Genomic DNA, 72,089 nt, shown 5'->3' with positions numbered 1-72,089 from the left:
TCTAACATCATAAGGCAATGTTCCTAGGATGACCTACTACAAAACACCTGTCTGAAGAAGTTCTAAGGATCCAGAGAATTTATTCTTTGACCCAGAGGGATGGTATGGGGAGGGAGGTGGGAGGGGGGTTCAGGATGGGGAACACGTGTACACCCGTGGCGGATTCATGTTGATGTATGGCAAAACCAATACAATATTGTAAAGTAATCAGCCTCCAATTAAAATAAATAAATTTATATTTTAAAAAATAAAGCAGAGACATTACTTTGCCAACAAAGGTCCGTCTAGTCAAGGCTATGGTTTTTCCAATGCTCACGTATGGATGTGAGAGTTGAACTGTGAAGAAAGCTGAGTGCCAAAGAATTGATGCTTTTGAACTGTGGTGTTGGAGAAGACTCTTGAGAGTCCCTTGAACTGCAAGGAGACCCAACCAGTCCATCCTAAAGGAATCAGTCCTGGGTGTTCATTGGAAGGACTGATGCTGAAACTCCAGTACTTTGGCCATCTCATGCGAAGAGTTGACTCACTGGAAAAGACCCTGATGCTGGGAGGGATTGGGGGCCAGAGGAAAAGGGGATGACAGAGGATGAGATGGCTGGATGGCATCACTGACTTGATGGACAGAAGTTTGGGTAAACTCCGGGAGTTGGTGATGGACAGGGAGGCCTGGCGTTCTGCAATTCGTGGGGTCACAAAGAGTTGGACACGACTGAGCAACTGAACTGAACTGAGCTGAACAATTGATGAAGGCTTCCCAGTTGGCTAGTGGTAAGCAATCCGCCTCTTATCAATTTGAGAGACATAAGAAACGTTAGTTCAATGCCTGGTAAGATACTCTGGAGGAGGAAATGGCAACCCACTCCAGTACTCTTGCCTGGAGAACCCCATGGACAGAGGAGCCCAGCAGGCTACAGTCTATATAGGGTTGCAAAGAATCAGACATGACTGAAGTGACTTAGCACACACAAATGATGATGATAACCCCCAGACCTTCCTTATTTAGAGTGTTTACTAAAAGTGCAATTGCAAATCTTTTTTTTTTTTTTTGTACCTTCGAGATGCACATGCATCTCAAAAGTGTCTTTCTTAAGAAACTGAAAACTGTACCACTCTCCTGCTATATAATCAAGAGATCAATTTATCCCCCTTTCTTGGTCTCTGTTTCCTTATTTGTAAAATAAGGGGCATAACTAGATAGCATCTAATTTGCCCTGGCATGTTCTCTCATTTCTCAACATAATGGTGAAGAAACAATTTCAGTTCTTCCTCAAATGTTATCATTTCAATTTCAAGCTTATTTTTCCTAATTTGCAGAATGAATGAGTGAATCTTATCCTTTGTCTTATATCCAATCGTATGGCCAAATATTAGATTCCTTTTTGGCTAACCTGTCTCCATTTGTGCATCTATTACATGTGTTAGATGCTCAATCATGTCTGACTCTTTGCGATCCCATGGAATGTAGCCCTTCAGGCTCTTCTGTCCATGGAATTCTCCAGGAAAGAATATTGGAGTTAGTAGTCATTTCCTTCTCCAGAAGATCTTCCCAACCCAGGAATAAAACCTGGGTCTCCCCCATAGCAGGAAAATTCTTTACTGTCTGAGCCACCAGGGAAGACCATCTCTATTTGTGCTTGTATAGTTTCATTCTAATAAACAGGCAGCAGATAATCCTTAAATTGCAAATATTTTAGGTATTCACTAATTAGGACATGGTCATTTTTTACAAGTTATGATTCTGCCAAGGTAATAGAAGTCCATGAATAGCAGCAGAGAAAATTATAGAATTAAATTTGCCTATATTGAACATTCTTAGTGCCAAAACACTTGGATTGTTTTCCATGGTTCAGTTTAAAAAAAAAAAATTAATGACTTCTTTTCAGAGTAAAACTATAAACTGGCCATCATCAATAAAAAGACTGTAAATCTAAAGCCTATGGTTAGTGTATATTTGTGTAGTAGTGCATATATGTGTATAGTTTGAATCTGACTCTTCAGAACTCATTCTGAAAAGCAAGCCACACTAAAGCAATATGTAAGGAACTTTAAAATTTTATTTATGTGAATCAAAGATTTTGTTTATAAATTTACCACAGTTGTTTCATAGTGGGATTAAAAATTCAAACCCGGTCCCATAAATTGGGCCAATACAGAATAAAAGAGGAAATTGATTGCCAAACTCTTTATGCATCAAAATCACCTGGTTCTTTGTTAATATAGCTCCCCTGGCCCCACCTCTAGAGTATCTGAAGTCTGGGAACAGACACAAGAATTTGTGTTTCTAATAAGTTTCTAGATAATTCTGCTAGTCTAGGTACAACTCTCTGAGAACTACTGACAATGATCTTAGAGAATAAGATGTATACTCTAGATCATGTTTCAGATGCCAAGATATAAAGGTTCTGGTGTCTCAGACTTTGACAAGATATCCAAAAGGTAAAGCAAGTGTGAAGTCTTGCCCATCTGGAAGATGGAGCTGAGATGGTTGCTAACTCCCTGACTCAGTCCACTCAAATCTTGGGAAAGTAGTTGGGAAAGAGGTATTGACTTGAAGTTCAGGTGGAGATCTTGGGGAAAGAAGAGGTGTTTGAAATAATCTCTGACATTTAAAATATTGTACTCCTTATGACTAAGGATGCAGTAGCACCTAATCCTTTAAAAACGGAAATGACAGAAACACTGCCAACACAGAATCTTGAAAACTCACTGCAGCAAGAGAAAGCCACCACAGCAAACTAACTCTGCAATATGAAAGCATAATTTTTTAAGAGTGACATTCGCAGAAAGGCTTAACTTTCAGGGATATATCCTGATTTCTCTTGTGAAGAAGCTGTGGTTTGGGGACAGAAGGCAGGTTCCAAAGTCCATTTTTTATTGACTGAATGGTTTTGGGAAACCTGCTTGATTTCTTCAGTCTTCCAATGATACATGAAATCTTTTTGTACAATGTAATTTATGAATGATAAGAATGGTTGATCATATTAAAGACATGTAGATGGTTTGTAAAGTTCAGCCAAAATTACTAAACTTTTATCTTATTTTCTAGTTGTATGATATGTCAGTATTTTGAAATGTCAGGAGTTAGGGTAAGTAGCCATAGCTACAAGCACAGTGTGAATATATCAGTTCTTCCTTATTTCTTAACACTGAGAAGAGAGAAGATTAAGGACAGACATTTATTTCTCCACATGCCTGATTTTCACAAGGAGTCAATACCATCCTCTAGTGCAGTAATAAAAAGAAAATCAACATGACATTCACAATTTACTAGGCAAGTCAAAATACCTTCCTAGGGGGGTTTCAATAATGAAATACAGCCATTTACTTCATCCATTTCAAAATCAGATTGAAGGCCTAAGGGAGAATTTCCCTGAAGAATTCACATTTTTCATGTTGCATATATTTAGAATACAATAATTGTGCACATGGAAGCAATTTTTTCTTGAGTGTCATAAAAAGGGGATGAGAATAAAATGACCATTTTCCAGTTTGTATGAGCCTGAAGAGTTCCAAGTTCAGCATCTTCTAATTCACAGTTTCTAAGGTCTATTTACAATGGCCTTCATCTCTCACCGCAAGATAAGTGGTTTTTTACTCTACTCGTATGGTGGTTAAAGCTGCTTCTAATGATTCCCATCTTGTTAGTCATGGTTGAAACTAGGTTCAAAAACAGGCACTTTCATTGTTTTTTCCCTTCATTTGAGTGAGTTCCATGGAGTCCTACACATAGTATGTATTTTCTACATGTCTACCCAAACTGTGAGACTAGCAACAAGAAAAGACAAGAAAATGAACATTCTTTACTATTTCATTCAGTCCTTCTTGTGAAAGATTCAGATCAAATAAGGTGCCTCTGAAGTAACCTGCTTTCACATTCTTTGCTGTGTTGTGTTGTGGGTCTCTCAGCAGTGTCTGCCTCTTTGTGACTGCGTGGACTGTAGCCTGCCAGGCTCTTGTCTATGGAAATTTCCAGGGAGGAATACTGGTATGGGTAGCCATTCCCTTCTCCAGGGGATCTTCCCAACCTAATGATCAAATTTTTTTTAGAGAAGGGGAAAGTTTCTGTGTTTAAAAATACAAAATTATTGCAGCTGATGTTGGACAACTTCATGTTAACAGAGAGGAAGGAAGATGGCTATTTTCTTCTTTTCTGGATTTGTTCACAACTGTGCTTTGAAGAAAATTCTGATTTTTGAAATGTTAGTCATCATCAAATGTAATGAAAGAAAAAAGTCATAGTGCCTGCCCTTGATATGCTCATAGATATGACTGAATTATCTTGCTTATCCCAGAGTTAAACTATTTTATAATACTATGTCTAGAACAAAAGATACACACACACAATCCTGGCATTTTACTGAATGCTAACTCCTATTGTCTGTATGGAAAGAGAAAAAAAACATGTCTAAAATACGAATCATGATTTTTCTGTCTTTTTTCAGTTAATTTTTTATGGTGATGTCTAAACTGTATTGCAATTACCATTTCTTCATGTGCATTCACCATAATCTTCACTAAAAACAAAGTCAAAAACCACTCCTTCCCCTCTGAAGCATGTTTTCTTACTCCTGTGGAGCTTGCTCACACTCTTTTTCATCTCTCTAAGGAGAGTCCTCTTCTCCAGTTAAAAGCCTAATTCTGAACACATTTTAGGTAAAATGAAACTATATAAAAGACCTCTGTCAAAGGAATCCCCCTTCCCTCATCTGTCTGATATCCCAGATCTGCTCCCTAGAGGTGGCCAGATTTTATTTTGGAACACTGAATAAATGATTACTAATTTTATTGTGTTTCAAGCATTTCTTCCTTCCTTCATTCACTCAGAAATATTACTTGAGTGACAATTACATGGCAGCCATTATGCTAGGCAATAGTCATTTGAACCTGAAATAAACCACAGACAGATGGTGACTAAATGCTATAGAGCAGGGTTTTTCTATCTGCCTCGGGTGAAGGATGAGATGGACTGACACTATTATATATATTATGCCATGTTGAACTAGAAAAATGAAATTAAAGACATAAAAATTACAAACAATTATTGCAGTCAACAAACATCCAATCATTCTGTCAATTTGCTGTGCGAGGTTTTAAATGCTACAGAGCAGGGTTCTAAAGCCTTATTCTCCATTTTTTTCCTCCAAGACAGGCAACATGACATTTCTGCACTAGCAAAGGACAAGAACTACATTTGAGAAGCATTTGTATTGGTTCCAGAACATAAAACATAGTGGCGGCCAATTTCCTCTATTTCCTCTTACCTGTTACGGTCAAGGGTATTTCTTCCACTGCTCCTCAGGGTGCTGAGGGCTCTTCTCCCTTTAGAAGATAAACTTGCTAGTGGTTTTCCTTGGTTATTAAAAGGAAAGATGTATTCAAATAGGCTTAGGAAAGTCTCCTAGCAGAGCCTGGCATTCAGCTTCTGGGAGTTCATAGGCAGTGGAGGTAGACACTTTTAATTAGCTGCAAATGGTATTTTTATGCCTTTGATTTTCTTATGAAATTTGCTTAAATGTCATCATCTCCTTTTCCTCAGTTTCCAGATTTGTCACTGTATTTCCACTCTTCTTCTTACGGTTTCATTTTACAATATACATACACCACCATGCAGATTACCCACATATAATATAATTGTGTATTTCTTATTCTATCAGTTTTATATCTCTTAACCTCTTCCTTTATGAATTGATATAGTCACATTCTAACCTATCTAAATTCCTCTTATTCACCGCTTCTACCTCTTGACTTTGTCATCTGCATTTTTTTATTTTAAGGATGACATTACTTACTGTAATCATAATTAATTTTTCTGCACTTTTAAAATATTTAGTTTGTAACACGAAAATCACTATGTGATGATTTATTGTTAGTTTTTTAGAAGTAATGTTTATGATAAAGCCAAATATATTCCTAGGATTGCACTTTCTTTTTTATAAATCCAGTGCACAACCTCTATGACAATCAGAATATTTGGACTGCCTTTTCCTCCACTGAAAACATGGTTTTGCTTGTTTGCTTGGTTTGCTTTACTTGAGCAACAAGTTTCTTGTGTCTTTCTTAGCTTATTTGTGAGTTTCCACCTGAGTTATTTTTTTCAACTTTGTTTCTCTTTATTGTCGTCGTTGTTCAGTTCCTAAATCATGTCCGACTCTTTGCACCCCCCATGCACTGCATCACACCAGACTTTCCCGTTCTTCACTTTCTCCTAGAGTTTGCTCAAACCATATTCATTGAGTAGAAAATGCCATCCAACTATCTCACTCTCTGTTTCCCCTTTCTCCTTTGGCCCTCAATCTTTGCCAGCATCAGGGTTTTTCCCAATGAGTTGGTTCTTTGATTCAGGTGGTCCAAAATATTGGAGCTTTAACTTCAGCATCAGTTCTTCTAGTGAATATGCAGGGTTGATTTCTTTTAGGATTGACTGATTTGATCTCTTTGCTGTCCAAGGGACTCTCAAGAGTCTTCTCCAGCACCACAGTTCAAAAGCATCAATTCTTTGGTGCTCAGCCTTCTTTATGATCCAACTTTCATATCCATACATGAGTACTGGAGAAACCATAGCTTTGACTTTATGAACACTTGGCAGCAAAGAGATGTCTCTGCTTTTTAATATGCTCTCCAGGTTTGTCATCACTTTCCTTCCAAGGAGCAAGCATCTTTTAATTTTGTGGCTGCAGTTACTCTCCACAGTGATTTAGGACATAAGAAAGTAAAATCTGTCATCTTTTCCACTTTTTCCCCATCTATTTGCCATGAAGTGATAGCATCTCCACTTTTTGAATGTTGAGTTTTAAGCCAGCTTTTTCACTCTCCTCTTTTGCCCTCATCAAGTGGCTCTTTAATTTCTCTTCACCTTCTGCCATTAAAGTGGTATCATATACATATCTGAGGTTGTTATTATTTTTCCTGGCAGTCTTGATTCCAGCTTGTGAGTCATCCAGCCTGGCACTGCAAAAAATTCCTCAGTGGCTCAGATGATAAAGAAGCTGCCTGCAATGTGGGAGACCCAGTTTCAAACCCTGGTTTGGGACGATCCCCTGGAGAAGGGAATCACAAACAATTCCAGTATTCCTGCCTGGAGAATTTCATCAACAGAGGATCCTGGCAGGCTCCAGCCCGTGGGTTTGCAGAGTTGGACACGACTGAGCAATTGTCTCTAGCTCACCCCCTAGCACAATCTACATATTAGTTTTTTTTTTTTTTTTAATTCATTACATCATGGATATCTGGCAACATTAGTTATGTTATCTACTTTACTGAAATCATTCCATTTTTATCCTGACAAACATGTTTCATGCAAGTCTTTCAATTTGTATCCTGCTGCTGCTGCTGCTAAGTTGCTTCAGCCGTGTCCGGCTCTGTGCGACCCCATAGACAGCAGCCCACCAGGCTCACCCGTCCCTGGGATTCTCCAGGCAAGAACACTGGAGTGGGTTGCCATTTCCTTCTCCAATGCATGAAAGTAAAAAGTGAAAGTGAAGTCGCTCAATCATGTCTGACTCTTAGCGACCCCATGAACTGCAGCCTACCAGTCTCCTCCGCCCATGGGATTTTCCAGGCAAGAGTATTGGAGTGGGTTGCCATTGCCTTCTCCATTGTATCCTACTTCAGATCAAATAAGATACTAGCCAGGATTATTGACACTGGCTACACTGAGATTTCCTCACTAAAATCTGTGATTATAATTTACATGTTTCACTTTATGACAGTTACTTTGGTTAGCTACATCTTCAAGTATCCCCCTAAGAAAGTGTGCAGGAACAGATATATCCTTTGTAATTGCAACATTTTGAATACATATATTAAGAAGCTTATGCTCAAGTTTATTTTCAATTTTTTTTCCCTCAGACTTTTGTAGGCCCTTTATTGCTAGTGGTTTGTGGGCAATGGGGACAGAAACTTTTCAATAATTCTAAATGTTATTATTATAATACCTTTGTTTTTCACTCAGAAACTCTAGCAATCTCTTAAGGATTTTCTTGTGAAATTCAGTTCCCAATGTTATTCATTAGATGTGAGGGCATGTGTGCTAAGTGACTTCAGTTGTGTCCTACTCTTTGCAACCCTATGTATTGTGTAACCCACCAGGCTCTTCTGTCAAGGGATTCTCCAGGCAAGAATACTTGAGTGGGTTGCCGTGCCCTCCTCCAGGGTGTCTTCCCCATCCGGAGATCAAACCTACCTCTCCCTCATTGTGGGTGGATTCTTTACCTCTGAGACACTGCAGAAGTCCATTCATCATGTTGTAGCCATGTGTTCCGGGAAACAAACTCACTCAGAAGGACAATGTAGATAGTGAAGTGCAGTTTATTACACCAGCGGGCCCAAGGCAGAGTTTCCTCTTGGCCAAGAACCCCGACCAGCATTTATGACAGTCTTTTATACCCTATGTGTACGTGTCTGAACCCACGACTTCAAATTCCTTGATACTTACAAAACAAAGGAAGGGTAAATACAATCCCAATAACCCCAACATTCACGTGTTATATGCTCAAACAGTTAAGCAATTGGCCAATAATCAATAAACCCAAGGTTACACTCTGATAGGTACAGAAAAATTTATGGCCTGTCCGGAGGTGGGGGGGATTAGTGTATGTTTTCTCTTAGGTGATGAGTAACCAGGATATAATCTTCAAGTTTCCCTTGTCCGGAGGGGGGTCTATCCTTCTGTTGTCGTTTCCATGGGCACTAAACACAGAGTTGAGAGTCCACTGGAGAGGTGGCCAAGCATGATCAGCATGAACAGGCCTAAGATGGAGTTCAGGCCCTATGAATTCCCTCTTCAATCAGACGTCTTATAACAAATGTTTCACATTCCTCTACCATGCTAGAAGAGTTTTAGGACATCATTTTATTGTGGTAAATTTCATAGCAATAGGTCTAACTGTGGATCATTAAGAAAATATTTATCCTCACTGATATTCAGCCCTTTTGATCTGAAGTCTTACCAGTTGAGAAAGACTTATGACAACAGATATATTAGAGTATCCACACATGAGTTATTTAAACTACTAGAAATTATATTAATTATTTCCTCTGTGTTTTTTCTTTTATCTCCTCCCCCTTTAAATTCATATGTTGGCGTCATCGCAATCCTTGAATCTCTCCTTTTCTCTCATATTCTGCTTATTTTCTTTTTTCTAAGTATTTTTTCATAGACTACTCCTTGTTGTGTGTGTTCACTGAAGTCCCTGTTCTTTAATCCCATATTCAGCTAGAGTTTTGTCAGAGATGTCATTCTGTGCCATGCAGTTCAATGGGTATTGACAAATGCATAATGTCAGATGTCTACAATGGTCCTGGGGAGAATAGTTTCACCTCCCTAAAAATCCCTGCTGAGCTATGTATTTTAAACGGTTATACTCTCTCAATTTTATCTGTACCCTGATACAAGTTTTGTGTGCTTTCATCTCAGCCTTTTCATATTAATGATTTCCTTCAAATATACATTGAAACCTGTATGTCCACTTTTATGTTATTTTATTTATTTTTTTTTTAAGTATGTTGAAGTATATAATTATATGTTACAGGTTACAACATAGGGACTCACAGTTTTAAAAGGTTATACTCAATTTATAGTTATAAAATATTTTCTATATTCCCCATGTTGTATAGGTAGCTTATTTTATATGTCCACTTATTTTTTAGAGTGAGGGAGTAGGAATCCTACTCAGGGAGACTGTGGTATGACAGCACACACAGACCTTATGGACTGAGCTTTGCATTAGTGGTTGTTTGTGCAGGGATCCTGGAACTGTCAGAAAATGATGTATCTAAATTGGGATTATGAAACATACAGTACCTATTTCAGTTTACCTCCCAGATAAAGTCTATTATCAAGCTGGGACTTGTGCTTCCAAATTTTGTTGAAATCTCTCATCTAGTGAGGGACTACTTTCTCATTATTTGCGCATATATAAATTTATAAATTTTTAATTATTGTTGTTATTTCAATAGCATCTTGGTAACCATGAGAGAGTTTTATGTGCAAAGTCTGCCATGTAGTAATAAAATAATATAGCCTATACCAATTTGTACAATACTTAGCACTCACCATATGCATTCTGCATTATAAATATGTTTGCTACTATCTTCTATTTTCTATGTGTATTCAAGACTGAAAGTACTTATAAATTAAGACTTGTGGCTTATATATTAAAATTATATGTGTCATCTAGTGAAGGTAAAAATATTATGGGAGTTGTTATCAAGCAACTTTGTACACTCTGTCATCTAGAAGTATACATTTATGTGGCATGTCTTATTTTTTCAAGTAAATAATTCATTATTAGAACTACTTATCCATATTTTATATGGGAAAGAAGAGTATAATTAGGATGAGATATCTGCTGTTAGTCTTATCAGAGTTTCCATGTACAAAATGAGTGATACTAATCTTGCTACTTTCAAAATTTTCTGTTTGTCCTTCAATATGTTACCAATAATGGGTCTAGGTGTAAATCTCTCTGGTGTTCATAGAACTCCTTTGTTGTTCAGACTGGTTATTTTTATAAAATTTGAGAACTTTTCAGCTATTGTGTGTCCAAATATATGTTTTACTTCTTTGCCTTCCTCCTCTCTTTTAGTGTCCTTATTATCTTTATGTGGATGCCCCTGGTGGTTTTCACATTTCTCTGAGTTTCTGTTCATTTTTCTTCATTTGGTTTTCTCTCTTGTCAACTAAAAAAATATTAGTCAAAACTTGTAAATAGAGAATTGTTTTATTTGGTGGGGATGTTAAGGACTCCGAGCCCTGAACGCAACGTCTCAGTGCCTTCAGGCATGCCAAGTCTCTTCAGTCGTGTCCGACTCTGTGGACTGTAGCCCAGCAGCCTCCTCTGTCCATGGGATTCTCCAGGCAAGAATACTGTAGTAGGTTGCCATGCCCTCCTCCAGGGGATCTCCCAAACTAGGGATCAAACCTGCGTATCTTACATCTCCTGCATTGACAGGTGGGTTCCAATGGCAACCCACTCCAGTACTCTTGCCTGGGAAATCCCATGAACGGAGGAGCCTGGTAGGCTGCAGTCCATGGGGTCACTAAGAGTCGGGCACAACTGAGTGACTTCACTTTCACTTTTCACTTTCACGCATTGGAGAAGGAAATGGCAACCCACTCCAGTATTCTTGCCTGGAGAATCCCAGGGACAGAGGAGCCTGGTGGGCTGCCGTCTATGGGGTCGCACAGAGTCGGACACGACTGAAATGACTCAGCAGCAGCAGCAGCAGCAGCAGTGCCACCTGAGAAGACCAGCATCACAGTAGCCCAGAGACAATTATTCTCAGGAGGTAGGAGAGGGAGTTAGACTATACACAAGTTGGTAACAAAGGAGGCAGGCAGTCTAAACATTCAAGATTCTTAAGTAGTAAGGAAAACAAGATATCAAGTGAAGGAATTTAGCATTCTATATATGGGAAGATGGAAGCCTCTGGGCTTACTGAATTCATTCCTTTCCTGTGCATCTCAGCTATCTGGGGCCAAATCCTGTTTCCTGTCACTGTAAGGGGTGGCACGTGTGGTGGATAGGGGCCTCTTGCATCCCCCACCCCCAGCTCATTAGCAGGCACCCTGGGGGTAGTGGTGGCATCCGCTGGATTGCAGCCCTTGTGTCCCCTTTTGGGAGCCCTCATTCACATCAGGGCTTCCCAGGTGGCACTAGTGGTGAAGAACCTGCCTGTCAATGCAGGAGACATAAGAGATGCAGGTTAAATCCCTGGGTTGGAAGATCCCCCTGGAGTAGGAAATAACAACCCACTCTAATATTCTTGCCTGGGAAGTCCCAAGGACAGAGGAGCCTGGTGGGCTACAGTCCATGGAGTCCCAAAGAATCAGACATGACTGAAGCGACTTAGCACACATTCACATTAGGAGGCCAGAAATTGCAGATAGCTGTGGCTTTTTTTTTTTTTTTTCCTCTTGGACAGAGGAGCCTGGTAGGCTGCAGTCCATGGGGTCACTAAGAGTCGGACACGACTGAGTGACTTCACTTTCACTTTTCACTTTCATGCATTGGAGAAGGAAATGGCAACCCACTCCAGTGTTCTTGCCTGGAGAATCCCAGGGACGGGGGAGCCTCGTGGGCTGCTGTCTACAGGGTAGCACAGAGTCAGACACTACTGAAGTGACAGCAGCCGCAGCATGGCAGCAAGTATTTCATTTCACACTCTGTTCTTCAGAATGTATACTCTCGATCTTTATATTTGCAGACACTCTCTTCTTCCAGCTCAAATCTGCTATTGAGCCTCCTAGTGAATTTCCCATTTTGATTAGCATATTGTACTTTTCAACTGCAGATTTTCCATTTGGTTCCCTTTGTGATTTCTAGCTCTGTTGCTATTTTCCTTTTTATAAGACATTGTTATCACCTTCATTTAATTACGCAAACACAGATTCCTTTATTTCTTTGAATATTGTTGTAAAAGCTGCTTTGACATCTTTGCTAAGTTCTACATTTGACACCTTCAAAGGAAGTCTCTATTGCATGCATTTTGTTTTTCCTATTTATGGATCACAATTTCTTATTCTTTGCATGTCTCTTTTTTGTTGTTGAAAACTGGACATTTTCGGTAATGGATTGTAGTAACTCTCTAGACACCATATCCTAACCCTCACCCCCACCCCAAGGGCCTGTTATTGTTTAAGAACTTGGCTGCAGCATTTCAGTGAAGCCTGTTTCCCCCACACTTTGTAACTTCTGATGGGCTTGTGCAGGCATCTGACCAACAGGAATAAGTGTGGTCTTAGCCAAACTCTCTCAAGAGAGTTCTGTCTCTGAATTTCCAGTGAAACTTATAGATGGTCTGCCTCTTTTGGTATGAAACCCAGCTGTTCCCCTCCACACATTGCTAACTGACTGTCCTATTGTTTTTGAAAACACTCTAGGGATATAAATTGTTCCACAGTCTAATCCAATTGAAGTGGCAATTTTGCATGAGCAGAGTGTTGCCTGTCTCTGAGACTTATTCAGTCTCAGGAGGGGACTTCTTCGCTGTCTCTTTTCCTACTTCTCTTTGCATAATTTTGAGCCAGTTTTTGGAGGAGGCAATGGCACCCCACTCCAGTACTCTTGCCTGGAAAATCCCATGGACAGAGGAGCCTGGTAGGCTTCAGTCATGAGGTCACTAAGAGTCAGACATGACTGAGCGACTTCACTTTCAGTTTTCACTTTCATGCACTGGAGAAGGAAATGGCAACCAACTCCAGTGTTCTTGCCTGGAGAATCCCAGGGACGGGGGAGCCTGGTGGGCTGCCGTCTATGGGGTCGCACAGAGTCGGACACGACTGAAATGACTCAGCAGCAGCAGCAGCAGCAGCAGTGCCACCTGAGAAGACCAGCATCACAGTAGCCCAGAGACAATTATTCTCAGGAGGTAGGAGAGGGAGTTAGACTATACACAAGTTGGTAACAAAGGAGGCAGGCAGTCTAAACATTCAAGATTCTTAAGTAGTAAGGAAAACAAGATATCAAGTGAAGGAATTTAGCATTCTATATATGGGAAGATGGAAGCCTCTGGGCTTACTGAATTCATTCCTTTCCTGTGCATCTCAGCTATCTGGGGCCAAATCCTGTTTCCTGTCACTGTAAGGGGTGGCACGTGTGGTGGATAGGGGCCTCTTGCATCCCCCACCCCCAGCTCATTAGCAGGCACCCTGGGGGTAGTGGTGGCATCCGCTGGATTGCAGCCCTTGTGTCCCCTTTTGGGAGCCCTCATTCACATCAGGGCTTCCCAGGTGGCACTAGTGGTGAAGAACCTGCCTGTCAATGCAGGAGACATAAGAGATGCAGGTTAAATCCCTGGGTTGGAAGATCCCCTGGAGTAGGAAATAACAACCCACTCTAATATTCTTGCCTGGGAAGTCCCAAGGACAGAGGAGCCTGGTGGGCTACAGTCCATGGAGTCCCAAAGAATCAGACATGACTGAAGCGACTTAGCACACATTCACATTAGGAGGCCAGAAATTGCAGATAGCTGTGGCTTTTTTTTTTTTTTTTGCCTCTTGGACAGAGGAGCCTGGTAGGCTGCAGTCCATGGGGTCACTAAGAGTCGGACACGACTGAGTGACTTCACTTTCACTTTTCACTTTCATGCATTGGAGAAGGAAATGGCAACCCACTCCAGTGTTCTTGCCTGGAGAATCCCAGGGACGGGGGAGCCTCGTGGGCTGCTGTCTACAGGGTAGCACAGAGTCAGACACTACTGAAGTGACAGCAGCCGCAGCATGGCAGCAAGTATTTCATTTCACACTCTGTTCTTCAGAATGTATACTCTCTCTCGATCTTTATATTTGCAGACACTCTCTTCTTCCAGCTCAAATCTGCTATTGAGCCTCCTAGTGAATTTCCCATTTTGATTAGCATATTGTACTTTTCAACTGCAGATTTTCCATTTGGTTCCCTTTGTGATTTCTAGCTCTGTTGCTATTTTCCTTTTTATAAGACATTGTTATCACCTTCATTTAATTACGCAAACACAGATTCCTTTATTTCTTTGAATATAGTTGTAAAAGCTGCTTTGACATCTTTGCTAAGTTCTACATTTGACACCTTCAAAGGAAGTCTCTATTGCATGCATTTTGTTTTTCCTATTTATGGATCACAATTTCTTATTCTTTGCATGTCTCTTTTTTGTTGTTGAAAACTGGACATTTTCGGTAATGGATTGTAGTAACTCTCTAGACACCATATCCTAACCCTCACCCCCACCCCAAGGGCCTGTTATTGTTTAAGAACTTGGCTGCAGCATTTCAGTGAAGCCTGTTTCCCCCACACTTTGTAACTTCTGATGGGCTTGTGCAGGCATCTGACCAACAGGAATAAGTGTGGTCTTAGCCAAACTCTCTCAAGAGAGTTCTGTCTCTGAATTTCCAGTGAAACTTATAGATGGTCTGCCTCTTTTGGTATGAAACCCAGCTGTTCCCCTCCACACATTGCTAACTGACTGTCCTATTGTTTTTGAAAACACCCTAGGGATATAAATTGTTCCACAATCTAATCCAATTGAAGTGGCAATTTTGCATGAGCAGAGTGTTGCCTGTCTCTGAGACTTATTCAGTCTCAGGAGGGGACTTCTTCGCTGTCTCTTTTCCTACTTCTCTTTGCATAATTTTGAGCCAGTTTTTGGAGGAGGCAATGGCACCCCACTCCAGTACTCTTGCCTGGAAAATCCCATGGACAGAGGAGCCTGGTAGGCTTCAGTCATGAGGTCACTAAGAGTCAGACATGACTGAGCGACTTCACTTTCAGTTTTCACTTTCATGCACTGGAGAAGGAAATGGCAACCAACTCCAGTGTTCTTGCCTGGAGAATCCCAGGGACGGGGGAGCCTGGTGGGCTGCCGTCTATGGGGTCGCACAGAGTCGGACACGACTGAAATGACTCAGCAGCAGCAGCAGCAGCAGCAGTGCCACCTGAGAAGACCAGCATCACAGTAGCCCAGAGACAATTATTCTCAGGAGGTAGGAGAGGGAGTTAGACTATACACAAGTTGGTAACAAAGGAGGCAGGCAGTCTAAACATTCAAGATTCTTAAGTAGTAAGGAAAACAAGATATCAAGTGAAGGAATTTAGCATTCTATATATGGGAAGATGGAAGCCTCTGGGCTTACTGAATTCATTCCTTTCCTGTGCATCTCAGCTATCTGGGGCCAAATCCTGTTTCCTGTCACTGTAAGGGGTGGCACGTGTGGTGGATAGGGGCCTCTTGCATCCCCCACCCCCAGCTCATTAGCAGGCACCCTGGGGGTAGTGGTGGCATCCGCTGGATTGCAGCCCTTGTGTCCCCTTTTGGGAGCCCTCATTCACATCAGGGCTTCCCAGGTGGCACTAGTGGTGAAGAACCTGCCTGTCAATGCAGGAGACATAAGAGATGCAGGTTAAATCCCTGGGTTGGAAGATCCCCTGGAGTAGGAAATAACAACCCACTCTAATATTCTTGCCTGGGAAGTCCCAAGGACAGAGGAGCCTGGTGGGCTACAGTCCATGGAGTCCCAAAGAATCAGACATGACTGAAGCGACTTAGCACACATTCACATTAGGAGGCCAGAAATTGCAGATAGCTGTGGCTTTTTTTTTTTTTTTTGCCTCTTGGACAGAGGAGCCTGGTAGGCTGCAGTCCATGGGGTCACTAAGAGTCGGACACGACTGAGTGACTTCACTTTCACTTTTCACTTTCATGCATTGGAGAAGGAAATGGCAACCCACTCCAGTGTTCTTGCCTGGAGAATCCCAGGGACGGGGGAGCCTCGTGGGCTGCTGTCTACGGGGTAGCACAGAGTCAGACACTACTGAAGTGACAGCAGCCGCAGCATGGCAGCAAGTATTTCATTTCACACTCTGTTCTTCAGAATGTATACTCTCGATCTTTATATTTGCAGACACTCTCTTCTTCCAGCTCAAATCTGCTATTGAGCCTCCTAGTGAATTTCCCATTTTGATTAGCATATTGTACTTTTCAACTGCAGATTTTCCATTTGGTTCCCTTTGTGATTTCTAGCTCTGTTGCTATTTTCTTTTTTATAAGACATTGTTATCACCTTCATTTAATTACGCAAACACAGATTCCTTTATTTCTTTGAATATAGTTGTAAAAGCTGCTTTGACATCTTTGCTAAGTTCTACATTTGACACCTTCAAAGGAAGTCTCTATTGCATGCATTTTGTTTTTCCTATTTATGGATCACAATTTCTTATTCTTTGCATGTCTCTTTTTTGTTGTTGAAAACTGGACATTTTCGGTAATGGATTGTAGTAACTCTCTAGACACCATATCCTAACCCTCACCCCCACCCCAAGGGCCTGTTATTGTTTAAGAACTTGGCTGCAGCATTTCAGTGGCGCCTGTTTCGCCCACACTTTGTAACTTCTGATGGGCTTGTGCAGGCATCTGACCAACAGGAATAAGTGTGGTCTTAGCCAAACTCTCTCAAGAGAGTTCTGTCTCTGAATTTCCAGTGAAACTTATAGATGGTCTGCCTCTTTTGGTATGAAACCCAGCTGTTCCCCTCCACACATTGCTAACTGACTGTCCTATTGTTTTTGAAAACACCCTAGGGATATAAATTGTTCCACAATCTAATCCAATTGAAGTGGCAATTTTGCATGAGCAGAGTGTTGCCTGTCTCTGAGACTTATTCAGTCTCAGGAGGGGACTTCTTCGCTGTCTCTTTTCCTACTTCTCTTTGCATAATTTTGAGCCAGTTTTTGGAGGAGGCAATGGCACCCCACTCCAGTACTCTTGCCTGGAAAATCCCATGGACAGAGGAGCCTGGTAGGCTTCAGTCATGAGGTCACTAAGAGTCAGACATGACTGAGCGACTTCACTTTCAGTTTTCACTTTCATGCACTGGAGAAGGAAATGGCAACCAACTCCAGTGTTCTTGCCTGGAGAATCCCAGGGACGGGGGAGCCTGGTGGGCTGCCGTCTATGGGGTCGCACAGAGTCGGACACGACTGAAGCGACTTAGCAGCAGCAGAGCCAGTTTTACTACATCTTGCTTATTGCTAGCACTATTTCAGAGCTACTAACATTTTCTTTTCTGCTCACCACCAAAATATTCCTTAAGCATAAACTTTGCAAGCTCTGTTCCAAATAAAGTCTACCCCCTTAGGAATAGCTACAGAAATCTCTGTTCTTCCAGTACAGCGTGTCCTTGGGCAAAATACCTATGTAATTGCATTGGGCCTGAAGCTCTGGAACAAGGGTCTCCTTCTCCCAGATAGACCTACTACTCTACAGGTGGAGTATTTCATGGTGATGGGAGTTCCTGATCTTCTTGGCTTGCTCCTTTCATAATGAAACTACTAATGTATTATACAATCAAACTGGGGTAAACTGAATAAATTCCAAGTATTCTCAAATGGCTGCACCTGGGTTATAGCTTTTGCCCCATGAATGGGGGTTTAGTGGGTGAGGAAATTTGGATTCTCTTGGTTTCTGAGGCAGGAGATAGATGGGCTCCAGGTTAGGCATTTTCTGCTGTTTGCATTTTCTGAGGCAGGAGGCAAGTGGTCTTCAGGCTAGATATTTATGACCAGCCTCCTGTCTGTACTTTGAGATAGAATAACAACAGGAACAGGATAAAGAACTGGACACTTTAAAGATAAGAGTAATAGCAGGGACAGAGAGATGCTAAACTCTGTTTGAATAAAAGATCAAGAGGTCACATATTTCCCATCCTAGGCTCCTTGGAGGTGAAGAAAGAGGGGGCACCACCCCATAATAGGTGACGCCAAGATCCCTCTCAATAGGCCTCTGAGCTGGACTTCATCTTGGAAAAATGTTGTGCATGCATGTTAAGGAAGATGGTAGGGCAGGGCAGGTGTGGAAAAAGAAACCAGATAATTGGTCAAAGGTATCAAAGACCCAGAAGAACTGCCCTATATATATGACTTAACCATCTCTTTACTGTGATTCTCTTCATTAGGGGGATGCTTACACCCTTTCTCTCTAGGTGTCTCTCTGCCTTGCTTATGTGTGTGCTTTCCCACTTGTGCTGCACCTCTAACAATAAACTTTGCCGCTGTTTTTGGTTTTTTCCTCCTTAAGAAATGCATTTTTCACTAGGAGAAAGAGCCAGGGAATTTTCCCTCTAGCTTCTAGCCCCTGATGGACTAGCGACTAGGGTTCCTGGTTTTTATCCAGGCTGCTGCTGCTGCTGCTGCTGCTAAGTTGCTTCAGTCGTGTCCGACTCTGTGCGACCCCATAGACGGCAGCCCACCAGGCTCCCCCGTCCCTGGGATTCTCCAGGCAAGAACACTGGAGTTGGTTGCCATTTCCTTCTCCAATGCATGAAAGTGAAAACTGAAAGTGAAGTCGCTCAGTCATGTCCGACTCTTTGCGACCCCATGGACTGCAGCCTACCAGGTTCCTCTGTCCATGGGATTTTCCAGGCAAGAGTACTGGAGTGGGGTGCCATTGCCTTCTCCCAATCTAATTCCTGGGCAGGGAACTAAGATCTTGCTTCAAGCCACCACTCACTGCTATTTCTTCTGAGCTCAGTCCCAGCTACCTAGAATAGATGCAATATACTGCTGAGGAGAAGGATGAGAGATTCTGGTTGCCTATGCCCCCTGGAGGCAAAACATGGCTCTACACTAGGTGCTGGGAGAACAGGGTGTCCTTGGTCATAGTCAAAGTCATCTAGAGTAGAATTTCCTTCACACTGAGTTGGGTATGGGGGTGGGTAGAGGAGTAGATCATGGCTTAAATTACCTCTCTCTCCCAAACAAATTTTTACTATTCTTACACATATTTAGTAGATTTTCTTGATTAAACATTTCTTCATTTTCTATGTGCTCTTAGGAAAACTTTCAGATACTTTTCATCTTGTACTATAATTTTTACCAATTAAATGGTTGTTTCACTGGGAGAAACAGGGAGGGGTGTCACTCAGATGGTAAAGAATCCGTCTGCAATGTGGGAGACCTGGGTTCAATCCTTGGGTTGGGAAGATCCCCCGGGGAAGGGATCCACAACCCACTGCAGTATTCTTGCCTGAAGAATCCCCATGGACAGAGGAGCCTGGCAGGCTATAGTACATTGAGTCATAGAGAGTCAGACATGACTGAGTGACTAACACTTTCACTTCACTGCGAGGGGGGTTGCTGAACTACTCACATGTCCATTCTGAAGTGAGAAAGCAAATTTTTGATGGAAGAATTTATTCTAAAGGTAGTGAGGTTTTGGAAGAAAAAATAAAACAGATATTTGCAGGACTTAATAGCTACAAAATTCTCTATAAAAGGCTGAGGACTAGAGCAAGTCTTTGAAGATGAGATTGTGATATATAGAATACTGAAGTCCCACATACAAAGGGTCATTAAAGCCCTGGATAAATGAGCTCCTAAATATTGTCTTATTGGAAACCATTCACAGTTAGTCGCCTACATGTGAACTTTCAAGTTGCAAACTTACAAAGATGCTAATATGTGTTCAAGTGTCCGTTCACATGTTTGGGTTATATTGTCAAGTATGTGCATCCTTTGCAAGTGGTTGTGCTTTTGTGTAAATTACAAGAGAAAGGACAAAGAGAGGCAAGAGGAAGAAGAAGTAACTGATGAACCAGAGACTCACCATGCAGGAAACGGCAAGCAGATTTTCTTTATTTGAGGAGGTACTGTTAGTTTTTGAGACATAGAACCTGAATGTAGAATGGTACATGAACTTGCAACAGCCATTCAGAATGCAATCCATTGCTACTTGCTACCATGTCACCTATGATGAGAATAAAGACCCACAATCCAGATATCACTGGGTCATTTTTTCAAGAGGGTAGATAGAATTATATCCAGCAAGGAACCAGACAGAACCTGTGTTATCAAATCAGGCATGAGTGGAATTGCAGATTACCCTCCATCTCCTGTTTCTTATAGTCCTTCAGCTCTACCATCTCCCACCTCCCTCTTCCAGTTGGCAACTCGTCTGCCTGTTCACCTGATGCCAGCCCCTGTGTGCTGGCTATTCTATTGTACTACTATAATTTTCAAAGTATTTTACCATGAGATTAAAATTTTTTTCTGTTTGTTTTTTATATATTATCTGTGTGAAAAGTACTATAAATGTATTATAGTACAGTACTATATAGCCAATTAGGTTAGTTGGATACCTAGGCTAACACTGTTGGACTTACAAACAAATTAGATTTATGAATGTGCTCTTGCAATGGAACGTGTTTGTATGTAGGATACTTACCACATTTAGCTTATGTAAAATATCTGTAATACATCTAGAAGTAATACTTAGAATACTCCTAGAAACTTCAGGATGTAATTAGTCATAATTATTTTTATAGATTGTGAGACAAAGGACACATCGTACTTAAACAGTAAGGAATGTATAGAGTACATATTTTATTCACATTTGGAGGTTGAGGATGGTGCACTGAAATAAAAATAGATGTCCATGTCTGACCACAATTCTGAGTTTGTGCACTCTGTAGAGGTCATGGAAGATAGTGGGTCTCTTGGGTAAAAAATTCATGTAGATTAATTCATTAACATCTCATGATTAAAGGTGTGAAAGAACTCATAATATTTGCTTTCATTCTGATTGCAATACTTAGGATATAATCACCTATTATTGCAGTTACACAGGTGTTTTTCATGATAGTTTTGTGTTTTGATTTTGTGAGCTTTCAGTTTGGCATTATCATCCTTTTAAATTTTATTGAATAATAGTTGATTTACAATGCTGTGTTAATTGCTGTGCAAAATAGTGATTCATACATATATTCCATTTCATATTGTTATTTGTTCATCCTATATATAACAGTTTGGATCTGCTAGTCTCAAACCCCCAATCCTTCCCTCCCCTGCCTACTCATCCCCTTTGTCAGCCACAAGTCTGCTCTTTGTCTGTGAGACTGTTTCTGTTTCATAGGTAAGTTCATTTGTGTCATATTTTAAATTCCATATATAAGTGGTATTTGTGTTTTCTCTTTCTGCCTTACTTAGTGATGATATCAAGGTCCATCCACTGTATTATCTCCTTTATCAGTTTGATAGAATATCATCCCCAAATTTCTCTTCTTTAGTTATTACCGCTAATTGGACACAAGAAAAGCTGATTTGTCCTACTGTCTTAGTTTCTTATTCCTTTCTTTTTTCCTCTGGAACCCCTGCCATTGAAACTGAAAATATTCTCGGGTGATATTTATCCAGTTATTTGGATTTGGTTTACTTGTGGCTGGGTCCTGGCATTTTCAAAACTCCCAGTGGGCTTCTTCCACATGCCTCCCTGAGGCAGCCACAGTTACTGATTCCAAAATACCTACTCCTCTGTGTCAAAATCAATATTTGATTCTTCATCACAGACTCTGGCTCTTCACTAACTCCTATTGACTGCTCTACTGCCTTCACCTGCCACTCTCCTAACAACAACAGAAATGCCTCCTGTAGCTACTTTTGAGCACAATAAAAGTAGGATGAATAAAGGCACTCTTTTTGTAGTTTCTTTGCCTGCTTGCAATAGAATTCTCCACCATTTTCTAGCTTTAATTTGTCTGAATTTATTGAGACTTTGAGATGGGACAACTGTAACCTCTCAAAGAACCATTGTCTCTAGATTCTTGACAACTGGAAAAAATGCTACTTTCCATATGGTAGGACACAGGTGATAGGTAGGGCTTTAGGTTTCTATAAGGCCCTCACTGATCAGAAGTGTGAAGTGGTGTGTTAGTCTTGGCAGATACAGTCTAAACTTAATTCACATTAACTTTAAAACATAAAGATGGTATGGACCCAGAATTGAACCAAGATAGCTCTAATTCTACAAGCAAGAGAATTTATTTTCCAATTATAGGAATAGGTTGACTGAAAAAATGAAACAAAAAAACCCAAAATATTTAAATTTACAGATGTCCTGGTAAAGAGCTGATCTCCCAAGTGTAATCTTAATCTTCTGGCTTCTGGCAACTGTTGAGACTCTTTCAGCAAACAAAACACTAGACTGTACTCTAATTGAACCAATGGAATTAATGACTAGGAAGTCTATTTTGAGTTGGTTAACATCCTGGAGAAGCGATACAATCTCCTGCTGCAACTAACTATTCACAAGGTGACATAGGTCAGATCTTCTGTCAGAGGTAAGAGTCACGACTACGTCCCCCCTTCATCCTGCCACCATCCATGCAAGAGGATACAGCCTCACATTTAATCTCTCTTGGGTTGGCCTTTTGTTGTTCTGAACAGCTGTGCCTGGGATCACTTTTAATCTTTCTTCTTTGGAAATACATTAGTCAATTCAGGTTGCAATTGCCATGAATTTGGTGGCTTAAACCACAGAAATGTATTCTTCAGAGTTCTGGAGGTTAGAAATTCAACATCAGAGTCCCTCCAGGACTGTTTCTGAACATATTTGTTGCAGACAGCTACCTTTGGGATATCTTCATAATGACCTTTCCCTTCTGTGTGAGTGGGAAAATGTCTATCTCTTCTTCTTCTGACAAGGATATCAATCTCTTGTTGATTCTGAGCCCACCTTTATGACCTCATTTAATCCTAATTAGCTCTCTCAAGGCTCCATCTTCAAATATATTCACCTTAGTTAGAGCTTCAATATACAGATTTTGAAAGTGAAAGTGTTAGTCGCTCAGTTGTGTTCAACTTTTTATTACCCCATGGACTATGAGGAATTCTCCAGGAAAGAATACTTGAAGGAGTAGCCATTTCCTTCTCCAGGGGATCTTCCTCACCCAGGGATCAAACCGGGGTCTCCTGTATTGCTGGTAGATTCTTTACCATGTGATCCACCAGGAAAACCCAAAATATGGATTAGACATACTTGACATGTTCTTTCTAGTGAAAGAAGATCATACGTTCCTCCTAAGTCACTTCAGTAATGTACCGGACCCTACAGACTGTAGCCTGCCAGGCTCCTCTGTCCATGAGATTCTGCAGGCAAGAACACTGGACTGGGTTGCCATGCCTTCTTCCAGGGGGTCTTTCCCACCTAGAGATCAAATTCACATGTCTTATGTGTCTCTTGCATTAGCAGGCAGGCTCTTTATCACTAGTGCTACCTGGGAAACCCATATAGATTGTTTGAGCACACAATTCAATCAGCAACAGGGTCATTGCCTGCACATGGAGGTTGGCTTATTTTTTCACTTTTCTAGTTTCTAGTCAGGCACAAAATCACTTAAATTCTTTTTTTGATTAATCAGATAACTAAAGGATCTCTCACACCTGCCTTAATTCCCCTTTCCCAACTTTTATCTGAATTATTTTGCTAGTGCTAAGTAAGCTGGTAGAAAAGGGCTGAGGGGAGGAGGTTCACCAATTAAAAGCAGCATGTTACTGCTGCAGCTGCTAAGTCACTTCAGTCGTGTCTGACTCTGTGAGACCCCATAGACAGCAGCCCACCAGGCTTTCCCTTCCCTGGGATTCTCTAGGCAAGAACACTGGAGTGGGTTGCCATTTCCTTCTCCAAAGCCTGAAGGTGAAAAGTGAAAGTGAAGTCGCTCAGTCGTGTCCGACTCTGTGCGACCCCATGGACTGCCACCTAGCAGTGGCACCTCCGTCCGTGGGATTTTCCAGGCAAGAGTAGTGGAGTGGGGTGCCATTGCCTTCTCTGAATCATATTCAGATTCATATATCTGAATACATAATCATATTAACAAATGTTGTTAATTTATTTTATTTCCTAGTCTTAGTGTCTGAAGATATTCACCAGTTTTCTATGTATGGTAATGCAGCATGCTAAAATGCTTTTGTTCATTTTGTATATCTGAAAACAGTAGTTTGATGGTTACCTGCAATAGCATCTTGGGTGAAATATAAGTACTTATTGACCCCCCAAAAAAAAAAAAAAAAAAGTGATAACCAGTTTAAAATCTATAAACTCAGCCACACATTAATTTTTTAAATTGCAGTGTGTCAAAATTTCAGATCATATTACAATCAGATTGCATAAGCCACCATTATATACATAACTTCTAGTCTTCGACAACACTGTGGAGTATTCTGGTAACCACAGGAAAACTGGAACACTACACAGTGCTGTCTGCTTTGGAGACCCATAGATCACTACCATAAACTGTGGTAGGTGCTCAAAAGCTGGGTAGTGATGAGAATGGAACCTGGCATTAATATGCCTCTGATAAGAGAACATGAACTTTAGGTATACTTGGATGTAGGCAATTAAACTGGGAGTATCAGCTCATTTCACTTATACATGTATTCAATACCTTGGGAACTGATTTCATTCCATCTACTAAATGTGTCTACTTATGGCAACCCACTCCAGTATTCTTGCCTGGGGAATCCCATAGGTGGAGGAGCCTGATAGGCTACAGTCCATGGGGTCTCGACTCCACGACTGAGCGATTTCACTTTCACTTTCATGCATTGGAGAAGGAAATGGCAACCTACTCCAGTGTTCTTGCCTGGAGAATCCCAGGGACAGGGGAGTCTGGTGGGCTGCTGTCTATGGGGTCGCACAGAGTTGGACACGACTGAAGTGACTTAGCAGCAGCAGCAGCAGTATCATAGAGCTATAATACAGTTTATTAGTTGGAGTCATTTTTTTGCTTTACTCTATAAATTGTTTTTAATCTTCAGTTTTACATTTTGTTTTAAAATATGCTAGAGTTCAGTGATTAGAAATGGAAAATATCAGTAATACAAATGCATAACACTGAAGATGAGCGTAAAGTTATAATTGTGCAAATTTGCCTCAAGATATTCTACAGTTACCTTAGACTCATCTATTTGATCACACAAATTTACTGATTCAGGATGATTCTAGTACTACAAAAATCTGTGCTAGGTAGTGAAGATGTAAAGACAATTATGTCTAATTTTTTTAATGAGAATGCAATTAATCTATTATATGTTATTTCTAAGCAAATGCTTCTAAAATCAAACAGAATATGTTTATTTTTTATGGTTTATAAAAAGAACTCTAAACATCAAAAAGAAAATTAAAAACAACTGAAAGCACTTTTTGCTTGTTGGATTAAAGTTCAGTGTATAGTTTAATATAAGTTTGGATCTGCATAGCAAAATAGTGATTTATACTTAAATGCATTTCTTGACAATACATGCTCTTAAAAAAATAAAAAATTCAAAGTAGCACTTATAATTAAACATTGTATATTTTTCCTTGGCATCAAAAATATTAAGAATTTTATTTAAGTGAACTTTAAGATGATGCTGTGAAAGTGCTGCACTCAATATGCCAGCAAATTGGGAAACTCAGCAGTGGCCACAGGACTGGAAAAGGTCAGTTTTCATTCTGATCCCAAAGAGGGCAATGCCAAAGAATGCTCAAACTATGGCACAATTGCACTCATCTCACATGCTAGTAAAGTAATGCTCAAAATTCTCCAAGCCAGGCTTCAGCAATATGTGAACCGTGAACTTCCTGATGTTCAAGCTGGTTTTAGAAAAGGCAGAGGAACCAGAGATCAAATTGCCAGCATCTGCTGGTTCATGGAAAAAGCAAGAGAGTTCCAGAAAAACATCTATTTCTGCTTTATTGACTATGCCAAAGCCTTTGACTGTGTGGATCACAATCAACTGTGGAAAATTCTGAAAGAGATGGGAATACCAAACCACCTGATCTGCCTCTTGAGAAACCTGTATGCAGATCAAGAAGCAACAGTTAGAACTGGACATGGAACAACAGACTGGTTCCAAATAGGAAAAGGAGTTCATCAAGGCTGTATATTGTCACCCTGCTTATTTAACTTCTATGCAGAGTACATCATGAGAAATGCTGGACTGGAAGGAACACAAGCTGGAATCAAGATTGCTGGGAGAAATATCAATAACTTCAGATATGCAGATGACACCACCCTTATGGCAGAAAGTGAAGAGGAACTCAAAAGCCTCTTGATGAAAGTGAAAGTGGAGAGTGAAAAAGTTGGCTTAAAGCTCAACATTCAGAAAACGAAGACCATGGCATCTGGTCCCATCACTTCATGGGAAATAGATGGGGAAACAGTGGAAACAGTGTCAGACTTTATTTTTTGGGGCTCCAAAATCACTGCAGATGGTGACTGCGGCCATGAAATAAAAGACACCTACTCCTTGGAAGGAAAGTTATGACCAACCTAGATAGCATATTCAAAAGCAAAGACATTACTTTGCCAACAAAGGTCCAGCTAGTTAAGGCCATGGTTTTTCCTGTGGTCATGTATGGATGTGAGAGTTGGACTGTGAAGAAGGCTGAGTGCTGAAGAATTGATGCTTTTGAACTGTGGTGTTGGAGAGGACTCTTGAGAGTCCCTTGGACTGCAAGGAGATCCAACCAGTCCATTCTGAAGGAGATCAGCCCTGGGATTTCTTTGGAAGGAATGATGCTAAAGCGGAAACTCCATTACTTTGGCCACCTCATGTGAAGAGTTGACTCATTGGAAAAACTCTGATGTTGGGAGGGATTGGGGGCAAGAGGAGAAGGGGACGACAGAGGATGAGATGGTTAGATGGCATCACTGACTCAATGGACGTGAGTCTGGGTGAACTCCGGGAGTTGGTGATGGACAGGGAGGCCTGGCTGCTGCGATTCATGGGGTCGCAAAGAGTTAGACACGACTGAGCGACTGAACTGAACTGAACTGTAAAAAAATTGTAATATATTTTTCTTAAGTATTATTTATTTATACAACTTTAACTATGTGACGGGCATGATTTATATGCCTTAAAATGTAATAAAATGAAACCACTTAATATCATAAGACAGGTACCATATTATTCCCATTTTAAAGATGAAAAAAGGCAAATTCAAACAACTTTTCCAGTTATTTCTGTTTCATGCAATAATAATATTTTTAAATCCATATGATATTTATAAATAGAATAAACTACAGTAAAGGGGTATGAAGCCACAATTTTTAGGGAGAAACTAGATTTAAATGATCTCAAATACCCATTTATGTCGTTCATGGATAATTCATGGATTCCCTGAACTTCTCAGCTGCAAGTAAGATAGTATGGGAAAAAACAAAGCCCTCAGATTTGGCATTCTCTGCCTTCTTCTAGAATGTTAGACATCAGATGGTAGGCACTCTGTTTGTAAGAATATATTTCTGCCCTTTATTTTTGATTGACAGATATTAAATGTGTAAGTGCTATATTTAACTAGAAGGAAGATTTGAGAATGTTCTATGAGGATAAGGAATAGCTGCCTTGTCAAAGGAGAATTTCATTCGAGATACACAGTGTACACATCTAATGAGAGTCCTCACAGTTTAGGTCCAAGGAACCCACAACAAAAGTAATAACATGCACACACAAAAACACCCACATACAGAAAAATAGAGATGGTACCTACCACCACAGGACAATAATCCAAAGTTTAAGTTCTCTACTGGCCAGGAAGAGTTGATTTTCCACAAACTATCCTCTAGCATCATAATGATTCAAAAGGGACCCCCCACAAAAAGCAAGCAAAAGGAAAAGACATTTGAAGTTTTATTTGAGGTCTGTGTTTCATTTATGGGCTTCCCAGGTAGCTCAAAACAGTAAAGAATCTGCACGCAGTGTTGGAGACCTGGGTTCCATCCCTGGGTCTGGAAGATCTCCTGGAGAAGGGCATGACAAGCCACTCCAGTATTCTTGCCTATAAAATTCTATGGATAGAGGGGACTTGCAGGCTACAGTCCATGTAGTCACAGATTTGGACACAACTGAGTGACTAACACTATGGTCACTATAGTGTTTCATTAACCAAAAGAGAGCAAATAATACATATGGCAGACAATGTATGGAACTCTCAAGTTATTTTGCCAAGTGATGAGATGCTGCAAAACTCTGGTCATATTTCTGTTCCTTCCATTGGTTAACTGCTGGTTTGGAGATGTTATTTACTTTCACAAAATATACGAAAAATACTTTTCCTCATTTGAGGGATTTCATTAGACAAACAAAAATTTGAAAATTGCTGTCTTAAAAAATGTAGAACAGAACTTAATTAGGAGTAACACTATTAAGTAGAAGGACAAACTTCTCTCCATTATTAAGTCAGGTTTCTATTTTGACCAAAACTTGTTTGGAAATAGTTTAAATTTGTATAGGGAGATGGACATATTTTGTTTGTTTGTTTTTCATATCTGTGTATGTATAATCAACCATCGTATTATATGAGATATATATAGGAAATATTTTAAAATTCAAGTCTGCAAGCATTATTTGTTTCCTATCTTGAGCATACAATTAAGAATACCCATTTTGTGCACTGTTCCTAGTAAAATAGAAAGTCCCCATCCTCTGGGAACTTATAACCACAAAGATGAAAATCACAGAGATAATTCACTCTAATATTTATCAGGGTATAATAGACAATATCTAATGCATGTTGCTAAGTCACTTAAGTCGTGTCCGACTCTGTGTGACCCCATAGACAGCAGCCCACCAGGCTCCCCCATCCCTGGGATTCTCCAGGCAAGAACACTGGAGTGGGTTGCCATTTCCTTCTCCAATGCATGAAAGTGAAAAGTGAAAGTGAAGTCGCTTAGTCGTGTCTGACCCTCAGTGACCCCATGGACTGCAGCCTTCCAGGCTCCTCCATCCATGGGATTTTCCAGGCAAGAGTACTGGAGTAGGGTGCCATTGCCTTCTTGGTCTGTACTGGGAGACTGTCCCAATTAGTAATTTCATGATGGCTGCAAACATAGCCTCCGCTCCAAACTCATGGGAGAGGAAACTTGAGGATTTTGAAAATATTCTTAAAAAAGGTGAACACTGAGCTGTTGAACTGTTTGTTGAAGAATAGGCAGGAGTTAATCAGGCAAATATGAGAGGAAGATGATTTCATGCAAAGGTGAAGAGAATAGACGTGGGAACATGAAGACACTGGCATACACAAAATATTGTAATGTTATATCACCTATGAATTTATTTTTTCATAACTAGACATCTCTTTCTCTGAATGTGTGGCTATATGTATTTGAATCTTTTGAATTTGTTAAAATTCACTCATGTCATAACACAGTTTGTGTTAATATCCATTATTCAACTTGACCATCAAAGTATACATATGACTCTCAGAATTCCTCTGTTTCTTTCTTTATCTATTTGTGTTGCCTATTAAGCCAACTTCAAAAGAAATTGTTTCTCTACAAACAAGATCATCATCATTATTAGCACATACAAAATACTTTTTTGTGAGAAATGGCAAGGAAGTACAAGATCAATGATTGGTGTATATATTAAACATAAATATTTACTTATTGATGGTACATCATTTTTATATATAAAAATTTTCTAGCAACTAACCTATACTTTTAACACTTTAATTCTTACTCCTTACAATACATAGGAAAGTAGCTATCAGAAACCAGATAACACTATTTTCCTTTACCAACACACATCAATTTACTTTTTGGTGAAAGATGCCACACATAATATAAATTATTACTTAGGAGTTGCTCATATTATGAGGAGAAATTCTAAAAGTCTTAGGTTTCTCTAAAGAGTTAAAAGTTAATAGTGTGGATTTGGAAAAGATAATCTTGAGTTTAAATTTTTCTTCTTATACATTCCAGCTGGGTGACATTGGATAACTTACTTTATTTTACTTATCTCAGTTTCTACACTGGATTTCCATCATTAATGATAGTTTTTGTGAGATTTGACCAGTTATAGACATGTTCCAAGCTTTTAGTTTACAATCTGTATATAGTATGGACTGCACACACTGTGGGCTGTGTGTAGGTATGAATAGGCACATGTATGTGTATGCTTGCTGCTGCTGCTGCTTAGTCACCTCGGTCGTGTCCAACTCTGTGTGACCCTATGAACTGCAGCCTGCCAGGCTCCTCTGTCCATGGGATTCTCCAGGCAAGAATACCGGAGTGAGTTGCCAGGCCCTCCTCCAGGGTATCTTCCTGATCCTGGGTCTTCTGCATTGAAGGCAGATTCTTTACCACGGACCCACCGGGAAGCCCATATATATGCTTCCCCATAATATATTAAGAACAGAAAAAAATGAGAAAAACTATAGAGAAAAGCATGATATAAGACCTGAAAAAGAAACCACCAAATACATATAAAATGAATAATGAATTTAAATCCACAAATAAAATAAGTAACATCAATTTTTAAAAATAAACAAATAAATGAATTTGTGTCTTATAAAAAGAAACAGCAAGCATTTTATCTGTTGTGATTTGTTTGTCCACTTCTTTTTAACTTTTCCTTTAATCTCTAATCCAGACTCTACAATTGACATATTACCATTTATGCAAGGAAGGTGTCACTAAAATTTGCAATCTAGAAGAAGAGGCATGAAATATACAAGTGGTAGGGAGTGGAATGTATGTTATCTAAACACTAAGTCCATCAAAATTATCAAACTTTGAGTTGTCTGTTATTACTTGTTTGACAGTTGTGACTATATGATCATAACTATTACTATAATGCTTCTCAGGTGGCTCAGTGATAAAGAATCCACCTTCCAAAGCAGGAGATGTGAGTTTGATCCCTGGTTTGGGAAGATCTTCTGGAGAAGGTAATGGCAACCCACTCCAGTATTCTTGCTTGGGAAATCCCATGGACAAAGGAGGCCGGAAGTTTGCAGTTCATGGGGTCTCAAAAGAATTGGACATGACTTAGCCATTAAACAATGACATTGCTATTATTACATATTATTCCATTAATCAGAATATTTTGGTATGTCTGAGGTCTGTTCCTTTAACAATTGTTCCAAATGATTCAATACAAGTAACCAAAGTGACTTGAAAAGTCACTTTCAAAATGATTTGAAAAACAATGATGTAAATTTCGTCCAGAAAATAGATCTATAAGTCCTATGTGGTACTAAGGAAAACTATTTTCACAGAATTTGTTAGCTTCAAGCTGTATAAAATAAATTCACGGATATGTAAATTGATTTGTTACAGCAGAGAACAATTTAGAAATCCTGAAGCTGAGTGGAGAGGGACTGCTTGAGGCAGACACATTAAAGAACACACAATGACAGAAAATTTTAAATATTGGAAACTTGTAGTTGAATGGAAATAGTCAGCACAGGGACAAACCATCCTGTGTAAATTTGGAGCCCCTGAGTAACTTATTCAATATAGCTTTTTACAAGCATGCTTTGTTTTCAAAAATATGCTTTCCCATTTATTATATTTGCTAAAACTTTACTGGAAAGACAATACTTAGCAGTCTCAGCTTTCAAGGTGCTTATAAATTGAGAAGTAAGAAAGTCATCAACAGTTAATTTGAAAATCAAGCTGCTGATTAGCAGTACAAGACAACAGGAGAACAGATGTCATAAGTAGTAAGTGATTAATTGCCCCTTGAATTACATTGACAGTATTTGATAGAGGACTTCAAAGAAAGAAGTTATCTGATGACCGTGAGTCATTCCAAGGTGAACCTGTGCCAAGGGCCTCTTGGTTTTAAAAGTAGGCAGAAGGAAACAGCACTGCCAAGCCCTCCAAAGGTGTCTATAAGATTTTTTAAAAAATTAATTCTTTCTATGTGACTGGTGGGGCTTCCCTGGTGGCTCAGACAGTAAAGAATCTGCGTGCAATGTGATTGGAACTATGCCGTATACTATATATATTAGTTTATACATGTATACATTTATATACATTTATTTAATCTTTACAATCTGGGAATTACATACTAGCACCTAGTTTACAGATGAGAAAAACAAGATTAACAAAGTAAGTAACTAAGTAATCCAAAGTCATGTAACAACTGAGTACAAGATTTAAATCCTGACTGGTGACTCCAAATCTTGTTCAAGTCACATTGCAAATCCGCCTGAAATGCAGGCAATGCAGGAGACAGGAGTTCAATTCCTGGGTACAGAAGATCCCCTGGAGGAGGAAACGACAACCCACTCCAGCATTCTTGCCTGGGAAATTCCATGGACAGAGGAGCCTGGTAGGCTACAGTCCATAGCATTGCAGAGTCAGACATGACTGAAACGACTTAGTATATCTGAATAGCAGGTGTAATACCTTGCTTAATCAGAAGAAATAATAATGTGGAAACAGGTGATTATGTCAGATCAACAAATTTTAACTATAATTCCAGTCAGAGTTCATTTTGATACCACCAGTTTTAGGAGTTTAGAAGTTTTGATTTTTCTCTCTGTGTCCTGTCCTCTGACAGACTCAGTTTTCTTTTTGGCCACCGATTTAACTATTGTTACAGTTACCTGAAGTTTCTATCTGGTTTTAACTTTGCTGAAATGCTTAAGATATATTTTTGTGGCAAAAAATATTATGGCATTTCTTCACACATTGTAAGATTACTTGAAATGAAATGAAATAGGGAGACTTAATAGCAACAACAGGAAAAGATTGATTTGAAGAAAGAAAAATGCATTTTTCATTTTTTTTTAAGATTTTTTATCTGGACCACTTTTCAAAAGTCTTTATTGAATTTCTTACAATTTTGCTTCTGTTTTTTTGTGTTGTTGTTGTTGTTGTTGTATTTTGGCCATGAGGCACATGGGATTGAACCACAGCCCCATTCATTGGAAGGTGAAGTCCCAATCACTGGGCTACCAGGGAAGTCCCAAGAGTGAATTTTTCTTATTTTCTTTTGTGATTTTATTTAACTTTTAGTGCTGTAAATTATATTTAGTTTTAACAAACTAGTTTTATCTAGTGTAAGAGAAATGAATGTTTTGGTACGCTAGGACTATAGGTTGTGATCAAAAGTTTAAAACAATATCCTCAAGTTTCATCCATGCCAAAGACATTAAGCTAAATGAAACAAGTCAGAGAAGGACAAATACTGATTGATTCAATTATCTGGGGTATCTAAAATAGTCAAAATCATTAAAACAGAAAGCAGAATGGTCATTTCCCAGGAATGAGGGTGGTGAAGGAAACAGGGAGGTGGATTTCAGTCATGCAAGATGAAAAGTTCCAGAGATCCATGGAACAACATTGTCTGTATAGTTAACGATATGTTAATGCATGCAGAGTTAATGCATATACTGCGTTCCACTGCATGGTATTGTTGCAAGCACAGCAATAATGAAACAGGAAGTCAAATGGCCTGAGCACAACACTTAGCTGTGTATTTGAAGGAATTATCTTGCTTTTCCCTATAGTGGGAAATTGTGAAATCTTTGACTAAATAAATACCCAAATGGATTTCTGTTTATTGTCTTCTTGGGAGCTCAAGTGCACAGTCTGTTTCTTCTTATCTTCAGCTGCTTTTTTATGTGTTTGTTTAAAGTCATATACAATTTAATGAAAATAAAAATACCTAATTTCAGAACTATGGGGAAGTGTTGCCAGGATGTTTGGTTTAGAATAGTAAAAGCTACAGGCTCAGTACTGTAAAGAGAAAGGCTGATACTTGTTTCACTTTTCAAAATTTGCCCAATTCTCTTTTCAAATCTAACATTAACTCCAGAAACTATAAAAAAAAAAAAGTGGCTCACCACTCATGATTGATGGCATTCTTGCATTTTTGTTTTCAAGTGTAGTTGACTTACAATGTCACCTTAGTGTTGGGTGTACAGCAAATATATATATTGCAGATTCCTTGTCTTTATGGGTTATTATAAAATATTGAGTATAGGTCCCTGTGCTATACAGTAGGTCCTTGTTTATCTGTTTTATATATAGTAGTATGTATATGCTAATCCCAAACTCCTAATTTAACTCTCCTCTCTTTACCCTTTGGTAACCATAAGTCTGTTCTCTATGTCCATGAATTCATTTCTTTTTTTGTAAATAAATTCATTTGCATAAATTTTTTAGATTCCATATGCAACTGATATCATATTTGTCTTTCTCTTTCTGACTTATTTCACATATTACAATAATCCCTAAGACCAAGTGTGTTGCTATAAACAGCAGAGTTGATATAGTTTTAAAAGGAAATAGTCTCAGAATGGGTCTGTAAACCCATTCTAGGTTTATCTCCCAGTTTTTAAGCATATACTTGGATAAATGTAGCCAGTATCTAGCAGAATCCTTAGATTGGCTCCAACTCATGAAGTGAAGCTACTTAAATTCATAAATGCTATGCTTAACCCTACAGAGCTCTGGCAACCTACAAAGATATTCAATGAAAGTGAAATTATATCACTGGGAAAACAGGTAAAAAAGATTGATGGCAATCTAAGACCATCATATAGCTAGGAACTTCAGGAATCTATCTATAAAACAATTTCATAGTGATATAAGATACCAAAAAGATGTCTAGACCAATCTCCTGACTTTTAATTATAAGGAAACTTTTAACAAAGACTGTACCCATTCATAGTTACTGATTTTATTTCCTGAGAAATGAGTTGGGGGAGGAAATGTTTTAGGAAATGTTATCACTAGCTCCATATTTTAGACAAGCATACTAAACTCATATCACAGATCTAATAAGCAGGGACCTGAGTTTCAAACCCAGGTCTTCTTGACTCTATCTGCCTACAATGCAGGAGACTGGGATTTGATCCCTAGGTCAGGAAGATCCCTTGAAGAAGGGAATGACAACCCAGTCCAGTATTCTTACCTGGAGAATTCCATGGACAGAGGAGCCTGGTGGGCTACAGTCCACAGGGTCGCAGAGTTCGACAGGACTGAGTGACTAACACTTTCACTCTTTGACTCTAAAAATCCGCGCTTATTCCTTTACATTATAAAGGTACACTTGGGCAGTGTGAAGCAAAGTAGAAAATTTATTTTTCCTCTTATCCTGTATTCTTATGCTTGGGGAGTAGGTAAGCATGGCATTCTTCTTGTCTTCAGGCACAGGGATATACGTTCACTCTCTTATGAGTGGGTCAGTGTGGAATCTTTCAGTTGGATTTCTCCAAGTGTAAATTTGGGTGGGTGGGATGCTGTTGTTTCACCAGGATGTAGGTGTGTGTGTTTTGTTGATGGCATTGGGATGGTCAACCAGTTTCAGCAGAGGAATGAGGGGGCAAAAAATATATTCATGAAAACAATGATACCAACAAACATTTATTGAAAATTTCCTGTGTGCAAGAGGAGAGGAAATCACCTCCTCTCTATATTGTCTGCATTAGTCCTAGGTTACATGGCTTAGAAACTCTTAGAAGATAAGAGCCATAAGTAAATTTGTGACTCTAATGGTATTTTAACAGTATTCAGAGAAAGTGATTGTTGAGTTAATTCAGAGTAAGTATAAGAGGCATTCCACAAGACCAAAGCAGAAGATTAACCTTTGTACTTATTTTTACTTAATAAAGTTCCACTTGTCTTGGATGAACATTGATTAAATAATAGCAGAATAAAATGATAGCAATACATCTGTTTTTCCTTATCTGTGCTCAAGAAAGAAGACTCATAGGAGGTAATGTGTGAGAGCATGTGGCTTCTATTTGATGTAGCAATTTGCCCCCTGCAATCAGTTGCTATGAAAAGTCAGCTATGATCATCTTTTCTCTTTCTTAGTATTGTTAAACGCTAAAAAAGCACCTCTGCCTCAGTTCTCAAGAACTAAGGTAAGCCCTTTTTCCTTGTATGTCCTCTTTGAAGCTAATAAGCATTCTTCAAAAAAGAAAAATAATATGAGCTTTGGGCTCAGAAAAAAACTGTTGTCTCAGTGGTTTAATAAGAAAGTCCGTGGTTTGAGGAGGAAAAAATTCCCATGTGGCAGACTCATACGTGGCAAAGTGTTGCAGAATGAATGTAAATCATTTCTGGAATCATTCCACATGTTGATTTAAAAGGGACTTCATTTCACTTTTATTCTAATGTAAAATATACTTTAGTGTATTTAGTGGGTAATTAGAATATGAAAGAAAGTGACACTGAGAGAAACATCCAAAGATAAAATATTTCTCTTCCTGATAAAAAATGAATTTGTAGAAAAGCTCAAACTCCTTACACAAGTGAATCACTTTTAGGGGTGAGTGGAGGACCTGTTGATGATGATCAGCCACTTTTAAACGAGTTCACTTTTAGGAGGCTTTCTGATTTTCCACTGACCCACTTCCAGGATCTCTTTTTCAATTATCAATCATGTAAGATAAGCATTTTAGCCTGGAACATGAGCAGGAGGTAGAGAATTTTCTTCTCTAGAATATATGCAGGTTTCCAGTTAAAATGGTAATATCTGCTTTTAAAGTTTTTTTTTTTCTTTTTTAATAAAGAAAATTATATTCTTGGTACATATTTGAATACAAAGACTAATTGTATTTAATTTTGTGTTGTGATGACTAATTTTATATGTTAATTTGACTGAGCCACAAGTGCCTGAGATTTGGTCAAACAGTACTCTGGATATGTCTATGAGGGTGTTTCTGGATGAGATAAGCATTTCAATCAGTGCACTAAATAGTGGAGATTGTTCTCTCCACAGTGAGTCTCCTCCTAAACAAGACCTGAGTAGAACCAAAAGGCTGAGTAAGAAAAATTCTTATCGCTCAAACGTTTTCACTGGGAAATCAGTCATTGTCTGGCTTTGCCCTGAAACTGAAACACTGGATCCTACCGAACTGGGTCTCCAACCTGCTGGTTTTCAGACTGAAGCAACACCATTAGCTCTCCTGGTTCTATAGCCTGGTGACTGCAATCTGTGGGACTTCTCAACTTCCATAATCATGGGAGTCAATTCCTTATTCCAAAGGAAGAAAAGTACACACACACATACATATACTACTGCTGCTACTGCTAAGTCGCTTCAGTGGTGTCCGACTCTGTGCGACCCCATAGACGGCAGCCCACCAGGCTCCCCCGTCCCTGGGATTCTCCAGGCAAGAACACTGGAGTGGGCTGCCATTTCCTTCTCCAATGCATGAAAGTGAAAAGTGAAAGTGAAGTCGCTCAGTCGTGTCTGACTATTAGCGACCCCATGGACTGCAGCCTACCAGGCTCCTCTGTCCATGGGATTTTCCAGGCAAGAGTACTGGAGTGGGGTGCCATTGCCTTCTCCCACATATACTACTGGGTAATAATAATTGCATGTTTATAGAATTATAGGGTACACATTTTTATATACATGTGTTAAATGTATATGTATGTAATTATGTTATACATAAGTATATTATAATACACTTTTGACTTGTACTGATACCGAGAAACATGTTTTTCTGACCTGGCCATGGTTTTCATGGGAACAAATAGAAAAACTACAATTCAGGTATTAAGTAAAAGTGGAATCAGAGGTGAATGTGTCCACCAGGATTTCCAGTTGCTTCATCAAAGTTCCCATGACTAATGCACAGTACCTGCTTAGAACTGCCAAAAGGCTCTTTGGAAAACGCCTTATTATTTCTTCTCATCTTTCAAAGATTGCTGCTGCAAATTCTACCAATCAGAGATGGAAGAATCTGACCTTAGCAAGTTTACAGAGGAGTTCAGAAAACATAGACATACCTGGCTCGCCAAAAAATAAAAAGTGAAATTATAGAGTTGTCATCCACAAATTCAGTTAATTCAGGGACTAATCTGATTCCTATGAAAGCCATCTAATTCACAGGAAACTAGGGTCATCAGTTTAATAAATTTCAAACCAAGGAAAAACCATTGAAAGTCTTCAAGAATGAAGGCAATTCTGTGTAAGTGATGTTTGAGGAATCTACCTTTGAAAGGACATATATAGAAGAACTATTTACCAAGAATTTGGTGCTTCTCTTAATTGGCAAGAAGCTGAATAGGTATAACATGCTTCCAGAGAAAAAGACCAATTGTGAAGGGGTGGAAAAATAACTTACTTATGAGAAATTCATAGAACTGATAAAATCAGACATGATGGATGAAGAAGAGATGGAAGACTTCCTCCTTAGACTTAAGCTAGAGAAGAAACATGACATGGAGGATGCTCTTCACATCCTGGGAAGGACTCATCTGGGGCTTCCCTGTGGTTCAGACAGTAAAGAATCTGCCTAGGGAAGATCCTGGTTCAATCCCCTGGGTTGGGAAGATCTCCTGGAGAAAGGAATGGCAACCCACTCCAGTATTCTTGCCTGAAGAATTCCATGGACAGAGGAACTTGGCAAGCTAGAGTCCACGAGGTCACAAAGAGTCAAACATGACTGAGCGACTAACCCACAGCAGTTAAGGATGCTGAGCACCTTTTCCTGTGCTAGTTGGCTGTTTGCATATCTTCTTCAATGTCTGATGCCTTCTAGCAGGCCAAGGCTACTCTTCTTGGGCGTCATCAAAGAGAGACTTGTACCTGTCCAAAGTCCTACATGGGTCTTTTGTGGAGGTCAATGAAGAAGGCATGGAGGCCATGGCCACCCCTTCTGCCATATGTAAGAATCATCCCCAGGGTGTGCAGACTACCCTTTCTTCTTCTTTGTCGAGCACAGCAAAACCAATGATATTCTTTACCATGGCTGATTTTCCTCCCTGTAAGAAAATAGTTGGTGTAGCTGATAACCATTATCCTGCCTCCTACTGATTCACTTTTCCTCTGATACTTCACAATATGTCTGCAACCCCAAATGACCTTTGGTGACAATTCAAAAATAAGGAACAAAAAAAAAATTTGTAAATAATTAAATATAGCTGATTTTGTTTCTCTGGAGAGCCTTAATACATGTGTAGATTCAGTTAAAAAATAAATGTGTTTAAATGTATATAGGTATTTATTTGCACACATTCATATATGCAATACATTATGCATACCAAAATAAATATTTAAAACTATATCATATATTATATATAGAGGACAGAGAAATAGAGAAAGGAAATGATATTAAATGGTAATGACTAAAAAGTCATCAGAATTTATGATAAAAGTAGAGAAGAAACAGGAACTTTTAAAATTCACCATTGTAGATTCCATTCTTAGTTTCACCTTTACTGGTAATTAAAATCCAGGTATGTTGTTGGGAGTTTGGGCAGGGTGGCTAAAATTATCTCTTTTAATTCTATGTAAGACATTGAAAAGAATTCAAATGTTGGATAATGATAGCACTGGGAAACTGAACAGTGTGAAAATCTTGGGCAGTCAACATCAGTCACCATTTTGCCTTGGTGGTAGAATTCACAGAAGGAACAAGCTAGACATAAAAGAAATAAGAATGCAGGGCTTCCCCATCACCCACTGAGGTCAGAATAAGGTTTTGGTTCCAGAGGACTCCAAGGTAACCGAAAAGGTTTCCATGCTTTATAATGCTACCTGGGAAGAAGGCAGTCCTGGAGCCTAGAATCAATGTTTGACTATTTGGGAGAATATCTAAAAGTTGCATAATGTACTAGATTCCTGTGCTAAGTTGCTTCAGTTATGTCTGACTCTTTGTGACTCCATGGACTGTAGCCTGCCAGGCTCCTCTATCCATGGGATTCTCCAGGCAAGAATACTGGTGTGGGTTGCCAATTTCCTACTCCAGGGGATCCGCTAAATCTTTAACCCAGGGATTGAACCCATGTCTCTTACATCTCCTGAATTGGCAGACGGGTTCTTTACCACCAGCACCACCTGGGAAGCCCTCCTGATGTGGCCAATTCAAGGTCATGATTTGACTCATAGTTATTTTTTCCATGAAGAAATCTTTACTTCTACTTAGAACTGACCATTTATTTTATTTATTGTTGTTCAGTCATTGTGTCTGACTCTTTGAGACTCCATGACTGCAGCACATTGGGCTTCCCTGTTCCCTCACTATCTCCTGGAGTTTGCTCAGACTCATGTCCATTGAGTCATGGATGCCATCTAACCATCTCATTCCCTGTCATCCACTTCTCCTGCCTTCAATCTTTCCAGCATCAGGGTATTTTCCAGCGATCTGACTCTTTGCATCAAGGGGCCAAAATATTGGAGTTTCAGCTTCAGCATCAGTCTTTCCAATGAATATTCAGGGTTGATTTCCTTTAGAAAATCAAAGAATACTGGTTTGGTGTCCTTGCTGTCCAAGGGACTCCCAAGAGTCTTCTCCAGCACCACAATTGGAAAACATCAATTCTTTGGTGCTGAGCCTTCTTTATGGTCCAACTCTCACATCTGTACATGACTACTGGAAAAACCATAGCTTTGACTAAATGGACCTTTGTTGGCAAAGTGATGTCTCTGTTTTTTAACACGCTGTCTGTTTTTATTTAAAATTTTATTTTATTTTAGTTAAGATATGCATCTTAGAATTCACATATATGGATTTTTATGCTCTAACAGCATGTATGTACTCTGTTAGGAGAAGGCAATGGCAACCCACTCCAGTACTCTTGCCTGGAAAATCCCATGGATGTAGGAGCCTGGTAGGCTGCAGTCGTGGGGTCGCTAAAAGTCGGACACGACTGATCAACTTCACTTTCACTTTTCATTTTCATGCATTGGAGAAGGAAATGGCAAACCACTCCAGTGTTCTTGCCAGGAGAATCCCAGGGATGGGGGAGGCTGGTGGGCTGCCGTCTATGGGGTCGCACAGAGTCGGACATGACTGAAGTGACTTAGCAGCAACAACATGTACTCTGTTGCTGTTATATTACATGTCTCATGACTCTGACTCTGGAAATGTTTTATTTTTATTTTGCATTTGTTTTCCTTACTCTTTCCAACACTTTACTGTAAACCACAAAGAACAAACATTATCATATATATATATATGAAAAGTGAAAGTGAAGTCACTCAGTTGTGTCCAATTCTTTGCGACCCCATGGACTGTAGCCTACCAGGTTCCACCATCCTTGGGATTTTCCAGGCAAGAATACTGGAGTGGGTTGCCATTTCCTTCTCCAGGAGATCTTCCTGACCCAGGGATTGAACCCGGGTCTCCCACATTGTAGGCAGACGCTTTACCATCTGAGCCACCAGGGAGGATTATATGTATATATATAATCTTCTTTACCTTAGCTATATGCTTCTAAAATTGTATTCTACAAAGAAGTATGTGAATAGCTTAATGAAGCATATGTTGCTGGGCCCAACCTCCAGAGCTTCTGATTCAGTAGGTCTGGGCGATGCAGCTGTGAAACTGGAGTTTCTGACTGTTGTCATCTTTGCAACCATGCATTGAACATGATTGTCCTATTATAATACCTGACAATTGGTAAGGTCAAAATTAAACTCCTAATAAATGCATAGAGAAATGATAATCTCAATATAACTTGTTCTTTGGATTTAGGCTTAGAAAACAAGATCAGCTTTCATTCTTGAGTAGAGAGCCTTAGAACATTATTTGAAGAAGTTTGAATACAACAGGCCATGTTTTCTTTCCCTTCTATTCACATACAAATTGTATGTACACATGTGCATGAGTGTGTGTATAGTGCTAACTTTTAAGGTGAAGATCTAACCTTCTACCTTTTATATTTCTGCATGTGCCTTTTAAGAATAAATTCCTACATAACCAAAGGGATATCATCACACTTCTAACATTTCAGTTAAATTCTGTTATCACCAAATGTCAATTCCACATTCATATTTCCTCATTTACTCTGAAAGTGGATTTCAATGTCTTTTTTAAAAATTCAGGATTCAACAAAGGATTATATATTGTATTTGATTATTGTCTCTAATCTCTAATTTTAGAACATTCCCCATTCTTCTCATTATATGATTCTTTTAAGGTTTCAAATCAAATCCCATTATTCTGTGTAATCAGTCATATTCTGTATTTGTCATATTATTTACTCATGATCTATTTTGCATTAAACATTTTTTGACAAGAGAACTCTGCCAAGTTTTCTTTTTGATGTACAGGATACTTTTTGCATTTTGCTAGAAGATATATGATTTCAGATTGCCCCAAAATTGGTGATGGTAAATTGAATCAATTGCTTAAGCTGATAGGCTCCAGATGTCTCCATTTTAAAAGTATACTGTATCTTCATAGACTTCCCTGGTGGCTCAGATGTTAAAGAGTCTGCCTGCATTGCAGGAGACCCAGGTTCCATCCCTGGGATGGGAAGATCCCCTGGATCAGGAAATGGCAACCCACTCCAGTATTCTCGCCTGGAGAATCCCATGGATGGAAAAACCTGGCAGGCTACAGTCCATGGGGTTGCAAAGATTCAGAAACAACTGAGCGACTTCACATTCACACCTTCATAAGTACAATTTGTAAGCAGTTTATGAGGTGATATTTTGAGATGATAATATTGTCTTGTGGCCTAAATACTTTCACCAAATGATTTTGGATGCATGATGATGCTTGTCTAAGTATTACTTTAATCATTACAAAATGATAGCTTTCTATTATAGCATATTTTCCTTTTAGGTGCGCTCTCATTAGTGTTTGGGGACCTGCTTGCTTTCTGGCCAAAGTGCTTGAAACTGGTACTATATTTCTCCTGTCCCATACTCAAAATAACCTACTTTTGCAATGGTTCAGTAACTTTCAGAAGGAAATGGTACTTAGAACAAATAACTGTGTTAGATGAAAATTCTAACATTTCATTGGTTAGAGTTAGAAAAAACATGTATTTATTTTTATACTTATAAATATTTGAGTTCATGTTGGCATTTCTAATTCATATTTGCCACTGAAAGATTTTCCCTTTCTTCACTTTTTAATTTTCTCTTACAGAGGAAATCTTGGTTCCTATGAATATTAATATATTTACCTACTTATTTCATATTACAATGTTCATAAAATAATTTCAGAATTACAATACCAGTATTACTTCTACAAATAAACCACTTAATTGAAGTTTAAGATTTCTCTATAGTTATGTTTGTCCTTAGAGTGTGTCCTTCTAAGGATATAAAATCATTTTGCCATTTTAAAAATTTAGTTGAGAGGAAGTTTTCACCTTCAAAATGTAGAGGGAGCAAGCAAAAGCATTGCTATCACCTTTATAATAAGGAAAACCTGGACAAAATGCAAATCAATTTCTTTTCTGGAATCCATTAGAAAAATAAGGTTGAAAGGTATGCAACTGTCATGAGGTCTGGAGAGAGACAGGAACCTTCAGGGAGATACAGGATCTTAAGATTTGCTTGTTTGGGCAGATACTGCCAGACTATGCAAGCATAAAAGGAGATTAAGCTAGAAATTGTTAATAAATTGCTAAAGTCTAATTGATGATTTGCAAAGAGATCTTGAACAAAGAGGAATTTGACCCTCTTGTAGGCTTTTAATCACAAGGAAAAGTGGTAGTATTTTGAGAAAGAGTCTCTCATGATGATGGTTGAGAGTGGATATTGGCCCAGATCAATCTTGTCTCTTTTATCTATGAGCCAAAACCTTTATTTTGTAGAGGAAAGGGAAAATAAAAATGGTAGTTTTTACTTAAGAAAATAATGAGGTTAGAATAAGTTCCATTATACTAGATTAGAATTATAAATCAGCATGCACTCTAGTTTATTTTATCATACATAGATAAAGGGAAATAAATATAATTGTATCTACATGGGTTGTTATACATACAATTTATATGTATTTTCTCTGTTGTGATGGACTAGATACAGATAACATAGTCAGTCAGTTCAGTCGCTCAGTCTTGTCTGACTCTTTGCGACCCCACGGACCACAGGATGCCAAGCCTCTCTGTCCATCACCAACTCCCAGAAGTCCACCCAAACCCATGTCCATTGAGTCGGTGATGCCATCAACCATCTCATCCTCTGTCATCCCCTTCTCCTCCTGCCCTCAATCTTTCTCAGCATCAGGGTCTTTCCAATGAGTCAGCTCTTCACATCAGGTAGCCAAAGGACTGGAGTTTCAGCTTCAACATCAGCACTTCCAATGAACACCCAGGACTGATCTACTTTAGGATGGACTGGTTGGATCTCCTTGCAGTCCACGGGACTCTCAAAAGTCTTCTCCAACACCACAGTTCAAAATCATCAATTCTTCTGTGCTCAGCTTTCTTTATAGTCCAATTCTCACATCCATACATGACCACTGGAAAAACCATAGCCTTGACCAGATGGACCTTTGTTGGCAAAGTAATGTCTCTGCTTTTTAATATGCTGTCTAGGTTGCTCATAACCTTCCTTCCAAGAAGTAAGCATCTTCTAATTTCATGGCTGCAATCACCATCTGCAGTGATTTTGGAGCCCAGAAGAATAAAGACAGCTACTGTTTTCACTGTTTCCCCATCTATTTGCCATGAAGTGATGAGATCAGATGCCATGATCTTCATTTTCTGAATGTTGAGCTTTAAGCCAACTTTTTCACTCTCTTCTTTCACTTTCATCAAGAGGCTCTTTAGTTCTTCTTCACTTTCTGCCATAAGGGTGGTGTCATCTGCATATCTGAGGTTATTGATATTTCTCCTGGCAATCTTGATTCCAGCTTGTGCTTCCTCCAGCTCAGCAATTCTCATGATGTACTCTGCATATAAGTTAAATAAACAGGGTGACAATATACAGCCTTGATGTACTCCTTTTCCTATTTGGAACCAGTCTGTTGTTCCATGTCCAGTTCTAACTGTTGCTTCCTCACCTGCATACAGGTTTCCTGAGAGGCACATCAGGTGGTCTGGTATTCCCATCTCTTTCAGATTTTTCCACAGTTTATTGTGATCCACATAGTCAAAGGCTTTGGCAGAGATAGATGCTTTTCTGGAACTCTCTTGCTTTTTTTGATGATCCAGCAGATGTTGGCAATCTGATCTCTGGTTCCTCTGCCTTTTCTAAAACCAGCTTGAACATCTGGAAGTTCATAGTTCACATATTGCTGAAGCCTGGCTTGGAGAATTTTAAGGATCATTTTACTAGCATGTGAGATGAATGCAATTTTGCAGTAATTTGAGCATTCTTTGGCATTGCCTTTCTTTAGGATTGTAATGAAAACTGACCTTTTCCAGTCCTGTGGCCAGTGCTGAGTTTTCCAAATTTGTTGGCATCTTCAGTGCAACAGTTTCACAGCATCGTTTTTCAGGATTTGAAATAGCTCAACTGGAATTCCATCACCTCCACTAGCTTTGTTCATAGTGATGCTTTCTAAGGCACACTTGACTTCCCATTCCAGGATGGCTCTAGGTGAGTGAGCACACTGTTGTGATTATCTGGGTCATAAAGATCTTTTTTGTACAGTTCTTCTGTGTATTCTTGCCACCTCTTCTTAATATCTTTCCTTCTGTTAGGTCCCTACCATTTCTCTCCTTTATTGAGCCCATCTTTGCATGAAATGTTCCCAGTATTCTTGCCTTGAGAACCCCATAAACATTATGAAAAGGCAAAAAGATAGGACACTGAAACTGAACTCCCCAGGTCAGTAGGTGCTCAACATGTTACTGGAGATCAATGGAGAAATAACACCAGGAAGAATGAAGGGATGGAGCCAAAGCAAAAACAACACCCAGTTGTGGATGGGACTGGTGATAGAAGCAAGGTTCGATGATGTAAAGAGCAATATTGCATAGGAACTGGAAAGTTAGGTCCATGAATCAAGGCAAATTTGAAGTGGTCAAACAGGAAATGGCAAGAGTGATCATCAACATTCTAGGAATTAGCGAACTAAGATGGACTGGAATGGGTGAATTTAACTCAGAAGACCATTATATCCACTGTAGTCAGCAGGAATCCCTTAGAAGAAATGGAGTGGTCCTCATAGTCAACAAAAGAATCTGGAATGCAGTACTTGGATGCAATCTCAAAAACAACAGAATGATCTCTGTTGGTTTCCAAGGCAAACCATTCAATATCATGGTAATCCAAGTCTATGCCCCAACCAATAATGCTGAAGAAGCTGAAGTTGAACAGTTCTATGAGGACCTACAAGACCTTCTAGAACTAACACCCCCAAAATGCTCTTTCATTATAGGGGACTGGAATGCAAAAGTAGGAAGTTAAGAAACACCTGGAGTAACAGGCAAATTTGGCCTTAGAGTACAGAATGAAGCATGGCAAAGGCTAATAGAGATCTGGGAAGAGAATGCACTGGTCATAGCAAACACCCTTTTCCAAAAAGACAAGAGAAGACTACACATGGACATCGCCAGATGGTCAACACCGAAATCAGATTGCTTTTATTCTTTGCAGCCAAAGCTGGAGAAGCTCTATACTGTCAGCAAAAACAAGACTGGGAGCTGACTGTGGCTCAGATCATGAACTCCTTATTGCCAAATTCAGACTGAAATTGAAAAAAGTGGAGAAAACCACTGGACCATTCAGGTATGATCTAAATCAAATCCCTTATGATTTATACAGTGGAAGTGAAAAATAGATTTAAGGGACTAGATCTGATAGATAGAGTGCCTGATGAACTATGGACAGAGGTTTCTTGACATTGTACAGGAAACAGGAATCAAGACCATCCCCAAGGAAAAGAAATGCAAAAAAAGCCAAGTGGTTGTCTGAGGAAGCCTTACATATAGCTGTGAAAAGAAGGGAAGGGAAAAGCAAAGGAGATAAGGAAAGATATACCCATTTGAATGCAGAGTTCCAAAGAATAGCAATAGAGAAGAAAGCCTTCCTCAGGGATCAATGCATAGAAATAGAGGAAAACAATAGAATGGGAAAGACTAGAGATCTCTTCAAGAAAATTAGAGATACCAAGGGAACATTTCATGCAAAGATAACACAGTAGAGTGAACAAAACCTGGGACACAGATTTGGTTTCTAAACACTAAACACTATTCACCATACAGATAACACTATTCACTATATAGAGTGAAGTAAGTCAGAAAGAGAAAAATAAATGCATTAACACTTATTTTTGGAACCTAGAAAAATGGTATAAGTGATCTTATTTACAGAAAACAAAAGTATGGACACCAAGGATAGAAGGGGAGGGTGAAATGAATTGAGAGATTGGGATTGACATATACACATTATTGATAGTATATATAAAATAGATAACTAATCTAGCTAATGTGAACCTAGTGTATGGCACAAGGAACTCTACTCAACAGGCAGGAAATCTTAAAAAGTGAGCCTATACGCATACACGTAGTTGATTCACTTTGCTATACAGTAGAAACTTAACACAACATTGTAAAGCAACTATAGTGAAAGTGAAAGTCACTCAGTCATGTCTGACTCTTTGCAACCCATGAACTGCCCATGGAATTCTCCAGGCCAAAATACTGGAGTACTGGAGTGAGTAGCCTATCCCTTCTCCAGGGGATCTTCCCAACCCAGGGGTTGAACCTAGGTCTCCAGCATTGCAGGCAGACTCTTTACCAGGTGAGCCACAAGCAACTATACTCCAATAAAGATTAATTTTTAAAAAAAAGAACAGAACTCAACAAAATGGCTAATTCTAGCAATAAAGCAAGAAACATGAGTCAGACATACCTAGTTCTAGAATGTAAGGAAGAAAAAAAATAAAGAAGGCATGTGAAACAGCTTCCAGTGGCTGAAAATGGAACAATCTGAGTAGCAATATAAATAATGATAGAATTATATTGAATTACAATCAAAATAGCAAAGCAAGTATCAGGGAGTTCATGCTGATGTAAATAAATGGTAGCATAAATAAATAAATGAATGGGGAGAGGGGACACATTACCTACAGAAAAATTCCAGATTATGAATGGTGAATGAGTGAGGGATACAGAAAGTGATTACAGTTAATGCTGCAGGAAAAAAAATGTACTGATGAATGCTGTAAAAAGTGTGGGGGAACTTTATGATAAGAAAAAGACTATTTGAATAGAATCCAAATATCTCCTCAAATTATTTGTTAATTAATATACCGACTCATTGGACATGAGTTTGAGCAAACTCTGGGAGATGCTGAAGGACAGGAAAGTCTGGTGTGCTGCAGTCCATGGGGTTACAAAGAGTGGACAGTACTGGAAAACAACAATGTTGATTTTAACAGTTAATTAGTATGTCCACTTATTATTTGATAACCATCCTTCTGAAAGGTGAAATTTAATTCCCTCCCCTTGGATATCAGGTGGATTGTATCTCACTTGTGAAAAACAGCTTCTGGCAAGAGAAATGAGTTTTTTTTTTTTTTCAGTAGAAAAACTTAGCAAGTACCACTTTAGCCAATAGTCAATGTTAAGATCACCAGAATTAACTCATAGTTCATATATCCCTGTTTGACATGGTGTAGAGGACCCTTAACATTTATTCTTCCTCAAAATCCATAGCCTCAACTAAATCATGACAAAGCCTTAGACAAACCTAAACTGGGGGATATTGTAAAAAATAGATGGCCAGTACTTTTCCAAACTGACGAAGTCATGAAAAACAAGGAAACACCAAGAAATCATCATGTGTTAACCTTGAAAATGGAGTCATAAAGACCAACTGCAATGGATATCATGGATTGGGATTTACAGAAAAAGGGCATAAAGAGAAAAACCAGTGAAATTTGAATAAAATTAATAGTATTCTGACAATGTTACCTTCACAGTTTTTGTAAATATACTAACATTACATGAGATAATGTTAGGGTAAGTGGGGCAAAATTAGTACTACTTTTGCAGTTTCTTGGGTTTCCCAGGTGGCTCAGATGGTAAAGAATCTTCCTGCAAGGAGCGAGATCCAGGTTCACAGTCAGTCTACGGGGTCAAAAGAGTCAAACACAACTGAGTGGCTAACACTTTCATTTTCTTTTCTTTTGCAGTTTCTCTGTAAACTAAAATGATTTCAAAATTAAAAAAATAACAAAAACTGTGGTGGGTTGTTGAGGTCCTTTAATGGACCGGAACCTGGTGGTCCAGAGTCAATGATAAGAAAATAAACGAGAGAGAAAGAGGCTGATATTCCTTGGTTTATGCAGAAAACCAATAAAGTCCCTGACATGGGGCTTGCTCTGTTCACGAAGGCCTCAAGTGACCTCTAGATGGGGTGAAGGTGTAGAGCACCTTCTTGAGACGGTCTTAGAAGCCTGGGGAAGGAAAGTGAACTCAGAGGGCCTCTGCGCTCCAGAGAATTAGCCTGAAAGAGAGAGAGAGAGAAAGAGAGAGAGGGGAAGAGAGAAAGAGAAGACACAGGGACCAAAGCTCTGATGGAGCAAAGGTATTTTATTCAACTTTGTTTGAATATTTATACTATCTCACAAGTTAGCTAGTCTCAGCAGAGATAAAATCAAAACTTACAAGTTATCAAGGAAACATGAGGTCATCCATATGAAAGAGAGAGGGTTGTAAATAATCACTTTTGCCGTATGGTTCATAAAAAGGAAGAGGGTCGTAAATAGTTACTTATCAGCATATGGAAAAACTAACAAAGGAAATACATACATTCCTAAGCCCCCAGGAGTAGCTTGCTGCTCCAATTAATTCCTGAATATTCAAAAATTAATAAGGGACAGAGGATTCATGACGGATCCAAAACAGCACACAGGAAGCCTCCTGTTAAATGCTTCCTGGCAGTGGGTCACTTTTTTTTTTTTTTCTTTCTGTAGTTAATAATATCTGGTTTATTTACCTAGGTCTCTTATTTTCCAATTTCATTTTCATTTTTGACATTGTAAGTAATTTATGTTTCAAAATTCAAAACTACAAAAAGCAATAGTGTATACCTTGTGTGTTTAGTTCTGTCTCTTTAACTCTGTTCTCATCTATCCCTTCAAAATAATGATTTTTATTTGCTTCTAGTTGATCCTTCAAATATTACATTTTTATTTTAATTACTATTTTGTTTTACTTTCTGGTACCTTGATATTTAGAAAAATCTAAATTTATAGTTTTATATTTAATTAAAAAATATTAACTATGCTGGAGTCAAGTTTTTATCAGTTAAGTTCAATCACTCAGTTGTGTCTGACTCTTTGTGACCCCATGGGCTGCAGCACACCAGGCCTCCCTGTCCATCACCAACTCTCAGAGCTTACTCAAACTCATGTCCATCGAGTCAGTGATGCCATCTAACCATCTGTTGTCCCCTTCTCCTCCCGCCCTCCATCTTTCCTAACATTGGGGTCTTTTCCAATGAGTCAGTTCTTTGCATCAGGTGGCCAAAGTACTAGAATTTCAGTTTCAACATCAGTCCTTCCAATGAATATTCAGGACTGATTTCCTTTAGGATTGACTGGTTTGATCTTCTTGCAGACCAAGTGATTCTCAAGAGTCTTCTCCAGCACCACAGTTCAAAAGCATTAATTCTTCAGAGCTCAGCTTTCTTTATAGTCCAACTCTCACATCCATACATGACATTCTTCCAGTTTTTATATTGTTTTGTCTATTTATTGGCTGTGCTATGCAGCATTGTACTCAGTCATATCGGACACCCTGCAATCCCACAGACTATAGCCCTCCAAGCTCCTCTGTCCATGGAATTTTCCAGGCAAGAATACTGGAGCAAGTTGCCATTTCCTACTCCAGGGGATCATCCCAAGCCAAGGATTGAACCCATGTCTCTTGCTTTGGTGGGCAGATTCTTTACTGCTGTGCCAACTGGGAAGCCTCCTGTCCCTTGGCATGCAGAATCTTGTTTCCAGGACAAGGGTGGAACTCATGACCTCAGCAGTAGAAGCATGGAGTCTGAACTGCTGAACCACCAGGGGAGTCCACATGGATAATTTTATACAACATTTTATAAAACAAAGTTTCCCTTGGCCTTTGATTGGAAAGGTCATCTTCATTAGATTTCTTAGGTCAGATTAACAAACAGTATTCTATAAATTGTTGCATGCTTAAAATTGTTTTTCTACAACTTGGATGATTTAAATCAGTTTGTCTGGAGACGACATGTATTTTTAATTAAGTTCATTTTTCATTTATCTTTTCTTTCCCTATTTTATTGTCCCTCCTACAGGCATATCACAACATGGCACAATGCAGAACAGCCAGTTTCTCCTTGAAAAATCATTGAACTAATTACCTTTATTTTATTTTTGTTGTACTGAATCATGTCCTGCGGGATGAATCTCTTATGTTGTTACATAAAAGCTTTTCATTATGCAAGAGTTATGGATGACTAAGATGAGGGTGAGCATTGTACAGCCTGTCTATCATTCTGCCTCTTGTATTTCAGTTTTTGTTTTCCTTCTTCCTCTTCATTTCTCTACATTCTTTTATTTTAAAAATATATATTCCTGGGACTTCCCTGGTGGTCCAGTGGCTAAAAATCCACACTCCCAATTCAGGGACGCCAGGTTCGGTCCTTGGGCAGGGAACTAAAATTCCACATTCAGCAACTAAAAAAGCTTCCATGTGCTGCAAATAAGACCTGGCACAGGTAAATAAATAAATAAAATGAAAATACATATGCATTCCTTTTGTTTCATCCTTACTGTTTCCTCCAAAACTTTTGGATTTAGAAATTTATCTCAACATGGTTCTTTTTGTTTATTTAAATGCTTAAAAGATATTCCTGTTTGATTAATAATTTGAGTTTTCCTGTAAATATTTACTACAGAAAACAAGCAAAGGTACAATGTCTCATTAATCAATCAAAGGATTACTTAATTTAAAAAAATGTACAGCATTGTAAATCAACTGTATGTCAACAAAATTTTTTTAAAAATAAGTGTTAAAAAAGAAAAAAGGGATGGTGAAGCCATTTATGTGTTTTCATTTGAGACATATACATCCTTCTGAGACCCAACATAGAACATCTTATACTTTGTTGGCACCTATGAAAAAAATTTGTTTAATTTCTTTAGCGCATATTTATACATCCAGTCACAGAAAATTTTACTGTGATTTCTTAATATGTTCTAGATCCAGGGAATATGGCAGTGAACAAAGAGAAAATTTAATCTCATAAAGAAAACAACACACATCAAGAAGGGAACCAAGTAAAGTCAATACCGAAAGCAGAGCATTTGAGAGGCATAAACTATGTATTAGGTTCCCCAGAAAACTCCTATTTTTATAAAAAAGGAGCAGAGGAAAAAGCTCAAGAGTAAACTAGGGTCCTTCAGTAAGACCATTTGTAAGGAAAGTAGACACCATGTATTACCACACCTCATATTGGGTGGGATTCATGAAGAATCTTCATATATACTGATTGGATAGTAAAAAATATGTAACAACCTCTCTTTTCACACTATCATATATATCAATTGATATATCAGTATACTTTACATGGGCACATTAAATCAATTATATATAATATGCTTTATATGATATACATTATTTATAACATTATATGTTTTTAATGCACATCCATATAATATGTATGTATATAATATATATCAATATGCATTCTTATTTTGAAAAAATAAAAGCCTTGTAGAAAGTTGCAAATATAATACAGGGACGTGTGCCATACCCTTCATCCAAGTTTCCCCAAGTGTTACATCTTGTATAATTATAGTACAATATCAAATCCAAGGATTTGACTTTGATGGATTGTATGTTTCATTGTCTTTTTACTACATGCATGCTGCTGCTGCTGCTGCTAAGTCACTTCAGTTGTGTCTGACTCTGTGCGACCCCATAGACGGTAGCCCACCAGGCTCCCCCATCCCCGGGATTCTCCAGGCAAGACACTGGAGTGGGTTGCCATTTCCTTCTCCAATGGGTGAAAGTGAAGTCGCTCAGTTGTGTCCGACTCTTAGCCACCCCATGGACTGCAGCCTACCAGGCTCCTCCGCCCATGGGGTTTTCCAGGCAAGAGTACTGAAGTGGGATAAGTTCATGTAATCACCACCACACTATATCACGATTCAGAACCATTCCATCACCACAAATTTTTCCTCATTATCTTTTTTACTAATTTTTATTAGAGTACAGTTGATCTATAATGCTATGTTAGTTTCAGGTGTACAGCAAAGCGAATCAGTAATATGTATATCTACTCTTTTCTAGATTCTTTTCACATTTAGGCCATTACAGAGTATTGAGTATAGTTCCCTGTGCTATACAGCAGGCCCTTATTAGTTATCCATTTTGTATATAGCAGTATGTATATGCCAATCCCAATCTCCCAATTCATCCCAACTCCCTTTCCCCAGTTTGGTAACCATAGGATTGTTTTCTACATCTGTGATCCTCTCATGTTACCTTTTTATCCTTATATACACACACCTCTCCCCCAACATTTCATAACTCTTGGCAATCACTAATTCCTTTGCCAGCACTATAATTTTTTTTAGAGAATGTTATATAAATATACTTAAGTAGTGTGTGGCCATTTTGAGATTGACCTTTTTCACTCAACACAATGCCCTTGAGATCTTTTCAAGTTGGTAATTTAATCAATTTTATTTCTAAGTGAAATTCCAGAGTATCACAGATGTTTAACCATTAATTTATGAGTTGTTTCCAGTTTTGACCACTCCAAAAAGGCCTTCTATGAAAAACCATGTGTAGATTTTTATGTGGACATAAGATTTAATTTTGCTGAGATAATTGCCCAGTGAGTCTGAGTGAATGTTGCTCAGTCATGTCCGACTCTTTTCGACCTCATGGACTATAGCCTGCCAGGCACCTCTGTCCATGGAATTCTCCAAGCCAGAATACTGGAATGGGTAGCCATTCTCTTCTCCAGGGATCTTCCCAACCCAGAGATTGAACCAAGGTATCCCACATTGCAGGCAGATTCTTTCCCATCTGAGCCACAAGGAAGCCCAAATAATTTCTGGGTCATTTGTTAAGTGTAAGTTTAACCTATTTTTTAAGGGACGGTCAAACTATTTTCCAGAATGGTAGTATTATTTCACATTCCCACCAGCAATGTATAAGAGATCCAATTTCTCTGTATCCTTGCCAGGGTTTGATATTTAGTCACTGTTGCTAACTTTAGCTGTTCTACAAAGTGTGTGGTGATATTCCATTGTGGTATAAAATTGCCATTCTCTTTTGCCACCTCATTTGAAGAGGTGACTCATTGGAAAAGACTCTGATTCTGGGAGGGATTGGGGGCAGGAGGAGAAAGGGGACGACAGAGGATGAGATGGCTCGATGGCATCACTGACTCGATGGATGTGAGTCTGAGTGAACTCCGGGAGTTGGTGATGGACAGGGAGGCCTGGCGAGCTGCGATTAATGGGATCACAAAGAGTTGGACACGACTGAGTGACTGAACTGAACTAAACTTAACTGAATGGCTAGTGATGTTAAACATCTTTTCTTTGCTTATTTACCATCTAAAAATTCTCTTCAATAAAATATCCCTTTATGGCTTTTCCCATTTCCAGTTGGATTAGGTTTGTAATTTTGATAAAGTTAGATTCTATTTTTTAATTAATAGATTATGGTTTTGGTGTCATATCAATGAACTCTTCACCAAGTTCTAAACCTTAAATGGATTAAGTTTTTAATTATGATAAAATCAGATGTCTATTTTTTCATTAATGGATTGTGGTTTCGATGTCATGTCTAGGAACTCTTCAACAAGCCCTGAGTCCAGAATATTTTCTCTATGTTATCTTATCTCTTAAGTTTTATACTTTTATAGTTTTACACTTAAATCTATCATTCATTCCATGCTAATTTTTTGCGTAAGTTTTGAAGTTTAAGCTGAGGTATAATTCTTTAGTATGAATATACATTGCTCCAGCACAATTTGTTGAAGTGTTTTTCACCTTTGTCAAAAATCAGTTGGTTGTAAATGTATAGAACTGTTTCTGAATTCTCCATTCTACACAATAGATCTGTCTGTCTATCCCAAGTCCCGTCTTGACTACTGAAGCTATGTAATAAATCTTGAATAACTCTGTTAATCTACTTTACCAGAATGTTGGCTATTGTAGTTCCTTTGACTTCCCATAGAAATTTTAGAATAAACTGTCCTATTAAAAAAAAAATTGCTCACATTTTGATAGGATAAACTTGTGTAATAATTTTCAAAGAATTGACATCTTAACTTTGCTAAATCCCTTCAATCCATGGTATGTCTCACCATTTATTTAGGTTCTTTTTGAGGCGTAATGTATTTCATCTTTTAGATAGTTTTTTCTTTCCTTCATTCGCATTTTATAGTTTTTAGTTTACCTGCATGTGTTTTGTTAGATTTAAACCTCTGGGTTTCTTTCTTTCTTTCTTTTTCTTTTGAGTTGTAAATGATATTGCATTTTATTTTTGGATTCTGCAAGTTTACTGCTAGTATATAGAAATGCAATTAATTTTAGGGTTTTGATTTTATATCTTGGGGTCTTGGTGGACTCAATTATTAATACTTGAGGTTTCTTTCTTCAAAATACATTTCTGATCACCAGGGTACAAGACGGCTCAAGGGGCAGTGCTCCCCCTGCACCCTCAGCACTCCTAGGCAAGCATGTGGCCCCAGCCCCCAGCCCCTCGGGCTCAGCCCTGGCACTGGCCCCATGGAGCACTGTGAGCCTGCTAGAGGCCCCAGAGCTGGGCGTTGCTGAGTCTAGCAGAACATGAGCCCCACTGTTGCTCAGTGCACCACGCTCTGGAGCTGCTGTCCTGGCTCCTGCTGCCGCTACTGATGCTGCTCTTGCCTGCAGTGAGTGAAGGTCTTGACCACTCTGTTGAATTGGCATTTGCTGTGGAGCCAAGCAGTGATGTTGCATCCCTGGGCAGCCCGTTTTAATACTGGGTTGCGAGGTGGAGGGGACTCCTCCAGTGCTAATCACCTGGAAGAAGAATGGGGTGGAGCTGCTGGACAGTCCCCACTCCCCTGTGCTGGCCAATAGGTCCTTGATGATCCGCCACTTCCTGCTGGATGGAGGAGGTAGCCCTTCAGATGAGGGGGACTATACGTGGGTGGCTAAGAACTGGTTTGGGCTGGTGGTCAGTCGGAAGGCTTGAATCCAGGCTGCAACCATGGCAGACTTCCACGTGTATCCCTAGGCCACTGAGGGTGAGGAGGGCAGTGTGTTCCGCTTTCAGTGCCAAATCCATGTGCTCCCCAAACCCTTCATCACTTGGGAGAAGAACAAAGTCCCCAATGACACGGACGAGGAGAGGTACATGCTGCAGCCCAAGAGGGTGCTTCAGATAACCAGCCTTCGATCCAAGGACAGAGGCATCTTCACTGTGACAGGCTTGGGCTCCAGGGCCTGCAAGGAGCCTACAGTCCTTGTAGGGCCTGAGAGCCTCACCCTAACTGTGCACCAGACTGCTGTGCTTGAGTGTGTTACTGCACCCATTGTGTCTTGGAGTCCCCTGCATGAACACCCCATCAGGGTGGAGGGCACCCAGGTGCCAGGCATGGGGAACTTCATCATCTCAGACGTGACTGTCCAGTGCTCAGGCATCTTTATGTCTACACGGCCAAAAGGCCCGGCACCTGGGTGAGGAGAAGGGCCCAGATCCGGCTGGTGGTGCAAGCCCCAGCAGAGTTTGTCCAGCACCCCCAGTCCATCTCCAGGCTGGCTGGGACTACAGCCATGTTCACCTGCCAAGCCCAGGGTGAGCCGCCCCCTCATGTGATGTGGTTGAAGAATGGACAGGTGCTGGAGCCCAGAGGCCCTGATCATTTCTGGAATCGCTCGGAAGATGAGGCTGTTTACCAGTGTGTGGCTGAGAACAGTGCCAGCTTCTCTTAAGCCAGCGTCAAACTGACTCTGCTGTGGGTTGAGGGGCTGCAGGTGGTCTCTTGTTGTCCACTGAGGTCCACGTGTCCTGGACCAAGACCCTGGTGAAGACCAAGGAGATTGTGAGTCTATACATCAGGAAGGCTGCCGACTCCCCAGAGCTGGAGCATCAGGAAGTCATCAGCAAGAACACCTTCCAGCACCTGGTGAGCCACCTGGAGCCTTCCACTGCCTACAGTTTCTACATCAAAGTCTACACACCTTGGGGCGGGGGGCGGGGAGGCGGGTCCAGTTCAGCCTTCACTCCCACCCTGGCCAGCACTCTAGGTGAACTGCAACTCCCCCCTCAACTGTCAGTGAGGGTCCTGGGCAGCTCCACCCTGTAGCTGCTGTGGGAGCCCTGGCACCCGTTGGCCTAGCAAGAGGGCAGCTTCAAGGTGTTTTTACCACCCAGCAAGCAAGGCCCCCTTCACAGGCCCCATCCTGCTGCCTGGAACTGTCTTCTCTTATAGCCTAAGCCAGCTTGACCCCACTGCAGTGTACGATGTGAAGCTGCTTGCCTACAGCCAGCATGGGGATGGCAATGCCACAGTCTGCTTTTTGTCTTTGAGGGGAGCATCTAAAAGGGCATCCTTAAGCCCACTATGTGACTGTCGGAAAGAGGGGGCCACCAACTAGACACCCACCATGGGCATTGTCATCAGCATCCACATCGAGGTCACCTGCATCATCTTTTGTGTCCTCTTCCTCTTATTTGGCCAAAGGGGCAGGGTCCTCTTGTGTAAGGGTGTGGAAAACCACCTCTCTCCAACTTAGGGCCCCTGGAGCCAGAGGGACCCTGGTGTCCTAGCCCTGAATGGGGTGGGACAGGGAGAGAGAGGCCAGCTGGGCCAAGGCAGGAAATGTGTGGACATGAAGGAACTGGAACAGCTGTTCCCCCAAGGCCCTCCCCCTGTGTGAGGAGACCCAGCTCTCCATGCTGCTGCTTCTGGGGTTCAGCCTTCTGGAGGAGATGACATTGGAGGCCAAGGCCCACGCTTCCCTGCCACCCTAGGACATAGGCCCTGGCATCCTGAATGGAGGACTGGCTGCCCAACAAGCTCCCTCAGGACAGTAGCCAGTGTCTGGCAGGTTCTGGAGGGAGCAACCCCCCCATTCTCAGGTCAAAGGCAAGATTTCTCCTTTCATGTGGGAATTCACATAGGGGCTTCCCTGCATTTCTGTCCTGACTGACTTTCCGATTGTCAAGACCTACAGTAGCCTCAGCAAGAAACCCCTCCAAGGACCCAGAGGGGTTCCTGCAGGAGCTCCCACCTTGGGCCAAGGCCCCCCTTCACCTCTGCTTGTACTCACATGACTTGGAACTAAACTAATGTTTTCCTTTAAAAAAAAGAACAAACATAAAATCAAAAAAAGAGAGAGAGAGAGGAAGGTGAATTACACAATGCTGGGCCTGAGACCCGGGCACCTCAAACCTCCCAGGCAGTGCCCCTTGGTCCCTGTAGTGTCGTCTCCACACCCCCTTCCTCCTGGGATCCCCTATCCCCAGGGAAGTGTGGATCTAAGGGAGGGGAGATGGGGCCACCTGGCCCATCTTGGGTTTTGTCACACTCATTTTGACTGAATAAAAGCCCTATAGCCAAAGTGGAAAAAAAAATAAAAAAAAAACACATTCCTTAGAGGTGTTTATATGTAGACCAAATTCCTTCCTATCTAGGCAGCCACTTATATCAACCTGGCTAGGAAGGACAGAGATGTTCTTTTACTGTTCTGCACGTGGCCTCCACTGATACCATGGAGAAGGTAGCACTGTTCTCAGTAAGTCTTAGTAGAAATTTAACTCTCCATAAGAGCCCCTCTGCCATCCCTCCAAGCAGTCAGGAAAGAGGCTTTTTGTTACTCATGGGTGGGAGAGATCTATAGATTTCCTTTCTGCTGTCAACTTAGTCTGAACAGAGTGGTGAACTTATTAAGACACTCCAAGATCTTTGGTGAGGAAGGTGCTGGCTCCTGACCATGCCTTCTCTGACGTTACCCTGACCAGGAGTTTGGGACACCTTGTGAAATTTTGGTTTTCCACTCAGTTTTTGCTGATGGAATTGAGAGTGGAGTACTTCCTTTTTTTTTTTTTTTTATGTGCTGTTTTACTGGAGTAGAGTGGTTATTTCCAAGACATTTTTCCTTGCATGTCTATCCTTTCTTGGCCCTTTAACAGAGAAAGCAGGCTTTTCTTGTTTATTTTTTATTTATTTTTCTTAAATATGTGTCCATTGATATTTCCGGGTGGTTGGCTTCACAGTCTGGTATATACAAGACAGAGAAAACCAAAAGAATTTACTACCTTATATCATCCCTATGTTACCATATTCCTAGACAGGCTATCTACTTTTCTTCACCATTCAGCATCTTTCTATGTTTGTTTTATATATAATAATCAGGATTTTCAGTTGCATTCATCAGGAGAAATATGTCTAATGCAGCTCACCAGAAGTCTGTAACATATTTTTAATCAAACTGTTTATAGAAAGAGAGGCCCACAAAACATTCGCTTGAAACCCTGAATGACTGAGGGGGTGGCCCTGTACAGAAATGTGCAACATCGCTGTTACCTAGCACCCAGATGGGCTGGTAAAAAGCATATTTTTAGCAAAGCATAATGTCACCCCAATTAGAACTGGGGCTGTCTTAGTAAGCACAAAGAGAAAATGAGTATTTAATAGGCAGCCTGCTGTGTCTGCTACAAACTCCTATAGTTTAACAACTTACTTTAAAATCATGAGTGCTATAAGAGGCCCAATGTGCTTTAGGTTGAAATTACATATATATGTATATGTATACACATATGTGTATTTATAATTTATATATACATATTTTAAAAATATATACATATTTGTGACAAAATACACATACATAAAATAGGTTCATGCCATGCTGCCATGCAGAAGAAGTCAAACTAAAATATTGGAAAAGTCCAAGAGACCCAATGTATGTCTTAGAGCAGCAAAGATGAAGCAGTGGCCTCAATCCAGAGTCCAGGTGACCTAGTTGGAGAAACGCATGGTTACCTGAGCAAAGTTTATTGAAGTAAAGCCCTTGGATTTTGGAGTCTCAGAAATCCCTACTTCATTCATGTATAGAATAGTCATAAAGGAAGCAGAGAATGTCATTCTGAGCTTAGCAAACTACAGGAAAAATGAAAGGAATGGTAGAAATATTGGAAAATTGTAAGACATTTGATAATAGTTTAGTCTGTATGCAGATCAATGAATATTTCTGACACCTTAAGGAAGTTCTGGAAATTCACCAAGAATTTTGGAAGGATGATAATAATAAATAAAAAATGTAATTAGCTAATGGATCTTAGAAGGAACTCTTTAATTAAATGATACTATTAATTAGGTGCTTAAAATATTAGCCTTTATTGAATTACTACTCTATATACATTTTATTAATACATAAAAATACTTTCCAACATTATATTTTCCAACATTATATTTTCCCTAACTGTGTTATTAAAATTCTAATAACATAAGACACAATATAAAGTAATGGAAAATATTTTGAAAACTTTAAGTTGAAAAGCAAATCTCTGTTTTGTTACTGTACTCCATCTCTCCTCCAGGACAAATACTGTTTGTGGTTTTTCTCTACGTATCATTACAATAATAATCATATATATGTGCATGAGTGTATTTCATTTTACTCAAATGGCAGCATAATCAGCATACAATCATTTGTATCTCTGCATCTTCATAATGATATACCTTAGAGATTTTTCTTACCCCAACATTGATGAGATCTCATTTTTTAAACATTTTACGTAATCTTTTTTCATATTGATGGAAAACCTCATGTAGATAGTGTGAGATAACATACATAATAAAATGGCCTTTTGCTTCCATCTCCACATTCAGTTGCATTTATTATATTAAAGCTTCTACAATTATTGTGTTGTAATTCAATAACTTGATTACAATGTGGTTACATAGCTTTTCACTAGTATGTTTTTCTACTTGTTTCTTCAGACTTGGTATGTGTTTTCATTATGGTTCATTTCCCTAGTATCTGATACAATACTAGAATATAATAATGACATCAACAGTCATTTACTGAGCATCAAGCACTAGAAGCATGGTGAAGTACTTTGTAAATGCTTGCTTATATAACCTGCCAAATAAATTTAACAAAGAGTAAAGTTATTATTCCATTTTTAGAGATGATGAAACGAGTCACCAGTCCAGGTTCGATGCATGATACTGGATGCTTGGGGCTGGTGCACTGGGACGACCCAGAGGGAGGGTATGGGGAGGGAGGAGGGAGGAGGGTTCAGGATGGGGAACACAGGTACACCTGTGGCGGATTCATTTCTATATTGGCAAAACTAATACAATATTGTAAAGTTTAAAAATAAAATAAAATTTATCAAAATGAATCCACCACAGGTATACATGTGTTCCCCATCCTGAACCCTCCTCCCTAATACAATTATGTAAAGTTTAAAAATAAAATAAAATTAATTAAAAAAATAAATAAATAAAATAAAATTTTAAAAAAAGAAAACAAGGTTTACAGAGGTCAAACCACTCTGTTATAGATATAGCATTTATGCTTGTTGTACATCTTTCCTTTGAAAGTTTAAATCCTAAACTCTGATCTCTGTAATTTCACTGTATGTATTTTTTTGCATCATTTAAAAAACAAATTAATAAAATATTTAAGAGCCAGAATCAGTTTATGTCAAATCATGAAAACTCCATTTAAGCATGTCCTTTTGTTTTTCACCTGTATTTTTTAGTAAAGATAATTTCTTTAAATAACTATGGGGTACACATCATAGCAGTAAAATTTACTCAGAAAGGTCAAGGAGAAACTTTTTCTATAGATTCACATGATATCCAGTTTATCTGGTTCCTAGCAATTCACACACAAAAAATGTTTTTTCCTCACACAGCACATTTCAATTTAAATACTATGTTTTTCATTAAATTTACATAAAGCTTGTGTATCTTGTTTACTGCATAAATCCAAAGTCTTATATGAAATCAATATGTCATGTGCTCTATTTTACATGTAACATGAGTAGTTTTTCATTTTGACATAAATCTTTTTCTCATGCTGGGAAACATACATGGGATTATGTTTCTTTCAGTCAAGTATACCTTCTTTAGCCTGTGTCTTCTACTAAGCAACTGGATAAGAAGCAAAAAATCAACTACCTGAGGACCCTTACAAGTGATTTATAGGTAAAAGTAAAAAAATACGAGAACCAAGCTGTATGTGTGTGGGATTCTCAATTTTTTGTTTCTTTTGCAACTTTGCTTTGAAGGAACTCTCCAGTCATGAGGCTGTGTAGCAGTGAGCATGCTGTCAACTAAATCTCCAATTGAAATCTCATCTTTCTAGCCACAGGAGTAAAGAAAAGGAGACCACATGTTCCAAAGAGGGCAGGGGGTATCCATATTTTATTTTTATCTTTCCTCTTGTGCTATTTCCAATAGTGAAACTCAACTAGGGAGTTCCATGACTTGGGTGATGAGTGCCTGGGTAAATATATAACTATTATTTTTGTAATATTTATGTGTATATTTTTTCAGATGTGCACATGCGCATGTGTGTTTAAGTCTCTTTAGTTGTGCCCAACTCTTTGCAACCCTTTGGACAATAGCCCACAAGTCTCCTCTGTCCATGGGATTCTATAGGCAAGAATACTGGAGTGGATTGCCATGCTTTCGTCTAGGTTATCTTCCTGACCCAAGGACTGAACTTGAGTCTTCTGCGGCTCCTGCACTGCAAGCAGATTCTTTACCACTGAGCCACTGGGGAAGTCTCTAAATATACACCTAAATATTTAGTTTTCAAACTATTATATCTATATATAATAAAAACCTACTATCATGTGGTAATTTTTATTTTTTATTTGTAAATATACACATAAATATTAAAAATAAAAATTACCACACTGACAGTAGGTTTAAATGTATATAGATATATTTGACAAATATAAAATAAAGGAGAGTGGTAATAATAAGGAGTCTTACATGTTTTTAAGACATCTGAATTTCATGTGAAGTACTAAAATATTAAGAAAATTAGGTTGCAAAAGGTTAGGCATATGTATGTTGTAATCCCTAAAGCAAAGAATGAAGCAATAATACAAAGAAGTATCACCAGAAGCTTAGTGTGTAAATTAAAATGAAATCCTAAAACTTATTTATATAATGAAAAATAATAAAGTGGGAATAAATGGGCAAAAAAACAGAAAGAAAAAAGAGAAAATGAGTAATAAAATATTAGAGCTAAAGAAACTGATATAAATAACTGCATAGAAAGTAAATGACCTAAAAAGAGATCTAATGACAGATTTTACCTGATTGTGTAAAGAATAAAAAAGACTCAACTATAAGCTGTATAAAAGATACTCAGCTGTAGTATAAAGTCACATATATGCCAAAAGTCTAAGAAAATGTAAAACTACATACCATGCAAACAATAATCAAAAGAAGTCTGGAATAACTATATTAATATGAGAAATGGTAGGCTCCAGAACAATGACTATTACTAAGGATAACAAGAGACATTAAGCAATTGTGAAAAATCAATTCTCCAATAACTGTCATGGTTCCTAAATAACAGAGTTATTTAGGTTCCTTAGTAACAGAGTTTCAAAGTAAATGAAAGAAAAACTGATAGAACTAAAATAAGAAATAAACAATTCTACAATTATAGTTGGAAACATCATCATCTCTTTCCACAATCAATAGAGCAAGTAGATAGAAAAGTAATAAAAGTATAGAAGATTGAATCAAAATGTCAAAAAATGAACTAAATTGTCATTTATACAGCATAACTATGACATAAAAATAGAAATTCTTTTCAAATACACCTGGGACATTCACCAAGATAAATAGTATTCTGGGCCATGAAAACCACTAATGAATCTAAAAGACTAGAAACTATTCAAAGTCTTTTCTTAAACTATAATATATAATAGCATTAATACAAAAGCAATATTTGATAAGCTTTAAATATTTGGGGATTAAATAATTTATGTCTAAATCACTGAAGGGTTAAAAAGGAAGTAACAAAGAAAGTTATAAAATATTTTAAGTTGAATAAAAGTGAAAGCTCTGTATAACAAAAATGTGGAAAATAGCAGAAGCAGTGATTTAAGGGAAATTTATAACATTAATACTTAGTAAAGAAGAACAGTGTTAAATAAATGATCTAAGCTCCCAATTTAAGGAACTAGGAATAGAAGAATAAGCTAAATTTACAAAGAAAAGAGAGTGAATACAAACAGGAAAAAGAAAATATTAAAAGAACAGAAAGGAATAAAATTAAGTGGAGGGGTCCAAGATGGCAGCATAGGAAGATCCTGAACGCATCTCTTCCCATGGACACACCAGATCTACAGCTACATGTGAATTATTCCCCTTTGAAAAAGATCCAAAAAAAATAGATGAACTGCTTCTTCACAAGAAAGGGTTAAAGGACCACATCAAGACAAAGCAAAGACGGTCTCACTGTGAACCTCTGGGGCGGTGACATGCGATATAAAATATGGAGGAATCTTACCAGTCTGGTGCTTCCCCTGGAGGAGTGAGGGGTTGATGCTCTTGGAATCTGTAGTGGAGAAATGAAGCCCCAAAATATCTGCCTTAGGAAACCAACAGAACTAAAATTCAAGGGGCTTCCTTGATGGCTTAGTAGATAAAGAATCTGCCTGCAATGCAGGAGACACAGGAGATGCAGGCTCAATCCTTGGGTTGGGAAGATCCCCTGGAGGAGGAAATGGCAACATACACCAATATTCTTGCCCGGAGAAGCCCATGGACAGAGGAACCTGGCGGGCTACAGTCCACGGGGTCACAAAGACATGACTGAGTGACTAAGCACCCACAGAAATACTTTAAGAAATTGAGACCCTCTTTTTAAAAGGTTCACATGCAGTCCCACTTACTCTGAGATCCAGTGAGAAAATAGTTTGAAAGCTTCTAGACTCTATGTGAAGGAAATTCATCCAAAAATATCTGTTGAATATCAAGGAATAGTTGAAACTCTCCTGGGCGGCAGGGGTACTGGCAGATACCATTATTTCACTCTCCACCTGCCCTACTAGCATAGGTAAGTGAGCTCAGAGGTAATACCATTTCACAGCCTTGCTAAGACATAGAGGGGCAATAGACTGGGATGCTATCCCATTGCCTTACTAAAGCTGGAGAGTACCCACAGATGCAACACCTCCCCAATTCCTTGTTGGAACTGACCGATCATGGCATTTTCCATCTTCCAGCCTAAAATTCACATGTGCATAGGCAAAGCACTAACACATCAATGCATTACTGAAACTCATAGGTGTACATGGTCAAGACATTTTCCTGCTGCCTTTCTGAAGCTAGTGAATGTGCCTTGTCCCCTATACTCTCCGGCTGCCTAACTAAAACCACTGGACACATACAATCCACATAGAAGATACTTGATTGCCTTACTTGGTGGCCAAGGGGGCTGACATTCTTGAGTTGCCCAGACTGTAACAATCAGAGAGACAGTACTTGGCAGGCCTCCATCCGGGGTATTGCATACACAACTGACTAAAACATAACTCCTGTTTTCTGGAAAATAAATAAATAAAAAATAAAACAATGAAAGGCCTGTTTATATAGCCTAGAGCTGTAGCCTAAGGTATAGGCTTCAGCTTTCCCATACATCCAGAAGCTACGGAGGCATTCTAGAGAATGTAAGCAGTAAGATATCATCCTTGTGCACCCCTGTAGCCTTACTACAGCTAAAAAGTTCTCCCAGAAAGAGAGAACTATATATATATATATATATATATATATATATATATATGTTTAGTGTCACAATTTTTTACCAGTGTCATCCAGGAGACACCTCCAGATTTCCTGGAATGAAGGCCACTAGAGATTACAATTGAAACCCCATAGGACTGTGTATATATATGGCTTTCAATAGTCTAAAACTAGGTGCTAAATGTGCATCCTCTTCTTGGTGAACTGACAGGTCTCAGTGCACCCTCAGTAAGAGGGACATATCAGAACTAATAGAGAAGTTTAGATATTCACAAAGTTTTCTACAATCAAACAAGAGCAAGGGCAAGGTTGAACAAGAAATTTTATCTCTTACACAAAGTCACTCTTTCAAGAATAAGACAGATAGCTATTTTGCCTAATATATAGACACAAAAACAGAGAATCAAGCAAAATAAGGGAAAAGAATAACGTTCTAAAAGAAATAAAAATCTCAAAAAAACCTTGATGCAGAGATAAGTAATAAAAAATTGATAAAAAATTTAAAACAATGGTCACAAGGATGCTCAATAAGCTTGGGAGAAGATGACACGAATACAGTGAGAACTTCAACAGAGGACAGAAAACATAAGAGGGTACAAAACAGATGCTGCAGAGCTGGCAAATAACTGAGCTGAAAAATAGAGGGGTTCAAAATCAGGCTGTGTGAAGGAGAAGAACAAATCAGTGAGCTGAAAGACTAAACAATGCAGCTAATTCAGAGCAGTAAAAAGAAAAAATATATATTTTTTAAATACAGATAACTCATGGGACCTATAAGATAGTATGCAGTGGAATAATAATAGCATTAGAGGTGTCCAAAAAGAGAAGAGAGAAGGGGGCAGACAACTTGTTTGAAGACATAATGGTTGAAAACTTTCACAATGAAGGGAAAGAAACAGATATCCAGATAGAGGAAGCACAGAGGGTTTCAAATAAAATTGACACCAAGACACATTATAATTAAAATGTCAAAAGTTAAAGTAAAGAGAGAATCTGAAAAGTAGTAAGAGAAAAGCAGATTGTTACATAAAAGAGAATTATCAATAAGTCTATCAGCATATTTCTCAGCAGAAATTTTGCAAGCTTGAGGGAGTGGCATGACATATTCAAAGTGCTGAAAAGAAAACATATGAATAAATAAACTTCCAACTGAAAATACTCTACCTAGCAAGGTTATCGTGTATCCCAGTTAGCCCAGCTGATAAAGAATCCTTTGCCTGCAATGCAGGAGACCCCAGTTGGATTCTTGGGTCAAGAGTTCCCCTGGAGAAGGGATAGGCTACACAACTCTAGTATTCTTGGGTTTCCCTAGTGGCTCGGAATCTGCCTACAATGTGAGGACCTGGATTCGATTCCTGGGTTGGGAACATCCCCTGTAGGAGGGCATGGCAACCCACTCCAATATTTTTGCCTGGAGAATCCCCATGGACAGAGGAGCCTGGTGGGCTACTGTCTGTGGAGTCACAAAGAGTTGGACACAACTGAGTAACTAAGCACACACAGAGAGCAAGGTTATCATTCAGAATTAAAGGACAGATAAAGAGTATTCTGGACAAGCAAAAACTAAAGGAGTTCATTACTGTAGATCAGACTTACAAAAAAATGTTAAAGGGACTTCTTCAATATGAAATGAAATAGCAGTACTTAATTATAATAAAATATATGAAAGTAAAAATCTCCCTGGTAAAAGTAAATAAATATACAGTAAATTACTGGATTGATCACTTGTAAAGCTACTGCTGCTAAGTCACTTCAGTTGTGTCCAACTCTGTACAACCCCATAGACGGCAGCCCACCAGGCTCCCCCATCCCTGGGATTCTCCAGGTAAGAACACTGGAGTGGGTTGCCATTTCCTTCTCCAATGCATGAAAGTGAAAAGTAAAAGTGAAGTCATTCAGTCGTGCCCAACTCTTAGCGACCCCATGGACTGCAGCCCACCAGGCTCCTCCGTCCATGGGATTTTCCAGGCAAGTGTACTGGAGTGGGGTGCCAAGCTACTACCAAGGTTTAAAAATAAAATCAGTGAAGTTAATTAAGACTACAATAATTTCCAAAGGATAAATAAAATAAAAAGATATAAAATGTGACATGAAAAAGCATAAAATAAGAGGAATAAAAACATAGAATTTTGGAGTGTGTATAAATTTAAGTTGATATCAACTTAAAATAGACTGTTAAATATAAGGGATGCAAAATGTGTACCTCACCATAACCACAAGGTGAAAGTTATAGTAAATTTACAAAAATTTTAGAAACAAATCTAAATAAAATACTAAAGAAAGTCATCAAACAAGAAGGGAAGATAAAAATAAAGGAACAGAGAGAAACTACAAAAATAGCCAGAATAAAATAACAAAACAAAAGACTGGTTCCAAATAGGAAAAGGAGTATATCAAGGCTGTATATTGTCACCCTGCTTATTTAAATTATATGCAGAGTACATCATGAGAAATGCTGGGTTGGAAAAAGCACAAGCTGGAATCAAGATTGCCTGGAGAAATATCAATAACCTCAGATATGCAGATGACACCACCCTTATGGCAGAAAGTGAAGAGGAACTAAAAAGCCTCTTGATAAAAGTGAAAGAGGAGAGTGAAAAAGTTGGCTTAAAGCTCAACATTCAGAAAACGAAGATCATGGCATTCGGTCCCATCACTTCATGGGAAATAGATGGGGAAACAGTGGAAACAGTGTCAGACTTTATTTTTGGGGGCTTCAAAATTACTGCAAATGGTGACTACAGCCATGAAATTAAAAGACGCTTACTTCTTGGAAGGAAAGTTATGACCAACCTAGATAGCATATTCAAAAGCAGAGACATTACTTCGCCAACAAAGGTTCATCTAGTCAAGGCTATGGTTTTTCCAGTGGTCATGTATGGATGCGAGAGTTGGACTGTGAAGAAAGCTGAGCACCAAAGAATTGATGCTTTTGAACTGTGGTGTTGGAGAAGACTCTTGAGAGTCCCTTGGACTACAAGGAGATCCAACCAGTCTATTCTAAAGGAGATCAGCCCTTGGTGTTCTTTGGAAGGAATAATGCTAAAGCTGAAACTCCAGTACTTTGGCCACCTCATGCGAAGAGTTGACTCATTGGAAAAGACTCTGATGCTGGGGGCGATTGGGGGCAGGAGGAAAAGGGGATGAGGATGACAGAGGATGGCTGGCATCACTGACTCGATGGACGTGAGTCTGAGTGAACTCCGAGAGATGCTGATGGACAGGGAGGCCTGGCGTGCTGTGATTCGTGGTGTCGCCAAGAGTCGGACACGACTGAGCTACTAAACTGAACTGAATAAGTACATTTCTTTTTTTTTTTTTTTTCTTCCCACCCTCTCCCACAGAGTCCATAAGACTGTTCCATACATCAGTGTCTCTTTTGCTGTCTCGCATACAGGGTTATCGTTACCATCTTTCTAAATTCCATATACATGCGTTAGTATACTGTATTTATGTTTTTCCTTCTGGCTTACTTCACTCTGTATAATAGTCTCCAGTTTCATCCACCTCATTAGAACTGATTCAAATGTATTCTTTTTAATGGCTGAGTAATACTCCATTGTGTATATGTACCACTGCTTTTCTTATCCATTCATCTGCTGATGGACATCTAGGTTGCTTCCATGTCCTGGCTATTATAAACAGTGCTGCGATGAACATTGGGGTACACGTGTCTCTTTCCCTTCTGGTTTCCTCAGTGTGTATGCCCAGCAGTGGGATTGCTGGATCATAAGGCAGTTCTATTTCCAGTTTTTAAGGAATTCCACACTGTTCTCCATAGTGGCTGTACTAATTTGCATTCCCACCAACAGTGTAAGAGGGTTCCTTTTCTCCACACCTCTCCAGCATTTATTATTTGTAGACTTTTGGATCGCAGCCATTCTGACTGGTGTGAAATGGTACCTCATAGTGGTTTTGATTTGCATTTCTCTGATAAAGAGTGATGTTGAACATCTTTTCAAGTGTTTGTTAGCCATCTGTATGTCTTCTTTGGAGAAATGTCTATTTAGATCTTTGGCCCATTTTTTGATTGGGTCATTTATTTTTCTGGAGTTGAGCTGTAGGAGTTGCTTGTATATTTTTGAGATTAGTTGTTTGTCGGTTGCTTCATTTGCTATTATTTTCTCCCATTCTGAAGGCTGTCTTTTCACCTTGCTAATAGTTTCCTTTGATGTGCAGAAGCTTTTAAGTTTAATTAGGTCCCATTTGTTTATTTTTGCTTTTATTTCCAATATTCTGGGATGTGGGTCATAGAGGATCCTGCTGTGATGTATGTCAGAGAGTGTTTTGCCTATGTTCTCCTCTAGGAGTTTTATAGTTTCTGGTCTTATGTTGAGATCTTTAATCCATTTTGAGTTTATTTTTTTGTATATGGTGTTAGAAAGTGTTCTAGTTTCATTCTTTTACAAGTGGTTGACCAGATTTCCCAGCACCACTTGTTAAAGAGATTGTCTTTAATCCACTGTATATTCTTGCCTCCTTTGTCAAAGATAAGGTGTCCATATGTGCGTGGATTTATCTCTGGGCTTTCTATTTTGTTCCATTGATCTATATTTCTGTCTTTGTGCCAGTACCATACTGTCTTGATAACAATAAGCAGAGTGACAATATACTGTCTTGACATTATCCTTTCCCAATTTTGAACCCATCTGGTGCTCCATGACCAATTCTAACTGTTGTTTCATGATGTGCATACAGGTAAGGTGATCTGGTATTCTGGTCTCTTTAAGAGTTTTCCACAGTTTGTTGTGATACACACAGACAAAGGCTTTAGCATAGTCAATGAAGCAGAAGTAGATGTTTTCTAGAACTCCCTTACTTTCTCCATGATCTAACAAATATTTGCAGTTTGATTTCTGGTTCCTTTGTCTCTTCAACACCCAGTTTGTATATCTGGAAGTTCTTGACTGAAGTACTGCTGAAGCCCTAGCTTGAAGGATTTGATGCATAACCTTGTTAGCATGACAAATCAGTGTTATTGTATAGTACTTTGAATATTCTTCAGCATTGCCTTTCTTGGAGAATGGAATGAAAACTGACCTTTTCCAGTCTGTGACCACTGCTGAATTTTTCAAATTTGTTGAAATATACAGTGCAGCAATTTAACAGCATCCTCTTTTAGGATTTGAAATAGCTCAATTGGAATTCCATTACTTCCACTAGCTTTGTTCATAGTAATGCTTCCTAAGGTCCTCTTGACTTCATACTCCAAGATGTTTGCTTCTAGGTGAGTGACCACACCATTGTGGTTATCCAGGTCATTTAAACTGTTTGTTCATAGGTCTTCTGTGTATTCTTGCCACCTCTTCTTAATCTCTTCTGTTTCTCTTAGGTTCATACTGTTTCTGTCCTGTATCATGCCCATTTTTGCATGAAATGTTCCCTTGACATCTCCAGTTTTCTTGAAGAGAGGTCTAGTTTTTACCATTCTATTGTTTTCCTCTATTTCTTTGTATTGTTCATTTGAGAAAACCTTCTTATGTCTCCTTTCTCTTCTCTGGAACTCGACATTCAGTTAGGTATATCTTTCACTTTCTCCCTTGCCTTTTGCTTCACACAGTATTGTGTCAAAGGGGCTTTCATAACTCAGTGAAGCTATGAGACATGCTATGCAGAGCCACCTAAAATGGAAGGGTCATAGTGAAGAGATCTGACAAAAAGCCATCCACTGGAGAAGGAAATTGCAATTCACTCAAGTATTCTTGACTGGAAAATCCTGTGGACAATATGAAAAAGCAAAGAGATATGACACTGGAAGTTGAGCCTCTCAGGTCAAAATGTATCTGATATGCTACTGGTGAAGAGTGGAGGAAAATTACTAATAGCTCCAGAAGGAACAAAGCAGCATGGCTAAAGCATAAAATGATATGTGGATGTGCCTGGTGGTAAAAGTAAAGTCCAATGTTGTGAAGAACAATATTGCATAGGAAACTGTGATGTTAGGTCCATGAATCAAGGCAAACTGGATGTGATTGAGCAGGATATGGCAAGATTGAGCATAGATGTTTTAGGAATCAGTGAACTAAATGTCTGGAAATGGGAGAATTTCAGCTGACCATTGTATTTTCAACTGTGGGCAAGAATCCCTTAGAAGAAATGGAGCAGTACTCAGTCAAAAAAGAGCCCAGAATGTAGTATTTGAGTGCAATCTCAAAAACAATGGAATGATCTCAGTTCAGTTTCAAGGCAAACCATTCAACATCACATTAATCCAAGTCTATGCTCCAGCCACTAATGCTGAAGAAGCTGAAGTTCACTGGTTCTATGAATTCTTAAAACACTTTCTAGAATGAACACACACACACACAAAGATATTCTTTTCATCATGGTTGTTGGAGTCTAAAGGTAGGAAGTAAATAGATACTTATAATAACAGCAAGTTTGGCCTTTTAATACAAAATGAATCATGGCAATGATTAATACAGTTTTGTCAAGAAAACATACTGGTCATAGCAAACACCCTTTTCTAATAACCCATGAGACAATTCTAAATATGGACATCATCAGATAATCCTGAAATCAGATTGTGTTATTCGCAGCTAAAGATGAATACAGAAAACTGTATTCAGTCAACAAAAACAAGACCTGGAGCTGACCATGGCTCAGATCATGAGCTCCTTATTTCAAAAGTTAGACTTAAATTTCAGAAAGCAGGGAAAACCACTAGGCTATTTGGGTATGACCTAAATCAAATACCTG

The 72,089-nt window shown here is 39.1% G+C and overlaps 1 pseudogene; it reads left to right on the top strand.

Moving 5' to 3' along the window:
* Positions 1-38,140: 38,140 nt before the first annotated feature.
* On the top strand, positions 38,141-57,697 carry LOC102288139 (immunoglobulin superfamily DCC subclass member 3 pseudogene; annotated as a pseudogene).
* The last annotated feature ends 14,392 nt before the right edge of the window (positions 57,698-72,089 follow it).

Source organism: Bos mutus, chromosome 2, assembly GCF_027580195.1.
Source record: "Bos mutus isolate GX-2022 chromosome 2, NWIPB_WYAK_1.1, whole genome shotgun sequence".
Taxonomy (NCBI): domain Eukaryota; kingdom Metazoa; phylum Chordata; class Mammalia; order Artiodactyla; family Bovidae; genus Bos; species Bos mutus.
The sequence above is the reverse complement of the archived record's forward strand: the minus strand, read 5'-3'. Positions and strand labels throughout refer to the sequence as shown.